The sequence below is a fragment of the Helianthus annuus genome, chromosome 4, assembly GCF_002127325.2.
Source record: "Helianthus annuus cultivar XRQ/B chromosome 4, HanXRQr2.0-SUNRISE, whole genome shotgun sequence".
Lineage (NCBI taxonomy): Eukaryota > Viridiplantae > Streptophyta > Magnoliopsida > Asterales > Asteraceae > Helianthus > Helianthus annuus.
Window position 1 is genome coordinate 3,360,359 of NC_035436.2, and position 72,089 is coordinate 3,432,447.

At 36.4% G+C, this 72,089-nt stretch overlaps 2 protein-coding genes across 3 annotated transcripts; both read right to left on the reverse strand.

Annotated features, from left to right (window-relative positions):
* Positions 1-4,008: 4,008 nt before the first annotated feature.
* On the reverse strand, positions 4,009-38,359 carry LOC110935548 (ABC transporter C family member 8). Of its 2 annotated transcripts, XM_022177928.2 has the most exons (12): positions 38,249-38,359; positions 12,475-14,402; positions 12,044-12,364; positions 11,704-11,790; positions 10,570-11,178; positions 10,319-10,483; positions 9,886-10,180; positions 6,809-7,023; positions 6,224-6,529; positions 5,702-5,765; positions 5,099-5,338; positions 4,009-4,363 (listed from the first exon to the last, which is right to left on the reverse strand). In XM_022177928.2, the coding sequence occupies exons 1-12, from the start codon at positions 38,271-38,273 to the stop codon at positions 4,233-4,235; spliced, it is 4,386 nt and encodes a 1,461-aa protein (XP_022033620.1). In that variant the 5' UTR covers positions 38,274-38,359; the 3' UTR covers positions 4,009-4,232. The 2 variants fall into 2 exon arrangements, with proteins under 2 accessions (XP_022033620.1, XP_035845564.1); XM_035989671.1 differs by lacking the exons at positions 4,009-4,363; positions 5,099-5,338; positions 5,702-5,765 and having other exon boundaries at positions 6,240-6,393.
* Positions 38,360-45,902: 7,543 nt separating this feature from the next.
* On the reverse strand, positions 45,903-50,484 carry LOC110932747 (protein FAR1-RELATED SEQUENCE 5-like). The gene is made up of 5 exons (XM_035988941.1): positions 50,309-50,484; positions 49,956-50,214; positions 49,590-49,741; positions 46,469-46,670; positions 45,903-46,235 (listed from the first exon to the last, which is right to left on the reverse strand). The coding sequence occupies exons 1-5, from the start codon at positions 50,482-50,484 to the stop codon at positions 45,903-45,905; spliced, it is 1,122 nt and encodes a 373-aa protein (XP_035844834.1).
* Positions 50,485-72,089: the final 21,605 nt, after the last annotated feature.

Below are 72,089 nucleotides of genomic sequence, written 5' to 3' on the forward strand. Positions count from 1 at the left end.
CACAATGTTAATATATTCATTTATACTTACTTGCTTGTGGTAAACTACTTTGTTAACCTCGGACACATTTTTCTTTAATGTTTCTATTACAGATTTAAATTCTTTTTCATTCCGAGTTAAAGCCATGTTTGCCTCTTTGCATTTTGACAATTCAATAACCAAATTCTGGTTATGACTATGAAGCTTCTCTGATTCAAGCTTCATATCATCACATGATTTACAAACACTAGGAGCAGGAGGTTCAGAATTTACCTGACTAGAAGAGGCTGAACCATTTGCCATAAAGGCAGTTTGAAAAGAAAAAGCTCCATCTTCAGAAAATAGCTTCTCCATTTCCTTTGATGCAGTAGCAGCCTTCCTAATCAGAATTGATTTCTGACACTTAAGCTCATCAGCTTCATTCAGAAGGTCCTGAATATCATCATCTCCTTCCTCCTTCTCATCAGGCTCTGAGTGATTATCCCCAGAAACAGAGCCTTCTTCATCAGAACTTCCAGAATAACCAGAACTGTCGTCACTTCCAGAAGACTCTTCTTTATGAACATGCTCGATGATCTTTGCATAAAGAGCTGTTCCACTTCTCTGATCATCATCACCAAACTGAACTGACCAGTCACATCCCTCATCTGCTTGAACAGCCAGAGCCCGATTGGGATTGGAAGTTCCAGGCTGGCCCTGATTGTTATTAACTGCCACCATCCTCCTCTCACGGTTCTCTTGCTGGGCATTCACATTTGTATTACTCGTCTGGTTTTTGAAAGGGTTGTGATTGCCATGTTTTGTTGGTAGAGTGCACTCACGTTTGAAGTGCCCTTTATTACCACAGTTGAAGCATGTCACGACGTTGATATCAAACCCATACTTCGTATCTTTCTTTCCTTCCAACGAAGTTCTACCAGTACGAGCCATAAAGTCTTTGGCCCTTCTAACCGCACTTGCAAAAGCCCACTTAATATCCATCAACTCCATTTCTTCCTTGTCGATCTGCTGATAATCTTCATTGGTCATGTTGATGTTTCCAAGCTGACCTGCTACCAATCCACAGTAAGCACTGACCATTGTATTAATAATTTCCATGTGCTCCTTAGCTACTTCAATGCTGAGGTGTGAAAGGTTTGAATTATCGACTCGGATTGTGTGAGGATTTTGAGGTTGAGGATTGTTTGTATAATGAGCCTGCTGTTGTTGTTGTGGAGGTTGGACTTGTGGCTGTGTTGGAACAGGAATGTAAGACCTCGGATCGAATTGAGGTTGTGGTGTAGCAGCCGTTGACTGAGGAAACGGAAAGGAACTTGTGTTGGACACAAAAGCAGTCTGCAGTTTAGGTTGCTGTTGCTGAGCTGCAGCGGATCTTACCAAAGCATCGAAGCCTGGAAGGTACATTTCTGTACTCTGAGGAGCCGGAGCACGCCTTGCTTTCCTGATTTCTTCATCATTTTTATGTTCCAGCTTCTGAATGAACTCGTAGATATTAACCGTGTCTAGAGTTCCAGTGTGCTTCAACAACTCAATAAATGAACTCCATTTTGGAGGCAAAGCGTCAGCAAACCTATTTACCATGTCTTGTTGAGTAGAAACAACCCCATAAGCACACATTTCACTGATCAGATGATAGAAACGGGTTGTCATATCATTTAGAGTTTCGTTTTCCAAAAACTGAAACGATTCAAACTCTTTCTTCAACAAATCATGACGAGACTTTCGAGCAGCTGCATTGCCTTCTCCTCTAGCTACTAAGGCATCCCACAACGTTTTCGTGGTTTTGCAATATGAGAACTGATGATAGATATCTTTGTTGAGTGCTTGTGTAAGTGTAGCAAAGGCCTTTTTCTCCAATTCATAAGCCTTCTTGTCATTTTCCAGCATGTTGGCATAACCTTCTGAAGTGGACGCAGCAGTTTCAAGATTAGTATTGAACGCATTGATGAAACACGTCCAAAGATCGGTGCTTTGCCCTTGAACATACGTGTGAAAACGGTTTTTCCATGAGGGAAAATCGTTCATATGGTTCAACTTCGGTGGACGATTGTTGCTTCCCGTCTCGCTTTCACTAATCAAAAGGTTCTGAATGCTTTGACTTTGATTGGATACCAAAGCCCATTGACTTGGACTAATTGATGGCGGTGGAAACATACTTTTTGCCCAAGCATCAGCAGAAGTTAGTTCTTGACTAGATTGTGAGTTCAAACTCCAATCCCAAGGACTTGTACAACTCATTTTGATCAAATATTAATAGATAACCTACACACACACAAACTATTAAATGTAAACAGACCCGAAATGAAAGATATAACCTTGTTCGAAGGATCAATGATTGTTCGAAGGATCAACAGTGTTCGAAGTATCACTGTTGAGTTTCGAACAGATACTTCGAAAGATTGACTTCGAAGGATTGACCACACGAAGGATCCTTATCTTTTGAAAGATGATTTCGAAAGATTCTCCTTAGATTTCGAACACAGATCTCGAAAGATTCACCAATACGAAGGATCCTTATCTTTCGTAGAGTAACAGTACCTCGAAAGATGTATCCTACGACAAGATTCCTTGGCTCGAAAGATAGAACACAGGATTCGAAGGATATTCGAAGGATGGGTATCTGTCGAGCCTCCTTGATCGAAAGATTATCTTTCGATGTCGAAGGATGTCTTTCGAAGAGCTCTGACACAACTGAAAAGGTGACAGGTTGGTGAAAAAGGTGACAGGTTGGTGTACCAACTTTCGGCAGAAGGGATGTTCTGCACACGATTTTCTACCAACTTTTTGACTTTCAAACAAGATTTCCCAAAAAGGCAAATCTTATCCAACAAGTCCAGTCACCGGAGATAACCGGAATCTTGGCCGGAAAATTCAAAGTTTCTCAAAGACAAGTTTTCAAGTTACCCAATCCAACCTTGAACACTCCCGAAAGTTTAGAACTCGTTTTTCAGTTTTAAAATGCAAGAAAAACCACCAAAACGGGTGCTAAACCTAGTGTCCAAACACACCAAGAACTTGAACAAAACCCGGTTTTAAACAAGGTAAAGAGCCAAGGCTCTGATACCACTTGTAGGTCCCTTTCCCGGGGATGACGAACCTAAACCTTGTTATACAAACCCACTAGCGAGTGCGGAATCCAAGCTAGTAAGCAAACCGGGATGAAGCAAGTATAAACACAACACACAAGGTTCACCGATTAACACCACTGTATTAATACGTATGAAGGTTTCGGTTACAAGCACAATGTTTACAAATCTATCTTGCAAACTCTCAAGTGTGTGTGTGTGTTTTGGACAGAATGCTCTCAAGAATACTCTCTATTTTTCTGTCTGTCTCTCTAAGTGTCTAAGTGAAACACTACACACTGCATGGGTATATATATATACCCATACACAGCAGGTCTGACCGAAGGATCCGATAGATGGTCCGAAGGTTCATCTTTCGAATACGATGCTTTCGAAGGATCAGCAAGGACCTCGAAGGATGGTCTTTCGAGGTCTATCAATCGAAGCATATCTTTCGAGGTGATCGAAGGATCTACATTATCCTTCGATCACTCATCCTTCGAGTCAGACAACTTACATCAAATTTACTAACTGTTGCCAAGTCAAACCAGGAGGACGGTTGACTTGGTCAACTTACAGAACTGACAAGGACATCGTTTACATCGTGGCCGAATACAGACAAAGTACAGACACAAGTGCACCAACAAACTCCCCCTTGGCTGTAGCTTTGTCTTTATCTTCTATAGTTGTAGACTCGTCTCGAACTTCGATGGTCTTTGGTCTTCGAGTTCTCAAAACTCTGATGTCCTTTCAAGTCTTCAATGTCGGAGGATCTTCAAAGTCTTCACGTCTTGAAAGCAGAGAGTGTATCAACAAACTACCCATTATCATGTAGGAAGTGTGTTGACAAACTCCCCCTTGAATCAGTAACTTTCACTATAACAATATCTATGTTCTTCATTTATCTATATTGATCCGTGTGTTATATTATATCTCATGAGAAAGTGATGAAAGTATAAAAATGTGTAACAAAGCCCAAGTGTTCAAATTGGGGTGTAATAAGGCACATAACTAGAATTCTTAACAATAGAGTCGTTAGAGCTCGAACTCGAGCTATCTCACATTCTATGCAATAACAAAATACTCACTATAATAAGATCATCACACATGACCCTGATATTAACTAAAGTTTCAAGCTCGAGCTCAGATAGTATTATGCGCGTATTTGAGTTCACAGCAAATATTATTCTATTGCTGAAAGTCATCAAATGTTTGAGCAGAGTTCCTTGTACAACTGGACCAGTATTCAGCTACAAGCTTGGAGAAGAATGAATCAGTCTCCATAAGCTTTGAAGGCTCATCATACTCCATCATTTTCCCTACAAATTAACAAATTTTAGTTAATCGTTGCGATAACTTCAACCCATTGCTAGTATTATGTTCTTATATACTATCATAAACATGTTAAGGTAGATCAAATAATTTTTTTTTTCTAAACTGAGAACAAATGGGAAGTGGTTCAAAGACTATAATAACTATTAATACATAAAGCCTCCTAAAGATTATGCAAAGATTGAATGATTATTGTAATAATACTGTTTTTGTAACATGTAATGCATTTGGAAGCTACCAAGGTATTCAACTTTTTTTCATCAAGTCCCACCATATATTGAAACAACTTTACAAGTCACCCACCTATGCATACCAAATCCGGTAAAAACATGGCAAAATATCGTAGAATGCCAAGACTTGTTGTTATTGATAGCTCAACATAACGACATGATTGTTTTTTCCAAAATATATTTAAGGGTATTTTTCGGCATTATGTAAAGTAGTTTCAATACATGTGTGGTCACGATGAATACCTGGACAGCCTCCGCATGAATATCTTTTTGCAATCATAATTTACTTGTTCGTTATATATAACTTTTTTCAGACGGACATAAAGTATTAGTGGATTAACCCAACTTCACCTGATCTGTTGACCCGTATAAAAAATTAACTGTTTCAACCCAAACCCGTTTGGACCCATTACCCAAACCGCCCGTCCAACCCATTTTGCCATTGGAATGCACGAAAGTATTTATTCCAACCATGTGAGAGCGGTAACATACCAAAAGACAGAACCATGACCTTGTCACTGTCTATAACCGTTGGAACTCTGTGTGCCACAGTTATAACAGTGCAACTCGAGAACTCTTCCCTTATGATTCTTTGTAGAATGACATCCGTTGCTGAATCAATGGATGCAGTGGCTTCATCGAGTACTAGGATTTTGTTTCTCCTAAGTAATACTCTTCCTAGACAGAATAACTGTCTTTGTCCAGCACTCCAGTTCTCTCCTTCATCACTCACTATTGGGAAAAAATAAACAAAATGACCAAAATAGACATGTGATTGTGTTACCAGAGATGGTGTTTGTATGTGATTGATAAATTCAGATCTATTTATAGAACTAATAGATAAAATGACCAAAATAGACAGTGTAGTAAAAATTATCTGTAAACCTTTTTGAAATAATAAATTCTTAATATAATTAAAATTTTGATCTTTTATTAATAGTATTAATAAAAAAAATGTGGGTTAGTGGGTAATAAATATGCATTAAACTGAATATCTGACTTTTAAATAATCAGCATTCCTTTATCCAAACACTAAAAACTAGATCCTACAATTCAGGTCACCGTAATAATCAAAATATTAGAATGCAAATTTACCTGAAGAATCTAGCAAATTAGGAAGACTGCTAATGGTAGTTTTGAGCTGACACTTGTCTAACGCCTGTAAATTCATCAGAACTATCGACATTATTGCATAAAGATCGTATGGATATATGCATAGACTTGTTTTCTATAAACTACCAATGTATTTTCACATTTTTCTGTTTTAATCATTGTATAATCTTTGGGTATAGATATACGGTTGAATAGATGGCTTTTTTTCCGTTATAATCATTGTACTTTCTTTGGGTCATCATGTGGAATTCGGGTAAAATTTTTTGTTCCATTTAGGTTCTCATTACATTTAGGTAAAAATTTTTGTTTCAATGACTCACATGTATAAAAAAAGTACAATGATTAAAACAAGACAAAAGTGAAAGTATGTTTGGTGTTATGCGAAATATATTGTGGACATTTTGTAACGTTTAGGTCATTATGTAGACCTAGTGAAAGTACATTGGAGTATTATGCGGAAAAAAATCAATATAGATATCAGTGTAGATGTTTTGGTTTGGTTACCTTCCATATCTCATCATCAGAATGAAGTCCAAGTGGGTCCAAGTTTGTTCGAACACTACCCCGAAAAAGGGTGGGTTCTTGTGGGATGACACTTAAATTCATTCTGAGATCTTTAAGTCCAATAGAGCAAATGTCTAATCCATCTATAAGAATTCTTCCACTATCGGGTTCTACCAAACGAAATAAGGCTGTTATTAGTGTCGTTTTCCCACTTCCTGTTCTGCCAACAATGCCTACTCTAGTTCCTTCTTCGAATGTACAAGTGATCCCTTTAAGAACTAGTGGAGCGTTTGGACGATATCTTAACTAAAACACAATCCCATAAGTGCATGAACAATGATCTCAACAAAACAAATGTCTCATTTCTATTTTTTTTCTACACAATTTTAAAAAAGTATAAAATTTTATCAATTTGCATGCGCTTTGTCCAAGACAATGACATTTATAAGCACAAAGACACATAAGATTGTTTCATGTCGCCAAACTTACTCAAATTGTCACCTAATTTATAGTTTCTGAAAGCATCTGAAAGATAATTCTTGGCACATTACTTTAATAAAAAGCTGGAAAAAAGTATTAATTCACCTTTAGATTCTCAAAATGAATCCTTCCCTTTGAAGGCCAAGATGATGGTGGTCTATTATTCACCACAACTGCCAGTGGCTCAGGTGGTATGTGCATGAATTGTTTGACCCGTTCTACCGAAACGATGTAATTGACTAAACTGCAATACCATCTAGTCATAAACACTTGGGTACCCGTCAAAGTCAATGCATATGAAAGAGAGAGGCCAACCAATCCTGTACAAAGATTGAATATATGGAGTTAATAATGTTGTCTTTGAACACATGAACTATAGTGGAAACTGGACATAAGACGTTTTGGGTCAACCCAACCTGTTTTGACCCGTTACCCAAGTACCCAACCAACCTGTTTTTCCACCTCAAAATATGACTAACATACTGTTGCCCAGAATCTTGATAACGAATAATGAAAAACACAATGAACGAATAAACACAAACTAACCTTGATTGAAAGAATACGAATCGTGAATATGTATGTACAAGTGAATTAATTTTTACAATAGAAATCTAACCCTATTTATACTAATTGAAGAGGTGCGAATCCAATAGACGTGTCCCTTCACGAACAGTTGCGTCTTTTGATCTTGTGGCTCTCAATCGATTTGAAAGGTTGCGTCCCTTAGTTCTTGTTTCCTGTCGTCGATCAGAGAAGGGGTGTGTCCCCTGGATGTGTCGATTCCAACATGTAGGTTACTAACTTTCTTTTTGTCGCATCTAGTCCCCGCACTTCTATCACTAATCTAATTCTAATAAAACTAACTATTAACTAATTACATAATGAACCCTAATACTTATAGGATGTGAAGAGATTATGATTTCATTCACCCCCCTAATCTTGAACATCCTTAAGTTGCACCATGATCTTTCTCCATGTCTTGCTTGCCATCATGTGCTTGTTGAAGTAGATCATTGCAGTTTTCTTTGATTGCCATTAGGAGAGTTGGTTCCTCGTCTTCCTGTACCAGATTTGTTTCTTCTTCTCTTTGGTTTGACTCAGGACAATCTTAGGCATAATGACCAAACTTTTGGCAATTGTAGCATTTAATCTTGCTTAAATCCTTCCCGAACTTCCTTTGGTTGCTTCTACTCTTGTAAGCATCATGTGATGAATCTTCATCATCATCTTCTTGTTTGAACTTTCCATCACGCCATTTGTCTTGCGATGAGTTGAACCTATCTTGTCCATTCTTCCCAAAACGCCTTCCACGACCATAGTTCTTGTCGCATCGCGTATACATAAGTTTCTCTTGATTATATGCCGGGTTTTCATCCACCAAACCGGTCCTTTCTTCATAGGGTTTCAACCTTCCAATTGTCTCGTCTACTGTCGTTGTTTCTAAATCAGCGAATTGTTCAGTGGTTGCAACAATTTGAACGAACCTTTTTGGTACAGAACTCAGAAGTTTTCGTACTAAAGTTGGTTGATCAAAAGTTGATCCAAGACCGCTTGCCCTTGTGACAATACTATTCAGTCTTGCAGTGAACGAATCGATAGTGTCTTCCTCCTTCATTTTTAACATCTCAAACTCTGTTTTGAGCGTTTGAAGACGTGCCTTTTGCACTCGATCTGCACCGACGTGTCTAGTCTTTAATGCATCCCAAATTTCTTTTGCACTCTTGCAACTTGTATTATCATATCTTCCTGTAGTGCTTGAAATAAATAAGCGGTCGCCATCATATCCTTCTTTTCATCCGCTTGCGTATTTTCTTTTGGTTCTATCATTTCCCATAATCCGTTTGCCCTCAAAATGGTTTTTATACGGATTGCCCATACCGTATAATTTGTAGACTTTAAAATAGGACACTGAAACTGGGAGAACGAACTACCCTCTCTAATTACTACTGCGTTTGACGGAGAGGCTCCTCCTGAATCCGCCATAATTTCTTTTCCAACAATTTTCACTTTCTAAACTTTGATTTTCTCCTAAAACCGAAGTCTATGATTCCAAAAATTCACACTAACTTTCTAACGTGGAATCAAACCAATTTCTAAACCTTATATAAATTCCAGAAAAAAATAGAACGTAGAACCTGGAATTTGCGAATCGACCAACTTCTCTTATCGTGATTCACCGCACGGTTTTCTGACTTTTCTTAACAACCCTCTTGGCTGCGTTTTTTTTTCTTCCTTCTTGATTCGCGACTCTCTAAACACAAACCAAAAAAATCTGCCCCAAACCCGCTTGATTTGCGACTAACCTTCTCAACCGAACACCCTCTTGATGCTTTGATATCACAAAACTTCTCAGATTTTGTTTCTTTTGCAAATTTCAAACAACCCAAACTTCTCAGATTTGCGATTGCTTCTTCAAACCTTAAACTGGAATACAAACTTCTCAGATTTGCTTCCGTCTTCTTAACCCGAATCGTAGCATCTTGCCGTGATTTGAATTAACAAAAAAATCTCAGAATCCAAACACCCTTAGTGATGATCGGATCAAAATCGAACACCCTCCTGATGACCGATTAACGAACCAACAACAATCGTACCCGCTTGATGCGATTGGTGTTAAAACTTAACAAACAAAACCCAATCAACGCCTCCTGTGTGATCAGAATTGCTAGGGAATTCAACCACCCGCCTGATGATCGTCTTCCCGAAACGAATTTGAGCCCTAGGCTCTGATACCACTGTTGCCCAGAATCTTGATAACGAATAATGAAAAACACAATGAACGAATAAACACAAACTAACCTTGATTGAAAGAATACGAATCGTGAATATGTGTGTACAAGTGAATTAATTTTTACAATAGAAATCTAACCCTATTTATACTAATTGAAGAGGTGCGAATCCAATAGACGTGTCCCTTCACAAACAGTTGCGTCTTTTGATCTTGTGGCTCTCAATCGATTTGAAAGGTTGCGTCCCTTAGTTCTTGTTTCCTGTCGTCGATCAGAGAAGGGGTGTGTCCCCTGGATGTGTCGATTCCAACATGTAGGTTACTAACTTTCTTTTTGTCGCATCTAGTCCCCGCACTTCTATCACTAATCTAATTCTAATAAAACTAACTATTAACTAATTACATAATGAACCCTAATACTTATAGGATGTGAAGAGATTATGATTTCACATACCTGAAGGCACAAAGCCATTTGGAATCAAGACCAGAAGAAAAGTAGCTGTGAACAAGGTGAGATTCGAAAATGTTTCGATTCTCAAAATCAACCATTCCAATGTTGCATTTGAAAAAAGGAAAGTACTTGCATCTCTATCCACTAACTTGAGGTATTCTTTAAAAAATCTATCCTGCATTTTAAATGCCCGTATTGTTGCTACTCCAAGTGAAGTTTCAGATGCATAACTCATCACGGGTGCTTTTGTTGTCCCGTTGATTCTCATTAGTTCCCTTGCATTTGGTTGATAATATCCCTGTATGTAGTTCACAAAAATTACCAATATTTGAATTATCTATTGTATTTATATTGTTTTCATAACGTAATTAAGTAACACATTATCTAATTAACAACCCGAACCCCACTAATCATAAAAAGGATAACAAGGATTTACCTGAGCATATTTTGTGGCCACAATACTGAAGATGAATACAATGAGAACTTGCCATGTCACTGAGGCCATAATGCAAATCATAGCAAGTAATTCAATGCCAGCAGCAATAACATAGGCGAAAGTAAACGGTATGTCAAAGTCGATTACACTAAGATCTGAGGAGGCCTGCAGAAAAAAATTAATTTAGCTACCAAACATGTTATATAACACCTTTTTTTCTTTTAAAATGAAAGTTTCTATAGAATTCTTACCCTGGTTAGAATTCGCCCAACTGGAGTAGAGTCAAAGAAGACCATCGGAGCTCTGAAAATTGAATCGGTGAGCTTATTGAAGAACGATTTGGAGGCTTTTAATCCCAAAAGTGCAGCAAAAAATGATCTTAAAAAAACAAAAATTGTGCTCATTGTTGAAAGCAAAGTATAAATACATATCAACATGATGGTGGTGACTTTAGGGATCTGAATACCATATGCTAGCCAATAACTTGCTGCCGCTTGAAGAGCAACAAAACCGGTTTGACTAAAAACCGATAAAAATAAAAACCATGATCCTTCTGAGATGACAACATAATCTAAGAAAGGTTTCCATCCAACATTCCCAATCTCCTTTTTTTCTTCTTCAGTCAACTGCACTCCTCGTGGGCCCTTTATTAACTGCCCCTCACTTTTTTCTTTTTTGAGGTAATTATTACCATTTTCATCCAAATTTTGATGCATATTTATTGTTTTGTTTTCAGAAGCTGAAGAGTTTAAACCTGTGATTGCCTCTTTATGAGCATTCACAAGCTCTTCAAATGTTGTCCCTGCCATTAAGATATTTTCATAGTTTCCTGATTGTTTGATTTGGCCATCTTGCATAACCTTGAATCAAAAAATAGATAAAATAGAACATGATCACTAAAATGAGTCAGAACCCATGTATAGAGGTGGCAATATGGGCAGGTTGGGTAACGGGTCAAAACATGTGTGGGTTGAATTCAGTCTAAACGGACCAGATCATGTTGGTTGATGCGTAACTCTATTTTCATTAAAAATAGAGTTTGGGCAATATGGGCAGGTTGGGTAACGGGTCAAAACATGTGTGGGTTGAATTCAGTCTAAACGGAACGGACCAGATCAGGTTGATGCGTAACACTATTTTTTTCATTGTAAGTATGTATAAATGATGAATGCACAAACCGGATTACTATACCATTACAATCATAATCAGAGTCTTTGAATAAATAGTTTTAGGAGGCTATGCGTAAAAAATAGAGTTTGGGAAACCTATTCGAAATAAAAGACAACCAAAGCAACCTACGTATAAGTAAATGGGTCGAAATTGCCACCTCTATGACACCAACGTGTGTTAAAACATTCATATTCATAAGTTTAAATCCTGATTACCAGAATATTGTCAACTGACGAGAGAAACTCCACTTGATGAGTGACAAGAATTACTGTTTTGCCCTCAAGACAGTTCATAACACAATCCTGAACCACAAGATTCACAATTTATATATCCAAAATTAAACTACCATAGTGTATGCATGTTCAAAGAAATCAAGAAGGCCAAAATACCACAAACCAAAAAAAAAAACAGGTCTGTATTGGTTCGGCCCGGAGAAATATATACTATTTAGAATATAATATTTGCCCTAGATATATGTTATTACTCCAGCAGTATCCTTAGGCTTGGTTTTATATTTATATACTTAAATATACTTAAAAGAAGTTTAAATCTTACATTAAAGAGAGTTGAGGCTGTATGTGCATCTACAGCACTAAAAGGGTCATCAAGAAGATAAATATCAGCATCGTTGTATACTGCACGTGCAAGTTGAATCCTTTGCTTTTGACCCCCACTCATGTTAAGCCCTCTTTGACCAATTTCTGTTAAATCTCCATGAGTAAAAGCTTCAATATCTTTATCTAAAGCACACGCCTTAATGGCCTTTTCATATCTAGTTCTGTCCATTGGCTTTCCATACAATATGTTATCTTGAATTGTCCCACTTTGAATCCAAGATGTCTGGCTAACATAAGAAATGGATCCAAAAACACCCACCTGAAAACAAAACAAGATTAAAGTTAATCGGATATAAAGTACAAAAACTAATTGCATGCATTCGATATAAAGACCTTTATGATATAGAATCAATGGATATGTGCACTCACTGTTCCAGAAGTTTTGGATATTTCTCCAAGAATAGAATATAGCACAGATGATTTTCCAGAACCAACTGATCCGCAAACCGCAACTTTCTGCCCACATTTTACTTCAAGATTTATATTTCTAAGAGTTGGGACGGGTGATTCAGGATCCCAACTAAAATTCCCATCCTGTATTTTGATACAAGCATGTGATTTTTCCGGTTCTTGGTTTCTTTCTGTCCTTGTATCTTTAAGTTCGTCATCAACCAAGAAAGAATTGATCCGGTCAAAGGATACTTTGACTTGGATTATTGCAGAAAGCGCATCTGGTAACAACCTTACGGGTTCAGACATAGTTCTTAATGCTGCTAAAATTGTAAAAATAGTAGCAGCATCTAAAGGAGCACTTTTCAATAAGAAGCATCCAAAAAAGACAACTGAAGAAACGAGTGTTGGTGACATCCAATACATGACCGTACCATACGCCCGGTTGAACTGAGTTTGACATAGCCAATGGACTTCAGTCTCTCTAAAAGATTCAACAATTTTCTTGAACTTTTCTTCCCAAGATTGTAACTTGATGACCTTCATGTTGTTTAAAATCTCAGAAGTGGATCTTAGTCTCTTGTCCTGAGCCACCATGAATTCCAACTGACTTTTTTGCATAGCTTTTGCAAATGGCAAATTAAGAAGCGCGCAAACTATTAGAGGGACTAAACCTGGAAGAACACCTAATCCTACGACAGAAAACAAGATACCCATTGATAGAAATAGTTGAATAAAGCAAGCCCAACCGAAATGAAACCACATAGGAAAATCACCCAATCGGTAAGCATCGATCGCTATGTAATTCACAACCTCCCCCGTAGAATGTCGTGTCTTTCCTAAATTAGAAAGCTTAAGTTGTTTCTCATATACTTTCACCATTAAGGTTGACCTCATTCGCATACCAGTTCTTCTTGCATTAAAGTAAAACTGTCTGTTAGTCAATGACTCCACTACCTTGACTATAATCAAACACCCTACTAACAATAATCCATGATGTAAATCTTTAATTTCAAGGTTGGCGTAGTCAACGAAAGCGTAGAGTAATAATGGGCTAACAACCACCATTATATTCCTAACAAGGAGACATAATCCTGATAAAACCATCTCTTTAAAAAACACTTTGGCTAATGCTTTAGAAACCATGTTATCAGTGTTTAAGGTTTTTTCATTTTGAAGTGAATCCCATGCTTTTGTGAACTTTTCATGGGCAATGGCTGCTTGGTCTTTGGGTGTTAAACATGGAATGTCTTCTAGAACTAATGGCTTTCTATAACCTACTGCAAGCAACGGGTTCACCCAAGAAAACGTCAATTTGCTTAGGAAACTTGGTTCTTCTGGTTGGCTTGTATTTGTATCCTGTGTTTCATTAACCAACAATGGCTCGGATAACGTCTGCCTTTGTGTGTACTGGGTGATGAAATGTTTTAAGTTTCTTAAAGCACACAAGAGAAGTAAGAAGCTAACAGCCCATTCAAACCAAACCAAGTTCAAGAGGGTTAATGATTTTGTCAAATTCTCGATGATCGCAAAAGAATGTGACAAGAAACAGAAGACCCACCAAATGGTAGCTAGAATCTTGACTGATGTATATCTTTCTATTAGTAATGAAACTGTCAAACTTACCCAAACTAGTGGTCTAACAATGAACACCCACCAATTCAGTTTAGGAGTTTTAGCAGTCACATCCCATAAACCAGCAATGAGATATGAAACCGAAGTGAGAACACAACAAGATGCAACTGAGACAGTTATCCAATCATTTTTTCTTGATCTGATGGTGTTGTTTTTCCTAATATAACATAAAAGTAGCAGCAAGTAGAAGAGAAAGACAAACACCAAGTTGAAAATGTCTATAATACTTCGTGTGAATCTAAAATCGTCCTCGGAAACCATAGCGATCCTCCCTGAGAATAAATAGTAATTACAAGTTGGATTTAGAACAACTTAGAATTGTAGTATCAGTTTGAGATTTCTTATTAGAACAAGTTATCGTTATAGAATAAAGAAAACCTCCAAAAATATTATGTATTATTAATCAACTACCTATAGGAGTACTCTGAGAATATTTACAAAGAAGACCTAATCAAATCATATGTCTTAATTATGGTATAGAAATTACAAAAAATCCTAACTATGTATATAATATATGTATATCCTTTGGGCGTGCACACGCCTAGGCCCTTATGCAAGGCAGGGCGTAGGGAAAACACTTCGTTCCCATCAAACTGCTTTGAAACATCCAAAAATGGCTTCGAACTAGCCTAAACTAGCTCTAAACAAGCATAAAACATGTCTAAGACCCTAAAATATGGTATATATGTTACATGCCCTCACTTTTTGAGTGTGCTTTGTGTTGACAGGTATAGAGAATAGACTGTGTAATGGGTTTGAATTGTATTGAACAAACTTTAGGGTTACAAAGAAGGGTGTTTATATAGAACACCAAGTTACACATTTAGCCCCTACACTACGATACATCATTTACTTTCCGACACTCCCCTCAAGTTCAGTAGTGTGATCACCAACACTTAACTTGCTCAAGCAACTACTAAACAAGTTTCCGTTAACAGCTTTTGTAAGAATATCTGCGAGTTGATCTTTTGACGATACATATGGGAGCTCTTTGATACCTTCCTTCAATTTCTCCTTGATGAAGTGTCGGTAGGGGTGTGAGCAAGTTTAGGTCCGGCTCGAAAATAACCGAGAACCGAACCAAAAATATACCAACCCGACCCGAACCCAAGTACTTAGATATTTAGATCGGTTCCAATTTTTCATATAAAATCGGGTCGGTTCGGTTCTCGGTTCTTTTCATGGTGAAACCCCGCTTGGACCTATGGACCGGAACCGACCCTATATTTAGGGTAGTGAATCGGTTCTTTATTTTATGTTTGATCGGTTCTTGGGTCGGGTCGGGTAATGGTCGGGTCGGGTTTTTCCTTTTGCTCACCCCTAAGTGTCGGTCTACCTCTACATGTTTTGTTCGATCATGTTGGACTGGATTTTCTGAGATCTGTATAGCAGATTTATTGTCGCACATGATTTTGGTTGCTGTAGTAGGAAGGAAGCCAATTTCAGTCAACAGCTTGTGAATCCAAAGAATCTCTGCTAGGCCACGTGCTCTGCTAGGCCACGTGCTACCCCTCGGAATTCGGCTTCTGCACTAGATAGGGCGACTACCTTTTGTCTTTTACTTCTCCAGGTAACTAGATTTCCTCCAACCATGGTGAAGTATCCTTAGGTTGACCTTCTCGTTCCTTTATCCCCTGCCCAGTCGGCGTCTGTATAAGCTTGGATTTCAAAGTGCCCATTTGATTTGAACAGTATATCGTGACCTGTTGTTCCTTTGAGATACCTGATGATTCTTAATATTCTTCCATGTGACTCGCTTGGGGCTGGTGCATAAACTGACTCACCACGCCTACTGCATAAGCTATATCTGGACGAGTGTAGGAGAGGTATATCAATTTTCCCACCATTCGTTTATATCTCTCCTTATCTGCTAGTTCTGCTCCATCTTCCATGTGTAGGTCGTGATTAACCACCATTGGGATGTTTTCCGGTTTGCACTCAATCATTCCCGTTTTGGCTAGCAGATCAAGGATACATTTCTTCTGACAGATAAAAATCCCTTGTTTAGATCCCTGAACTTCAATTCCAAGTAAATACTTCAATCTTCCTAGGTCTTTCATCTCGAACTCCGAAAAAAGTTTATCTTTAAACATTGACATCTCCTCTTCATCGTTTCTCGTAAGTATCATGTCATCAACGTAGATAATTAAGCAGGTCACAAGATTGCCCTTACATTTCAAAAATAGGGTATGGTCAGAGTTGCTTTGTTTGAAGCCATATTTCTTCATAGCAAGGGTAAACCTTCCCAAACCAAGCTCTAGGAGACTGCTTAAGCCCATATAGAGATTTCTTTGACCGACATACATCTCCAGCCTTGAAATTCTCATTGAATCCCGGAGGAGCATCCATATAGACCTCCTCGTTCAGTTCTCCATGAATGAAGGCATTTTTTACATCAAATTGGTGAAGAGGCCAACCTTTATTGGCGGCTATTGAAAAAAGAACTCTGATTGTATCGATATTGGCTATTGGGGAGAAGATGTCAGAATAGTCAATTCCATAAGTCTGAGTATAATCCTTTGCAACCAGCCGTGCTTTGTATCTTTCAATCATGCCATCATGCCTGTGTTTGACTGAAAACACCCACCGACATCCCACTGGTTTCTTTCCTGGTGGAAGAGTGCATTTCTCCCACGTGTTATTCTTCTTGAGTGCTTCCATTTCTGTCTCCATGGTCTTTTTCCACTCATCAGATTTCAAGGCTTCCTGTGTTGTAGATGGCATTTGTTCAGAGCACAAGGCAACGGAGAATGCTTTAGCTTCCTTAGACAGATTTCCAGTGGCAATGTTTGCCACAAGATACCTAGACCTTGGAGCCACCTTTTATCTCTTAGGAGGAACTCCTCTATTTTTCTCTTGGAGGGAGAGAGTATATTCCGGTTGTCTCTGCTGCACCTGGTTCAACATGTTCAATAACTGGTTCCACCTCTTCAACAACTAGTTCAACATCTGGTTCAACATGTTCTGTAGGTTCAGTTGTTGTCGGTTCTGTGTGTTTCCCTGTTGTCTCATAGTTATAAGATGTAGTACATTCAGAGTTCTCAGTATTTTTTACCTCTGGTATCACGTTGGATGGACTTTCTTCAGTAGTACTACTGTGCCCCGCAGATTGTGTGGCCGTGATTGAAGGTGACTGACTCGAAGTACCGTGATGTTTTTCTGGTTTAATTTCTTCAGAGGATGGAAGTTGAGTTAGCCAACTCAGAGTGTCTGTACGTTCATTCTCCCCCTGACCACTGAGTTGGGTGTTATAAAAGTATTTTGTTTCAAGAAAGTCAACATTCATTGTGGTGAACATTTGATGAGTTTTTGGATTATAACACCGGTAACCTATTTGATCGATCCCATAGCTAACAAATACACATTTCTCAGCACATGGGCCAAGCTTGTTTCTGTTGGTTTTTGGTATGTGGACAAATGCTGTACACCCGAAGATTCGAGGTTCAAGTGTAAGAGGATAGGGAATACTGGCAGACTTAGATAGACAATCTAAGGGAGTCTTAAACTTAAGAGCTTTGGTGGGAAGCCGATTTAGGAGATACACGGACGTTGCAACTGCATCCGGCGAGAAAAATTTAGGTACATGAGATTCAATTAAAAGCGCTCGAGTCATTTCAAGAATAATATGGTTTTTTCGTTCGGAAAAAACGTTTTGTTCAGGGGTATGAGAACAAGAGGTTTGATGAACTAATCCTTTGGTTTTAAAGAATTGTTTCATGGATGTATTGACAAATTCCCCCCATTGTCGGATCGAAGAATCTGGATTTCCCTTTTGAACTGGGTGTGAATCATAGCATAGAACGTGGTAAATTTCTCATAAACTACAATTTGGTTCTTTTTTTTTTAAAGAAATATATACCCATGTCATGCGAGTGCAGTCATCCACGAATAGTAGAAAGTATCGAAAACCCTGCGCCCCCCACAACAGGAGCAGGACCCCACACATCCGAATGGATTAGTGAAAAAGGTAAATCAACTTTGGTATTACTAGGTTTAAATGGTTGTCGATGGCTTTTGGCATGAAAACAAGTTTCACCCTCTATTTTACCATTTGAAGGAAAGGGTTTTGGAAACAGAAGATGCGAATAACCAGTGGATGGGTGTCCTAAACACCTATGCCATAGCCAGGCTTCGCGGTTTTCAGTTCCATGTGCTAACATCACAGTACCCTGTTGAGCAACTTCATCCACGTAGTACATCCTTGGCACTCAGTACCACGTCCAACAATCACACCCGTCCTGATATCCTGTAGGAGGCAAAATGTAGGATGCAGTAGTACCATACAATCAATTCTTTGGTAATATGACTAATTGAGAGAAATTTGTGTGATAATGACGGAACATAAAGGCAATTTGGTAATTTCATAGTAGGTGAAATTTCAATTGTTCCTCCTCCTCTCACTTGCATAGTTCCGTTGTTTTCGGTATGGATTTGAGTTTTTTGAGGTTTGGTCATTGACTGTATGTCCAATGGTTTAAACATCATGGTGTTAGTGGCACCAGAATCAAATATCCAAGAACTGTTTTTTTTTCATGATTGATTGCCATATTCACTTTTCTGACATCGAATATGACAGATATGTGTTGTTTTTGGTAAATACGATGCCTCTACGGACGTAACAGCTAGCCCGCGTATTTAATAAATACACAGGACACTCGAACTCGCATTCAAGATTTTTCAATTACCCCGGGAACAAATATGCCGGGAACTTAAATCCGTCAGAATAACAACGCAATAAAAGTTGTCTTACCGACGTATTTATCAAATACTCCAGGTAACCTTGAACTCGTGTTCAAGATTTAAAGTTGCCCACAAACCACAAATCCGCTACCAGAAATCCTTTTTTTTTCAAGATAAAAGGAAACTTGAACCAAGGAGGTCAACGTATTTATCAAAAAAAAAAAAAGAAAAAAAGAAACTTTCACGATTTTAAGGAAAGTAGCGAAATGATTGGCATTGTTGGTTTAGGGTATTTGTGCGGCGGCTTGAGGAGGTGATTACGATTCCAGAAGTTTGGGATTCACAGCGAACCCCTTAAATCACGGCAATTGGAAATCCACAATCTTCCGTAATCACCAACAGGTTTTGCTAGAACTGATCTGCTGGTTTGATGTTTGCTTGTTGAATAGGTTTTGCCAGAAGTAGATGCGGCCGACTGAAGGACCCTCTCTAGTTTATGAACAAGTTTGTGGCTGAGTTTTGCAAAGATCAATGAATGATTTTTTTGAAGTTTTATTTTGGTTTTTCTGGTTTGAGATTGAACAAGCTAGGATAAATTGTAGATTGATTTTGATTTCCAGACGAAGATCAATTGTAGGTGATGAGCAAATCGGTTTCAAGAATCAGAAACCTGCTCTGATACCATGTTGACATGCACAAAGAATAGACTGTGTAATGGGTTTGAATTGTATTGAATTGTGTAATGGGTTTGAATTGTATTGAGCAAACAGAGAGAATAAACTGTGTAATGGGTTTGAATTGTAATGAACAAACTTTTGGGTTACAAAGAAGGGTGTTTATATAGAACACCAAGTTACACATTTAGCCCTTACACTACGACACATCATTTACGTTCCGACACTTTATGCATGTTAGAATCTGGTATTGGTTTTAAATCAAATAAAATGACAAGGTAAGTGAGAGTCGAAAGCTTTGTTTTTATTAAACAATAATCAAAGTTGCTATCGCAGACTACAAGGCTTTTTCGACTGACTGAAAGTGAATAATTAAAACATAGAACTCCTACTACTTACATACTGGAAACTAAACAAACTACTAAACGGTCACCTGTAACAGATTTCAACACTCACATGATGAACCACTCTTCCTTAATACTCAGTCAATAATAATCAACATTCACCCCTTTAGCATTGACCTTAGTCTTCTTCAAATCTTCAACTCCAATAGATCTTCGGGAATGCTTAGTAAAGATGTCAGCCTTTTGCAGCTCTTCACTTACGATATACGTGCTTTTGCCATGGAAAACTGGGTTCTTTATTGATGCGATTCCGCGCATTATCAAGAAAGAGTTTTACTTTTTGCATTTCTTTTCCTGTCACGGTCACGTTACTGACTAAACCACAAACATTGGCAAGCAGCTGAAGTTGCAGGGCTCACATGAACTCAAAGCAAGTGTTTGCTGCTTTTGAGAGGCCCAAGTTACCAAATTTCTTGTGTAGCAGAAAACTAATCATCCAAGTCTATACCATGGTTGTTGTTATATTTTAAACCAAACACGGTTGTTCCCTTTAAATACCCGAGAGCATGTTTTAGTACTACAAAATGGCTTTCCTTAAGGATACACCCACTAAATGACTCAGGTTCGAACGTGTATGAATTAAATATCTAAGACTCCCTGGTAGGGTGGATTTATGAAGGGCTTAGGCCATGTGTAGTCATAAAGCCCTTTGTAGGGCGTTATGCGACAAGTGGCGAAACACGTAAGAGAGGGGTTTTATGGGGCTTTATATCACAAGAGGGTGTAGTGGGGCTATATATGTATGGGGCTATGTATATATGCATGTATATATATGTGTGTGAGTAGGGCTTTAAAATCTTCTTCCTTCACACCGCTATATGTATCGCGGCTGCTTCAAAAAACACCCCCATAGCGCCCCTGTTTTGGTGTTAGGCGGCGCTATGGGGCGCCATGGCCCTTGTTGGTGCACTTGTGTCTGTACTTTGTCTGTACTCTGTATCGTGTCGATATTAAACGATGTCCGTTGTTAATCTTGTAAGTTTGACCAAGTCAACCATCCTCCTGGTTTGACTTGGACAAACAGTTAGATCATGATTGTAAGTTGTCTGTGTCGAAGGTTGGGTCATCGAAGGATTGCTTCTATCCTTCGATGAGCTCGAAAGATATCCCACGAACGATACTAATGGACCTCGAAAGATATACCATCCTTCGAGGTATATATATGGATCATTCGATGGCTGTTTGATCGAAAGATGATCTTTCGATCAGTGTTCCTGATCCTTCGACCAGACTTGCTGTGCTGGGTATATATATACCCATGCAGTGTGTTCTTTTCATTTTAGACATTTGGAAACACTTGAGAGACACTTCTGTCAAGAACACACACATTAGAGAGTTTGCAATACTGATTTGTAAACCTTGTGCTTGTAACCGGAACCTTTCATTTGCATTAATACAAGTGGTGTTAATCGGTGAACCGTGTGTGTCTTGTGTTTATACTTGTCTCAACTCGGTTGCACTCTAGCTTGGATTCCGCATTTGCTAGTGTGTTAATATAACAAGGTTAAGGTTTAACCTCATCCTCCGCGAGGGACCTACAAGTGGTATCAGAGCCGTGGCTCTTTACCTTGTTAAAAAACCGGGTTTGTTCAAGTCTTGGTGTGTTTGGACACTTGGTTTAGTACCCGTTTTTGGTGGTTTTCCTGCATTTTTAAACCTAAAAACGTGTTCTAAACTAACCGGGTGTGTTCAAGAGCGGGTTGGGTAACTTACAACTTGTTTTTACGAAATTTGGTGATTTCCGGCCAAATTCCGGTGTGTTCCGGTGACCGGACTCTCTGGATAAGATTTGCCATTTTGGGCATATCTTGTTTGAAAATCAAAGTTGGTGAAAAGTTGAGGTCAGAAAATCCTTTCTGTCGAAAGTTGGTTCACCAACCAATCACCTTTCTCACCAACCTGTCACCTTTTTGTCAGTTGTGTCAGAAGCGATCGAAGGATATCTTTCGATTTCGAACGATCATCTTTCGATCAAGGAAGGCTCGATAGATAATGATCTTTCGACCCATCCTTCGAAGTCAGAGACTTATCCTTCGATCCAGTGAATCTTTCGAAATAGTTATTCGAAAGATAAGGATCTGTCAGATTGTGAATCTTTCAAAGTCTTTCGAAGTCTTTGTTCGAAACTCAACAGTGATCTTTCGAACACTGTTGATCATTCGAACAAGTCTTGATCCTTCGAACAAGTCTTGATCTTTCTGTTCTTGTCTGTTTGGATTTAACAGTTTGTGTTTGTGAAGGTTTCCAATTAGTATCTCATCAAAATGAGTTGTACAAGTCCTTGGGACTGGAGTATTGACTCACAATCTAGTCAAGAGCTAACCTCTGCTGCAGCTTGGGCAAAAAGTATGTTTCCACCGCCATCAATCAGTCCAAGTCAATGGGCTTTGGTATCCAATCAAAGTCAAAGCATTCAAAATCTTTTGATTAGTGAAAGCGAAACGGGCAGCAACAACCGTCCACCAAAATTGAACCATATGAACGACTTTCCATCATGGAAAAACCGCTTTCACACGTATGTTCAAGGACAAAGCACCGATCTTTGGACATGTTTCATCAATGCATTCAATGCTAATCTTGAGGTTGCAGCGTCCACTTCAGAAGGTTATGCTAACATGCTCGAAAATGACAAGAAGGCTTATGAATTGGAGAAAAAGGCCTTTGCTACACTTACACAAGCACTCAACAAAGATATCTATCATCAGTTCTCCTATTGCAAGACCACGAAAACATTGTGGGATGCCTTAGTTTCTAGAGGAGAAGGAAATGCAGCTACTCGAAAGTCTCGTCATGATTTGTTGAAGAAAGAGTTTGAATCGTTTCAATTTTTGGAAAACGAAACTCTAAATGATATGACAACACGTTTCTATCATCTGATTAGTGAAATGTGTGCTTATGGGGTTGTCTCTACTCAACAAGACATGGTGAATAGGTTTGCTGACGCCTTACCTCCAAAGTGGAGTTCTTTTATTGAGTTGTTGAAGCATACTGGAACTCTAGACACGGTTAACATCTATGAGTTCATACAGAAGCTGGAACATAAAAATGATGAAGAAATCAGGAAAGCAAAGCGAGCTCCCGCTCCTCAGAATACGGAAATGTACCTTCCAGGCTTCGATGCTTTGGCAAGATCCGCTGCAGCTCAGCAACCTAAACTACAAACTGCATTTGTGTCCAACACAAGTTCTCTTCCGTTTCCTCAATCAACTGCTGCTCCAGCTTTTGATCCGAGGTCTTACATTCCCGTTCCTACACAGCCACAAGTCCAACCACCACAACAACAAAAGCAGGCTCATTATACAAACAATCCTCAACCTCAAAACCCTAACACAATCCGAGTCGATTATTCAAACCTTTCACATCTCAGCATTGAAGTTGCTAAGGAGCATATGGAAATTATCAATACAATGGTCAGTGCTTACTGTGGTTTGGTAGCAGGTCAGCTTGGAAACATCAACATGACCAATGAAGATTATCAACAGATCGACAAGGAAGAAATGGAGTTGATGGATATCAAATGGGCTTTTGCTAGTGCAGTTAGAAGGGCAAAAGATTTCATGGCTCGAACTGGAAGAACTTCGTTGGAAGGAAAGAAAGATACGAAGTATGGGTTTGATATCAATGCCGTTACATGCTTCAATTGTGGTAATAAAGGGCACTTCAAACGCGAGTGCACTCGACCAACAAAACAAGGCAATCACAACCCTTTCAGAAACCAGACGAGTACTACAAATGTGAATGCCCAGCAAGAAAACCGTGAAAGGAGGATTGTGGCAGTTAATAACAATCAGGGCCAGCCTGGAACTTCAAATCCCAATCGGGCTTTGGCTGTTCAAGCTGATGAGGGATGTGACTGGTCTGTGCAGTTTGGTGAAGGTGATCAGGGAAGTGGAACAGCTTGTTATGCAAAGATCATCGAGCATGTTCATAAAGAAGAGGTCTCTGAAAGTGATGATAGTTCTGGTTATTCTGGAAGTTCTGATGAAGAAGGCTCTGTTTCTGGGGATAATCAATCAGAGTCTGATGTGAAGGAGGAAGCAGGTTCTGGTGTTGAGGATTTATTGAATGAAGCTGATGATCTCATATGTCAGAAATCAATTCTGATCAAGAAGGCTGCTACTACATCCAGGGAAATGGAAAAGTTCTTTTCTGAAGACGGATCTTTTTCTTTTCAAACTGCTTTTATGACAAATGTGTCAGCCTCTTCGAGTCAGGTAAATTCTGAACCTCCTGCTCCTAATGTTTGTGAATCATGTGCTGAAATGAAGCTTGAACTAGAAAAGCTTCATAGTCATAATCAAAATTTGGTTATTGAACTTTCCAAATGCAAAGAGGCAAATATGGCTTTAACTCGGAACGAAAAAGATTTTAAATCAGTAATTGAAACATTAAAGAAAAATGTGTCCGAAGTGAACAAAGTAGTTTACCACAAGCAAGTAAGTATAAATGAATACATTAACATTGTGGAAGAAACTAAGAAGCAATTAGCCATTGCCCAATGCGAGCATGATGCGATCAAACAAAAATTGGAGAGTTATTCTAACTCCCAATTTGTGCTTGATCACATCATCGATGTTCAACAACCGAAGGGAAATCAGAAAGGCATAGGGTATAAGAAATGTCCGCCCCCTTTGATGAATAATTATACCAAGATGCCTGATGAGGAGGAAATGCCTCGGTATGAACCCAGTGTGCCTCTTGATGTTGAGGAATTTGCTACTGGCCTAGGGTTCAAACCGGACAATTCTTCAAACACATCCTCTAAGCAACAAGAAACTTCATCATCCATGAAACAAAGTCCTCCAATTATCGAGGACTATGAGACATCGGATGATGAATCAGAAGTGGATGTAGGTGATCAGGATAAATCACTTAACAAGATGAAAGGAGTAGTTATTCCACGAGAGAATCACATTCTTTGTGATCCTGATACTCCTGATGTCTCATCTGTTAAGAAACAAGTGATTGATTCTATCAAAGTTGATAAGACATGTGTGTCTACTGTTAAAAGCAGTAATGTGTTGTATACATTGGTTGGAGATAATAAAATCTACTCAGATCACGTTTTTCCAATTAAAAATGTAAATCAATCTTTGATTGATAAAGTCTTTGAAGACAACACAAACAAATTTTTGGGAAAAACACTTCCGGGAATTGTTGTAACAAAATGCGATCCAATTCCTAAGGCTGAGATTAGAAAACAGTTTGGTAAGCAAAAATCTTCAACCACTCAACAACCTAGTGCTTCTAATGGTAAACAACCAGTCAAACGAGCTCAAAAGCATAAAGTCTCTCAGATGAAGTCTGAAACAAAAGGAGCTCGATTTCAAAAGAAAGCAAAAGATGTCAAGTTCGTGTCATCCAAGGGTACTGATAAGATTGAAACTTTTGAGAACAAATCTAACATTGATTTTGTAAAACAAGTCACAATCTTAAAACGTAACAGTGATAACAATTACACTCAACGCACAAATGGGTGTGATGAAAAGGCTAGTACCTCAGGTTCCACGAGTTCGACATCTTGTGGTCAATCAAGTTCTCCTAAGTTTGTTGAAAGGAGAACATGTTTTAAATGTGGAGAAATTGGGCACATCATCAAAAACTGCCCAAATGCTCCAAAGAATAAATTTGTTGAGAAAGCTCCACCTGAAACAGTTCATCCTCAACGTCGGTCAGTTTCACCTAAACATGATAAACGAACTGTAAAAGAACAAGAAACTAAACAACGACGTAAGAACATGAAAACTGTTGAAAAAGCTTTGAAATCTGAAGTTAAAACAGTTCAAAGGGAACCAAGTGGGACACAACCTATAAAACCAGAATCTTCAAAAACTGGTAGGCAAAAACGAACTTGGTTACCTAAGGCGGGTGACAATTCAGGGGGAGCAGTTGTTCTTGAAAACCATCAAGAGATTGATATCACGTTTCGTGATGCTCAGGGACGACCCAAGACCACTAAGGCTTGGGTCCCCATTCTCAACTGATGTTTTTAAATGACATGTGCAGGATGTTCTAGGAGGAACTATTAACAGTCACTGGATTGTTGATAGTGGAGCATCCAGGCACATGACTGGCGACTTACGGCTCCTATACGACGTGAGAAACATTAGAGGAGGGTATGTTGCATTTGCGGGAGACAAAGGCGGATTCATCACTGGAGAGGGAAGTATCTCCAATGGTATGGTGTGCTTCGATAAGATCAATTATGTTAAGCAAATTGATCATAGTCTTCTCAGTGTGTCGCAAATCTGCGATAAAAAATTCTCAGTGCATTTTGATGATGCCGCTGCTACGTGCTGAAATCTGGATTCAAAATTCCACAAGAATGGATTCTCTTATCGGCTCCGAGAGTTAATGATCTTTATATTCTCGACATGAGCCAAGCGATTACAACATCTGCACAAGTCACTTGCTTTGTCTCAAAAGCCACAGAAAAGGAGTCTATATCTTGGCACAGAAGAATGGGACACATTCACTTGAGAAAGATGAACCATTTGGTGAAAAATAATCTTGTGAATGGTGTGCCTGTGAGAAGTTTTCATTTACAAGATATCTGTGTCTCGTGCCAAAAGGGGAAGCAAACAAAGAAGTCTCACCCTTTGAAGAAAATCAACACTGTCAGCATGCCTCTCGAACGTCTTCATATGGATCTTTTTGGACCTATGAAACACAAGACAACATTCGGAGATGCTTATTGTCTAGTTGTTACTGATGATTATTCTAGATTTTCTTGGGTATCCTTCATGGCACACAAGAGTCAAACTCCTGGCATCCTCAAGGATCTTCTTACAATGTTGGAGAATCTCTATTCGTTGAAAGTGAAGAGGATCCGAAGCGACAATGGAACCGAATTCAAGAATCAAGTTATGGATGAGTTTTGTACTTCTAAAGGCATTCTTCATGAGTACAGTTCTCGTTATACTCCACAACAAAATGGTGTCGCGGAGAGGAAGAATCGAACGGTTATAGAAACTGCAAGAACAATGTTAGTAGAGTCGGAACTCCCTATTCAATTCTGGGGGGAGGCTGTATCGGCTGCATGCTACACGTTAAACAGAGTTCTTACAGTAAAGAGACATGGCAAAACTTGCTTCGAACTCCTTTAGAAAAGGAAACCGGATCTTTCTTACCTAGAACCGTTTGGTGCTCCATGTACTATGATAGAGCCGGATGGAAAGTTTGGAGCGAAAGCTATCGAGGGTTTCTTCCTTGGATATGCTACTCCGAATTTTCGTGTTTGGAATCTGGCTACCAAAAAGATTGAGCTATGGAGTGAAGTGAGGGTTCAAAGGTACACGAGTCCTGTTAGGGCTCCGGGTGATCCGTGGATGTTCGATTATGATGGACTATTTGACTCCTTCAATCTGCCAACCTTTGACGAAGAATCAGCAGCGGCTAGGATGTTGTTGGAAAGTGGCAACGCTGTTGTCTCGCCTTTGGTTAGACCTATTGTTGTTGACCCACAAGCTTCTTCGTCTGTCAACAATATGGTTCAAAATGAGGTTTATGAAGATGCTGCTGATTATAATGAATCTTCTGAAGATGATGAATATCATGATGCAGCTAAAGGATCTTCGGCTCCAGCTGCTCCTATTCAAGGTGCCTCTGTTGATACACCACATATGCAGAATGTAGACACTGCTGAAGGGAATGCATCCACTTCTACACACATCCCTGGTGTGGAGTTGGTTGTTGATCTTAATCTTAACAATTTGGGTATCAATGCACGTGTGTCAGAAAATCCTGAAATGAGGATTCATGATACCCACCACCAGCAGAATATTATAGGAGATGTCCATCGCGGTGTGCAGACGCGTAATCAGCTGAGAAACAACCGGAATGCTGGTTTGTATTCAGCTATAAGAGAATCTGGTCAACAAAATGACTGGTCCTTCGCGTGTTACGTGTCACAAGAAGAACCAAAATCGTGGAAAGAAGCGTTGAAAGACAGTGCTTGGGTTGAGGCCATGCAGGAAGAATTGCAGCAATTTCAAAAGCTTGGTGTTTGGAAGCTTGTTGAAAGACCTGAGAATTACAAGAAAATTGGCACTCGATGGGTTTTCAAATGCAAGAAAGACGACCGTGGAGTGGTTATTCGGAACAAGGCACGTTTAGTCGTTCAAGGTTTTCGACAGATAGAAGGGATCGACTACAACGAAGTCTATGCACCTGTTGCACGTCTGGAAGCAATTCGGATCTTTCTGGCTTATGCCTCATTCAAAGGATTCAAGGTTTACCAGATGGATGTGAAAAGTGCATTCTTACATGGTGTGGTTGAAGAAGAGGTGTATGTCGAACAGCCTCCAGGTTTTGAAGATCCTATCCATCCCGATCGGGTTTGGTTGCTCAACAAAGCTCTCTATGGTCTTCATCAAGCGCCACGAGCTTGGTACGCAACCTTATCTACCTATCTGCTGGAGAACGGTTTTCGAAGAGGTCTTATCGATTGTACTCTCTTCATCCAAGAACAAGATGGAGATCTTCTTCTGGTACAGGTATACGTTGATGATATTATTTTTGGTTCTACTAATGATGTCTTGTGTAGGAATTTCGAGCGCATTATGCAGGATAAATTCGAGATGATTGCTATGGGGGAAATGACCTTTTTCTTGGGCCTACAAGTGCAACAAACTGAGTCTGGGATATTCATCCATCAGACTAAATATGTTGGTGATATCTTGAGCCGGTTCCAGATGTCTGATGCAACGCCCATTGGTACCCCACTGCCACAAAATCACGGAGTTACTCCAGACTTGAAGGGTGAAGCTGTTAGCCCCTCATACTATCGCGCAATGATCGGATCTCTTATGTACCTCACAGCATCAAGGCCAGACATAATGTACCCAACGTGCCTGCTTGCCAGATATCAAGTCAACCCGAAGGCTTCACATCTTGCAGCTGTAAAAAGGATTTTTCGTTATTTGAAGGGTTACCCTGACACCGGTCTATGGTACCCTAGGGATAATAACTTTGACTTGATCGCATTCAGTGATTCTGATCATGGCGGATGCAAAATCGACGGCAAATCCACAACGGCTGGATGTCAGTTTTTAGGAAATCGCCTAGTCACATGGCAGTGCAAGAAGCAGACGTGCGTCGCTACATCAACATGCGAAGCTGAATACATTGCTGCCTCAAGTTGTTGCTCCCAAGTTCTTTGGATCCAACAACAATTGCGAGACTACGGTTTTGAATTCCTAACTACTCCTATTTACGTTGATAATTCTGCTGCTTTACAGATCACTAGAAATCCTGTGCAGCACTCAAAGACCAAACACATCGAAATCAAATATCACTTCATACGTGATTGCTTTGAGAAAAGGCTAATCGATGTTGTTAAGGTCCACACCGATGACCAACGTGCCGACCTTTTTACCAAAGCATTTGACAAATCAAGATTTGATTTTTTATTATTGGTAAACGGCATTAAGGTCAAGCAAGAGTAAACCAACATCAGAAAATCATTTTTGTAAATACCTTTGTGTTTTTAAATTTATCTTAGTTTATTGATTTTAGGGGGAGTAAATCCAAAATCTCAAAATCCAAAAACATCGAAAAATTTTAAAAACACAAAAACAATAGAAAAAAAAATGAGTTTCCTGGCGAGCAAAAGAGAAAATGATAGTACATCAGTGGTCTATTCAAACCTCTTTAAACCTTAAATGAAAAACGATAAGCAGCTCTATATAAGATGTATCGGTAGGCTCACAATCATTTTAAAGTGTGCAGGGTGATATAAACTTAAATCGACTGAAGACCAGGTGGGAACCATTCATTGGCATATGGTCTTAGTACCGAAATTTCGTTTGATAGATTGCCGAGGTTCTGAGATATTCGGTCTTTATGCTGCTTATCATCTGTGTATCATGGTTGTATCTTTTACCGAAAAATAACGGGGACGCAAGTATAGATCTTCCATGATACTATACATACGTGTACATATCTCATACTGCATTCGACCTCAATAAGTGATAAACAATCACATGTCCATATCAAATAAGTGATAAAATATCACATTTATCCGGGAGTCAAGTTCGTCTCTCTGCTGTACGAAAGTACTGACCTGTTCACGGACTTGCTCCTGTGCCCTCATGCATATGAAAATCAAGTTCCTCATCAATAAGTGATTATATCACATAGGGCTTGTTTCCAAATCAAAATAAGTGAGTATCTCACATCATATACGGTCAAACAGATGATAATCGGTATACTCACCGGTAAGATGAATTCTCGTGCATACCTTGATACGGAAATGTGTCGTGATGTGGATGAACACCGGTCGGTAAGTATAAATCATACCTTAACGTATCCCCTCGCCATGATTACATCTGATAAGTTGAGCTTAAGTGGACAACAATACCGATAATTGTTATAGGATGCTTTTCTTAATGTTAACTAACTGAACAACAAGAGTGTTTTGACATGACCGTACACTGATATGATTCTCTTACCCTCGAAACTCGCAAAAAGAATGTCTGTATATATTTATTTACTGCTTAACTTTTATTGTCTTATTTTAGTTTCGTCGTTTGGTGCATATCAGCACGACATTAGCGGTGATGTCGTTTGATAACACTCAAAGGATATTAAAATTGTTGTCTTTCGAAATATTAAAACACACCTAAAATGTGTTCTAATATAAACTTTATAAAAGCCAAAAAGATTTTATTTCTACTTTATTTTCAATCGTACGATGTTGGAGCTCGAGTCTTCGTTACCTGAAACCTGAACGAAAACCGAATTGACTAAATCTTCATAAACGGTCGAAATTTGCAAGTTTTGAAAGTTAAATCTAAAATTGAGAAATTTATGAAAACTTTCAAACTGTCGGACGGTGTTTGATTGTGACATGGTCATTCGTGTGTCATTTGTTTACTCTAACTATTCCAAGCAGTTGTTCTCATTACGCGTTTAGATTTCTTGCATGTGCAGATTCTAAAGGCTAGGAGAACATGGTCGATGACAAAGCTTTGGAATGAAGACACGACGTGGAGGCACTCAAAAGATGAAAATGATCGAGTTGCCGCGGACCATCATCAACACCACAAGGATCTTAAGCTTTGAAGATCAAGTCATTCACGAGCATAACTCAAGGGGGAGCTTATGTTAAGGGGGAGTTTGTCAACACACTTCCTACATGATACGGGTAGTTTGTTGATACACTTTCTGCTTTCAAGACGTGAAGGCTTTGAAGATCCTCCGACATTGAAGACTTGAAAGGACATCAGAGTCCTGAAGACACGAAGATCAGAGATGATCAAGATCGAGACAAAGCTACAGCCAAGGGGGAGTTTGTTGGTGCACTTGTGTCTGTACTTTGTCTGTACTCTGTATCGTGTCGATATTAAACGATGTCCGTTGTTAATCTTGTATGTTTGACCAAGTCAACCATCCTCCTGGTTTGACTTGGACAAACAGTTAGATCATGATTGTAAGTTGTCTGTGTCGAAGGTTGGGTCATCGAAGGATTGCTTCTATCCTTCGATGAGCTCGAAAGATATCCCACGAACGATACTAATGGACCTCGAAAGATATACCATCCTTCGAGGTATATATATGGATCATTCGATGGCTGTTTGATCGAAAGATGATCTTTCGATCAGTGTTCCTGATCCTTCGACCAGACTTGCTGTGCTGGGTATATATACCCATGCAGTGTGTTCTTTTCATTTTAGACATTTGGAAACACTTGAGAGACACTTCTGTCAAGAACACACACATTAGAGAGTTTGCAATACTGATTTGTAAACCTTGTGCTTGTAACCGGAACCTTTCATTTGCATTAATACAAGTGGTGTTAATCGGTGAACCGTGTGTGTCTTGTGTTTATACTTGTCTCAACTCGGTTGCACTCTAGCTTGGATTCCGCACTTGCTAGTGTGTTAATATAACAAGGTTAAGGTTTAACCTCATCCTCCGCGAGGGACCTACAGCCCTCTTCCACGTTATAAAACACCCCATTGCACATACTCTTAGGGGTGCCCGGGATACCCCTCAATTTTCTAGGTGAATTGCAAAATACCCATGTATGTAAGGTAAATAAAAAAGGGAAATTTGATTTTATTAATCTCACCTAGAGGTGGTTGGTCACAAGGAGTCCCACCTTTGAATATTCCCACTGCCAGTCCCAACTTTTAACTATTTTGCCTTCAACAGTCCTTACTTTGATTATGATTCTTATTAACTTATAACTTTAACTACTTTTGTTGATCTTTGTGAAACTTGCATAACTACTTTGATTCTGATTCTTATTAACTTGGAACTTTAACCACTTTTGTTGATGTTTGTGAAACATTTATTATATTTGAATTGTTTGTCGTTTATCATATGTATTGGCGATTTCCTTGCATCATTAGCGGGTTGGTAAATTGGTGGGTAATTGGTATAATCAAACCAATTGTTAGGTTGTTATAGTTTCTTTTAAAACTATCCCTAATAATTAATGAAAGTTATTAATTCCAAGGCTATGTTTATGTGGTATTTTGAATCAGTAAATAGTTTTTGTGTTAAATGAGGAATCGGGATTCCGAGTGGGGTTACTTCTCATTCTGATAACACTTTTTGTGACAAATTTTGTTTTTTTTTTTCCTAAAACATACAAACAAAACTCTCGATTAGATAATAGTAGTTCTTAGTTAAATTCTTCTACACTGACCACAAATTCCCTGTGGATATGACCTTTCTTACCCGTACTAGTATTGGTATTTAAGTTAAATATAAATATTTTTTATTAGCCCACGACAGCTACATCAATACCTTTTTTTTTCATTTAGAAGGATCATGGTCATCTCTTCTTTATCACAAACGCTGAGTAGAAGAGTTGGCTCGTGATTTTGTTGTGTCAGATTTTTTTTTTTTTGGTCTTGGGTCTTTTTATCTTGGCATTCGGATGCATAGTGCCCGTATTGTTGGCACTTGAAGCATTTAACATGGCTCTTGTGTCGTGAGTGCCTCTTTGAAGCACTTGCCTCCTGATGAGATCCGGGGTGTCGTCCACCTCTCCTATGTTGATCAGTTCTGTTTAAACATAATGTAAAACATGAAAACATACCCATGATTGCAAACATGCCAGTAGAGAATCCAGTGAGAGACGTAGCCATCGAGTTCGACATCTTGTCAGCGTGATCTGGTTCCTCCTTAGGGTGCAATCTAATGATGGTAATGATGAATCGATAAAGGGTAACCGGTTGAGAGGGAGAAAGAGGTGAAAATTGATGTTGTTGAGTAATTAGGTTGTCTAACCTCTTAACCTCTACATTAGTCTCCTCACATATACACCCAAGAAGAAACCCAATTAGTTAATAAGGGTAATATGGTCCATCAACAATTACCAACTAATTATTTAATAGGTTGTTATATATTTTGATCTATATAATGTAAATAACTATAATGGCTACTAAATTAAATACAACACCATAACATATTTAATCTTACATCCCACGTGTCCATCCTCAACCCCTGTTGCCACCATTACCACGTTGTCACTGTTTCACCCCCGCCTCGACCACCCGACGTGGCTGGTTTATTTATTACCATTTCATTTGAAGTTGCTTCCAACTTTGTAAGCAACAATAAATTCTTGGTTATTGAGTTTCCATTCTGAAGTTTAAGCTTATCCTCATGAGCTTTTAAATGGGCAATAACTTCTTCAAAAGGCATCACCTCAACATCTGAGCTTTGTTCTCTTGATGCAACAAAATTTATAAACTTTCCTAGTACTATGTCTAATAGCTTTCTAACCAACTCTTCATCATCTAATCTATCAAATATGGCTCCCAGACTATAGTACTTTGCAATCATCCCATATATTTTCATGCATATTCATCAATGGAATCCTCATCCTTCATTTGCAATGCCTCAAACTCACTCATTAAGATGCGTAGTCGTGCCTTATTGACCCGATATGTTCCTACATATCGAAATTTCATTTCCGGGAATCCCAGACATCCTTTGGCCATCTTTTTCTTCGCAGCTTGTGACAAAATCTCTTCGGAATGAAGTGAAAAATGAAAGCATGACCCTTTTTACTTTTCTTCTCGTCTACAACAGCACCAGTTGGTGGCTTAATGGCATCTCACAACTCGTGGGTATCCATTACTGCTTCCCTTTATATGGCCCAAGTATTGTAATTGGTAGGGGTGAGAACTGGGACTTGAAACGGGAATGGGTTAATTATCTTTGGAGGATTGGAGGTAGTTGCTACAGCTAACATTGTTTCGAAACGAAGATATTTATGCATGCACCAGGATTAGAAGAGAGCTCTGATACCAAATGTTAGAATCTGGTATCCGTTTTGAATCAAATAAGAAGAAGAATGACAAGATAAGTGGCAATCAAAAAAATATGTGTTTATTGAACAAAGAATCAAGGGTTGCTATCACATATTTCAAGGCCTTTCGGACTTATTAAAAGTGAATAACTAAAGGCTTGGCTAAATGCACCCCCATTTTTACTTTTTACACCTTTTTTCTAAAATAAAAAGGTTTGAAGCTGGCAAACTCTACCCCTATAAAAATTCTTATTTTTAATTCTATACACAAATAATTAAATAACTGATTACATAAGCTTATTATTATATTTAAATGCTACAACGTAGGTAACTATATTTTTAAAATTATAGTTATATCAATCTCTGTCTCCCCGTCCAACGATTTATTTTTCACGATTCCATCTTACTTTTAAGATTATTGTCAAGAAGACTTATATTGCCTTTATTGTTGGATGTGTGAAAGTTATTTGGTTTCCAAGGTTAAACTCTGGATTTCTTTTTAACATAATATAGATAAAATGCATCACTCAAGTTTAGGTTAAGGTATCCATGTTCATGAACACATGGTTATGGACTTATGGAAGGCCATTAATTCAATGGTGGTAGATTAGCCACTGTAATTTTTAAGTTTACTTGTGGAATTTCCTCACATTGCGGCGCGAATTTGATAGATATTGGTTTGGTTCATTATGGTTTTAGTACCTAAAAATAAAGTCGTGATATGTTCAAAATGATATAAACACGTGTTTTACATTGATCGAACAACATAGAAATAGATAAGTTGTATTTGACCCGTTCGATTAATGCAAAAGATTAAATATAAGCATGCCGCAACGCTACACTAAAAATGAGAATGTTATAAAAGGTTATACTTTAATTGTTTTTGCTTGGCTACTTGTACAACTTTGTTCTTATCTTGATTTGAATAAAATTTATCTCAAGGAATATCTAAATATAAGTATGCCGCAACAATATACTCGAATCAAAATATACATGATAAAAGATTATACTTCAACAATTATAAAAGAAAACAAAAAATATATATGAAAATATCTATAATTACAATAGTTAAAAAAGAAAGGGAATCTGGTCTGTAATAATCTCACCTAGACCTTATTGGTAATTAATGATTCCACCTCAGAATATTTCCCCCACCAATCCCACATTTCACCTATTTTTCCTACAATGGTCCCCCGTTAAAAAAAAATTAACGGAGTTAACCTTTTTTCCAAATTACAGATAGATTTTTTAGGGCGTTTGGTTAGAACGACGATACAAGACGATTGATGTAAAACTTGCCTCCAAATGGTGCTCCAAACGATGAAAACGACATTTCAATTCGGGTGTTTAAATTTCTAATTAACCAAAATCAAGTCACTTGGAGCACCATTTCGAAGTTAGTTTTACATCAATGGACTCGTATCATTGTTCTGATCAAAACCCCTAAAAATATGTTTGTAATTTGGTAAAAACCTTAACCCCGTTAAGTTTTTTTAACGGGGGACCATTGTAGGAAAAATATGTGAAAGGTGAGACTGATGGGGGAATATTCTGAGGTGGAATTGTTAATGGCCAATAAGGTCTAGATGTGATTATTACAGGCCAATTCCCCAAAAAGGAAACTAAAACGACGTTAGTTAGTTAGCTATTAAAAAAAGAGATTTGAGTAAAAAATTTATATATGTATTGTTGATTATGCTCCAATAAAAAATCAAAATGAAGTTGGGCTTATGTCATTAATCGTTTAAAAGCAATTAAAAAATAATAATAAAATTAAAAAATAAATACTCTTTCATTAATGATTTAAAAATAGTCTATACATAAATAAATGATATAACTTTATTTTGGAGAAGTTTTGATTCTATAAATTTAATTTGATTTTTAGTTGTTTAAAAAGTTAAAGTAGATACAAATTAGAAAAATATAAAATCAAAGGTTTGATTATATTTATTTAAAAACGTCAAGGGGGAGTTTAATTAAATGGAAGAAAAAGAGATGCATTTAGCAACACCCATGACTAACACTGTGTTCCAGAGTTTACTAACGGAAGGAAATGAAAGGAAACAAAAAGAAAGTAAAAATATTTTGTGTTCCAGAGTTTCATTTAAGGAAGGAAAAGAAAGGAAAATAAAACATGTCGTGTTCCCGAGTTTCATTTAAGAAAGGAAAAGAAAGGAAATGACAGGAAAACTAGGCTAAATTCTTTAAGTTTTTTTTCCTTCCGATTTGGGAGGAAGCGGTGGGAAAGTCATCTTTTTTTTTCCTTTCTCATCCTTTCCTTTCTCACTTTTGCTTTCTTTTCTTATCCCTCGTTAAGTTAACTCGGGAACATAGCGTAAAACACAGAACTTCTACTACTAAAATATCGGATAATAAACAAACTACTAAAGAAAAGGTCAACACGGTCACCTATGACTTGGTCAACACTCCACATACACATAAATTACATCTGATAATCAGGTTATTGTGATTTTAACAGTCAGCACTTAGGGTGTAAGGAGTGGTTAAACACTTTGGAGTGGCAAACCAAAAAACCGACCAATCAAAGCGCGCCATGTCAATCAGTTAAAAGTATTTAAACTTTGCTGAAAAGTGTTGACAATGGTTTAAACATTTGGTGAAGTGGTAAACTTTTTAAATTAAAAAAAGGAAAAATATGTGATTGGTGAGATTGGAATGGACCCCACCCACACACCCCCTCTCCTTCCTCCCTTCCCCGCATCGGTGTTGCCTCACCGATTTCACTCCCATTTCGTCAAACATGCATGCGGCAAATGGGTTGGCATTGGTTTGCCGCCCATTGCCGATTCGGTGAAATAGGTTTGCCGCCCCTCACTCCTTACACCCTTTATAAACAGCTTAAGGTTATCTATTTTAAGCTTAGGATAAAATAGTTCAACTAATCAATCCAAGTTCCCAAACACTCCTTCAGTTGCAGAAATTTGAAATGTTGTAACAATCTATATAAAGGTGTATATATATATATATATATGTATAGAGTAAAGTTCTCGTACAAATAACTTTAACGTACGAATAGCATGAAAAGGCAAAAAAAAAAAAAAAAACGCGATGACATTTTCGTAGTTATTTGCTCGTAGGGTAATTATCAAATTTACTCTACAAATGATCCTTTAGAGTAATTTTGATATTATAGAGTAATTTTGTAAAATATTCTTATAAAGTAATTTTGTAAAATATTCTTGTAGAGTAATTTTGACCAAAAAACTATATCTCACAAAAAAATCCCCAAAACACCTAACTCCCCCCTCCCCTCCCCCCCCCCCCCCCCGCGCCGTCCACTCTTAAAAAAAAAAAAAAAAAACCCTTTAAAAAACCTAACCCCCCCCTCCCCACACCGCTCAAAAACCTAAAAAAAAAACCTAATCTCCCCCACCCAAATTAAATGCTAAAAACTAAACCATAAAGCTAAACCCCAAAACAAAATGCTAATTTTTTTTTTTTTACCAAATTACTCTACAAGAACATTTTACAAAATTACTTTACAAGATCAAAATTACTCTACATGATCATTTTACAAAATTACTCTACAGGATCATTTGTAGAGTAATTTTGAATTGTATGTTTGATAAACTTGCAGAGTAATTTTGATACACTTGTAGAGTATTTTTGGTAATTACCCAACAAGATCAAAATTACTCTACATAAACATTTTACAAAATTACTCTACAAAGATCAAAACTCTACAGGATCATTTGTAGAGTAAATTTGAATTGTATGTTGTTTGATAAACTTGCAGAGTAATTTTGATACACTTGTAGAGTTATTTTGATAATTACCTAACAAGATCAAAATTAATCTACAGAAACATTTTACAAAATTACTTTACAAAGGTCAAAATTACTCTACAGGATCATTTGTAGAGTAATTTTGATAATTACTAATAATTACGAAAATGTCATCGCATTTTTTCAGCAAAACCTTCCGTTCATACATTTTGTACGTTAAAATTATTTGTATTTGATCTTTTGTCTATACGTATATCATCAAACTTTTAGAACTCATAATCACATTAACAAACATATTGATGTTAGATGAATTAAAAATTACAAGTGTAAAGACTAAAAGGGTACCAACTAAAATCTTCAGTGAATCCATTGATAAGTTTTCCGATCAACAACTGCTTCAATCCGCCACTCTTCACCACCGAATCACCGCCATATCTCGAGAAACGTGGAGAAATCTGTACGAAATCATCATGAATCAGAACTAGTTTATTTTAAAATATATAGAGAAGAATACATACGCAAGACATGAATAAGACGTCAGAAGTTCCAACTCTTTTTGGATTTTTGTAATAAGATATTATTTCATATATAACTGCCTCCACTAATTACTATCGTCTTGCTGATTAAAAAAACGAATTAATAATGTGAGTGCGATTAGCTTAATCTTTATGCATGAACGATCACGTGCAATCCATTGATGGCGATTATCTATGCATGCAGCATATGCTTGGAATACAAATGGTAGCTGCCTAGGCATGAAATGTCTTAGGATATAAAAAATAATAATATCTTTTTTTTTTTTTCTAAATATATCCTAAGACATTTCATCTTAGCATATTTAAATATATTCGAATCAAAGGTTTGAGTCATGGATACAGAGAATCAAAGGTTAAGATTTCTTCTTACCATATTTAATTTAGAGAAAATCAAATCAACATTTTTATTTGATCTTGCCTCTTGTGATATTTGTGTAGTTATTTAACAGACAATGGAATATTGTGTTTAAAATTGTGCGGGTTCGAGACAAGTATGGGATTTGATGATATGTGCATGATTAATAGAACTAATTTACGTGCATCAAAACGAAATATATTAATATGGGTGGAGATACAATAGAAAGTTTATTTCGATAGGAAGGATAGGAAGCAATCATAACCGTCCAATTGCACAATCTACGGTCTAGATCAAAATCAAATTAAAAACTGTCATTTAAAAACGCTCTCCGGGCTTTCAAGGGTATTATCGTCAAATTCCAAAATAACCGCCGTTGAATATACACAGAAACGCTTCAAACAAAAGTGCATTACGTTTTACACTTCCATTGAACGATCAAACACATACAGAAATTTGAGAAAATCATACTCCATTGAAGTTCATAGCGTCGTCGAGAGATAATCTGAAGGTTTACCTTCGAGTTACTGAAACGAAATCCGTCTCTGAAAACCCTAAATCATCAAAGAAGCCTAAAACATTATCAGCTGAAGAGAACATAGATTAACAAGTAAATATTAGCAGAAAATCAACAATGAAACAACGTTGTTTCATTGTTGAAAACGCAAAGAGATTTCAGACAATGGTAATTTTATGTATTTTTTCTTTTTAACTGAATTCAAGTTACGTTTTATGAAGTGCAATGACCTAATATATCATATCCCTTCCCAAAAATTGTTAATGAGTGATATCTTATCCCTATCTTAACATTTTTGTTATTAGAGACTACATTGCGTTTTATGTTAAAACTATGACCTAGGGTGCTAATGTTTTTATGGGATTTATATATTTTGAACTAATGCATTTTACCTTAATAAATTTGAAGAAACAAAGAGATTATTATTATGATAATTGTAATCGAATTTTAAAACATTGCGTTTTAGCTTTGAATTTTCTGAGTTACATGTGTTGTTAACTATTGCGTTTTATATTAAATGCTATCAAATGCTTTTTTTTACTTGACTAATGCGTTTTATATTAAAATATCATAAAAAAACAAAATGAGATTATGTAATGTTAATATGCTGTGTTAAATTTAATATGATGTAAAGTATTGCGTTTTATCTTAAAACTGTGAATTACTGCTTTTTATCTTAATAGTGTTAGCTAATGCGTTTTATCTTAAAGTTGTTAATTGACATTGTTTCATTATTCTGTTTAAAGTTAAAAACAAGAGGAAAAACAAAAAAGGAGAAGAAAGAAAGTGGTGATAGAATCTTCAGAAGATACAGTTTCTGATCCAAAGGATGAAAATTCTAGTCGAGCTATAGTTCTGCATACTTCCGAACTACAACAAGTAAATTCAGGTAACATAAAACGCATTTAACAAATTTCATGAAAAAATATATGTTTCTAAAACACTTCAATGTATCAGATGATGATTTTGTTGATCCACCACCAAGAGTGAAACAGACAAAAAATCAAAAGAAGGAAAAGGCAGAATCAAAACCCAAAAGATCATTGAGGAAAGATAAAAGAGAAGAACAACCAGAACAACAACCATATTATCATATTATGATTACGACGGAAAAAAAATAAACATAAGATGTGCAGTCAATAATCTAAAAGATTGTATTGAAAGTTTGTCAAAAGAGCAAAGGAAAGTTGTTAGAGAAATATGGTTTGAGAGCATACTGTCATTCAAGCTGCATTCAGTTCCACGCAAATTCTGATATTGGATGGTAAAAAACTTTGATGCTGAAAATGATCAAATAAATACAGGAGATGAGAAGATTAAGATCACAGCTGAATTGATCCAAAAGGTATTTCAAATACCAAATGGAAAAACAGAGATTGAGGAAAAATTGAGGCCAAAAGAAACTGATCTTATAATTAAATTCTGGCGCGGTCAATTCAGCAAAGGTTTATTGAAGAGAATGTATGCGGCCAACTTGATTAAATATTTAAAATCAAGAAATGAGCTTGGAAGATTGTTCAAACTAAACTTCTTGGTTATATTATTTACGTTCATGGCAGAGGCAATGCAAAGTAGTAACGTTAATCAAAGATTCTTGCCATCGATGAAAAGTGATAAAAAAACCCAGGATTTTAATTGGTGTGAATATATTCTGACTATTTTAAGGCGTACAAGAAGACAATGGCCTGGAAATGACAAGCTCTTCAATGGACCTATTGCATTTTAGCGGTATGAAATTTGATATTTCATTATTGCTACATATTTGCTGAATGCTTGTTTAGGCTGCTTGTTTATATTCTTTGTTTAAAATATGTTTGTTTAAAACACAATGTATATAAAGTTACAAAACGCAATGACTGGTTTATATTTTTTGTTTGTTTGTTTAAAACTATACTTATTAAAACGCAATGTTTTGGTAAAACGTAATTTATTTAAAGTTACAAAATTAGTTGTGTAAGTTGTTTACAATGATTTATATAGTAAAACGCAACAAAATTTGAATTCATTATTTTTCTAAAACGCAATGATTCATACAGATACTTTATGCTTACAAAAAAATGGATTTGACGATGCTGAAAACACTGAAGAGTTCTCTCTTGATCAAATTGACTCTAAAACATTACAAGAATTTGAAGATGAATTGGAAATTGCTGCGCAAAATGAGGGAAGATGTCTTGTAATGGATAAAGAGAAAAAAGTCGGAAAGAATAAACAAAAAAAAAAGAAAGATGAGGAGGAGGATGAATTTTATGTTTATCCATCTGAATCCGAGAATGAAAACGAAGAAATTTTTGAAGATGAATCTGAAGAAAAAGACAAAGACGATGCTGAGGAACACCCAAACATCAATATAAACTCAGAAAAGATAAAAGATGGAAACACCTTACTTAAAGCTGCAACAAAGTGGATTGAACAAGAGAATCAACAGGATGTTCAAAACAGCCCACTTAAAACCAATGAAACTAAGAAAACACATACAGAAACTGGAGGATCATGGGGGTAATTCTTCATTAAACCATCAATAGGAAATAAGGATAAACTGTGGGTAGACAGTCAATGCCGATTGCGTAATTTCATGCCATCACAAAATCAAAGTGAAGGTCTTTCTAACATTCATTCAACAAAAAGTGGCGATGAAAATATGAAGAACATTGAAGATAAAAAATCAAATGAAGAATATGTTGTGAATGCCTTGGATATTCATTTTAAAGGATTTGAAGAAGTTTTCGAAAGCATCCAATCACAAATAGATGAGCTCATTGAAGAATATCCAAACAGTGAAACTGTTCAAAAGAAAGTAAATGAATGGGCGCCATTGATTGAAAAATTCAACCATCAAGCTAAAAAGCACAAGAAAGTTAATATTGATTCAACTCTGATGGAAACACCATTAAGATTTCTAAATTTGAGCCAAAATGAAGACACCAAAAATCAAATCATTCCAACTACATCTATTGAAAAACGCAATGATGATGCTACAAAACGCAATGAAGAAAACACAGCTGTAGTCCAGTCCACCAATCCAGAAAAAATCAGTGAGAATGAACCTGCATCGATTATGCAAACACACATTGAAAACCCTTCAATGAGGCCAGGATTGGAAATCACCAGAGAAATAATCAATTGTTGGACATATATTTTGAATGAAGAAGAAAAAAGAAGATCAAAAGACAACAAAACTCCAAGATTTTTCTGTACTATTCGAATGCTGGTAAGATATATAAACCGTAATTTTTCTGTATTATAGAAATAATATTTGTATAATGAAGTATTTTGAAGTTTGATTGAATGAAGTTTTATAAAACGCAATTGGCAGTTTTATTTCTTTTATAAAACGCATTGCTTACTTTGTTTGAATGAAGTTTTATAAAACGCAGCTGTATGTTTTATTACCTTCATAAAACGCAGCTGTATGTTTTATTAGCTTCATAAAACGCAATAATATGTTAATTTGATTAATGATATGCAGGCTTTAACATCGAGTGATAAGGAAGAAACTGAAAATGAAGAAAAGATAATAGAAGCATTCACAAAGAACATTGAAAAAATTCTTCAAGGTGCAAAGCTAAAAAGCATAAAAGATTTTAAAATTATCCTTTTCCAGATTCTCCTTTCAGAGCACTTCTTTCTGATCTGCTTCAATCTTGAAGAGAAACAAATATTCATCATTGACAATAGCACGAAAGAAGAAACAAATAAAGTTAAATATGGTGATGTGCCTGAAAATACAGTAAGTATTCTTACTTATGCTTTTAAAACACAAATATAAACCACCTAATCTTTTTGTTTTTTTTTTTCTGAAGAGGAATGCTTTGGCATCTTACCTTAAATCTGTTGGACATGAAAAAGCAGATGATATAAAGGGAATAACCCCTGTTAGAATGCAGATGAAATGGAGGACAAAAGATAACAGCATTGACTGCGGTATATTCTGTATGCGTCATATGGAATGTTATCATGGTGAAGCGGTTGAAAAATGGGATTGTGGGTTTAACGTGGAATATAAAGAACCTGCAATTATCAAGAATGGTAAAAACAAAAAACCAGTCAACAAGCAGACCGCACAACTTGAAAATTTAAGAAGAAAGTTCATCGCGAAGATATTATTGCACGAAATCAACGAACAAAAAGATTATGTTATTGAGGACTCAAAGAAGTTTCGAGACCTCAGTGCGAAACTTAAAAAACAATCTTATGACACTAGTTTAGATAGGATTAAAGACAGGCTTGCTCTTGCTGGTTTACTTTGATTTAGATATGCTACTTATTATAAAACGCAATGTTTTTTCTTTTAGCATGGTTTTAAGATAACTCATTATTTTCTTGATCTTCCTGGTTTACTTTGATTTAGAAATGCTACTTATTATAAAACGCAATGTTTTTCTTTTAGCATAATTTTAATATAACGCAATATTTTCTTGATCTTGCTAGTTACTTTGGATAATTTTCATATAACGCAATATTTTGTTGATATATTTAAAATACTCTTATTTGTTTTTTATTTTAAAACACAATATGTATCATTTCTTTTAATTAAACATTATTTTGATAAAATTTTATATAATATATTTAAAATTTATAAAAAGGATACATATATAGTGAAATGTTATTAATATAAAACGCAACATTTTTACTTATTATAAAACGCAATGTTTTTTACTTTTTGGATAATTTTCATATAACGCAATATTTTGTTGACATATTTAAAATGCTCTTATTTGTTTGTTATTTTAAAACGCAATATGTATCATTTCTTTTAAACATATTATTTAAACATTATTTTGATAAAAATTTTATATAATATATTTAAAATTTATAAAAAGGATACATATATAGTGAAATGTTACTAATATAAAACGCAACATTTTAATAGTATGCTATAACTCAACATTGTCTATTTATTTGTTGTTTGACATAAGTTATTTACTCTAAAACGCATTACAAAGTGTTTCCTAATTATTCATTTCCAAACATATAACGCAATATACCTTTATAACGCAATGAATTTTTTTTACTATTTTTATTACACAAAACACAAATTAATAGCTTAATTACAATAATAACAATCATAAAACTGATATATTATAATCTTCTAAAACACAATGTTATAAAAAAAATAATAATAAATGAATAGTATACCTAGTAGATAAAACAAAGAAAAAACTGATAGCTTAATGACAAGGAAATTGATTAGAGCCTTTTGGATTCCTGGATTCCTGATAAAATACTGTATGATTGAACAATCAATTCAAAGAAAAAAATAAAATATAATCATTTTTATTTTTAACACACTTGATTCAAATCCCTCTACCAATCCATTATATAAGAACAAAAAACCTAAACTATTTCACATCCCTCTCATCATACACCAAATACACCAATACCTAACACACAAAAACCCTAAAAATGGCTTATCAACAACTATCAGTTTGGTGGGTTAAAAGAGGCAATTTCGTTCTTCAATTCCTTGATGGAAAAAAAAATACCATTCCGTTGCTTCTGTTCTTCAAAAATGCAATGATAATGTTTTGAGAAGGATGAATGAAATAGGTATACCACCTGCTTGTTACACATATCAGACAGCCGAACTGTTCAGAATTCTACACAAAAGATTTGGAAATCCGAATCAAACTGCAATTGAAGATGCCCAGGTTACTTCTTGGGAGTTCACTGAAGAAACTTTCAAAGTTTATGTGACTTGGGACGATGGTGATGTGGAGATGTATGACCCAAATGACATATCTAGCAGTGAGGATATAAAGTTTTTAAAGCAGTTATCTGAAATACCAATCATCAACAACTCTGCTAGCAAATTTGCAGAGAAGCTCCAAAAGGCAGTAGTCTCACAGGTTGAACTTTGGGTTGAATCTGAAAGTGATGAGGAGATCCTTGATGGAAGCTTAGGGTTCTCATCCGAAGAAGAAACAAACTTTGATCCATGATGCTGATCATGCTAGTAATTTTTATTTTATTTTGTAGTTTGAAAACATCATCTTTGTTTAAAACTATCATCATCTATATAACGCAATGTTTATGATATCCACTTGCATTTCCATTTTAATCTGATCTATGATCTGTGTTATAATAAAACGCAATAATCAAAAAATTCCATTTAAAGTATATTGTTCTATGTATAAAACGCAATAACAATATACTGTTGTTATCATAAGACGCAATTAACCAAAGCTGATATTTATGAAGGATATCACAAAATGCAGTAACAAAAAGAGATGAAACCTATATATCATAAAACGCAATGACAATTTTTTTTTTCTTATTGATATCAGAGTTTGTATACATACTTACATTGCATTGCTAGAACCTATAGCATTAGAAGAAACCTTATCTTTACATGTGCGACTGTTATGTCCTTTTCCACCACATACACGACACGATTTCTGGATCTTTGATGATTTCTGAATTGCAATCTCACGATTAGACTTGATCATTTTTTGTACACCGCATCCTTTGGTCCTTATTTTGATTGGGACACGTATAATAGAATCTGATTTTTCTAAGTTCCCTCCAATATCAGCAAATCTTTCTTTGCGACTAGGAGGCGGCGTAGCAACCATAACCTCATCCGCTTTATCAATAACTTTTAATATGGTCCATGTAACGACACAGCTCATCTAAATCCCCAACCAGCCTATTAACCACATACTCATTTGCAACAACGATTTCTCTATAAACTTTATCAATTTCACTATTCCTACCAATTTCATCAAACCGAATATTGCAATGATTTGAACCATTTGAAACAACATCTCTCATCCATCTTCTATGAACATATCTTCTAGGAAACTCAGTTATATCATCATACCGTAGAACATAAAATATATGGCGGCACAATATACCAAATTGTTCAAACCGTTTGCAAGAAAAACTTATACTTAAACCATCTTCGTGTTTGTTGTATTGCACCTGTAAATAAGATTAAAAAATTATATATAATTAGTGAAATGTAATATAAAACGCAATAAATAATAAATATAAAACAGAAATAAGTATATGATCATATAATGATAAAACGCAACAAAAGATGTAAAAAAAAACGCAATAGATATTTAAAACAATATAAATTTAAAAAATACCTTGAATAAAGATGTGCATGGCTATTTGAAATCCTTTATTTCATAATATTGAACATCACCCACAGTATCAAGAGACTTTGACATACACTTTGTAATGGCAGCATCAATTTCAATCTTAATATCCTTAAAAATTGTTTTGGTATATATTTCTGATGCTTGTTTCTCCAATACAAAGTCACTCCAGGTCTTACACTGAATATACCTTGTATCATGATCATTCCTCCTATGCTCATGCCTTTGAATATCCATTGCAGTCTCAAAATGACTGAAAAATTCAACGAGTGTACATCTTGGATTGCAAATCTGACCGAAGAAGTAATTCTCGCTTTCACATCTAGACGTAGTACGCATAAGACCAGCCAAATCCTCTCTATGGTAATTGTCACACCCCAACCGATGGCGGAATCATTGGGGCATGGCACTGAGCGAAACAGATTGTCCAGAAGTTTCCACAACAACTATCATTACTATTCAATTTATATCATACGTCCAATACCATACCTCAAATAGTAAAACAAATTATTACAGGTAACAACTAGTCAAATATTATGTTCCGACAACTCAGATTCAGATTTAAATATTGTTTAACTATGTCTAGAGACTCGTCCTGCAAGATCTACAGACAACTATGCTCTAGACTCTTATTCTAGCTTCGCCTTCCTAGCAGCTAAGCATCTTAAACACCTGTCACATACGTTAAAATAAAGTCAATACATATAATGTAAAGGTGAGCATATAAGTTTGATATAGCATATAGAGTTCGAAATAGTTTACGCATAACCAGCACGTACACAGAGGAAAACGAAGCATGTTAATTATCGACATGTATCTATCGATACCAATGACTGCGGGTTGACTGTCTGAGGCAGTTCGCAATACATGATTACCACCGTAATCCATGCAAGTAATTGTCCTTAACAACCCCCGTGTAAACGGGTGCTGAGTCCAAACTATAGTACTATCGTCGTTAAGGCAGGTAGACAGCATTCCACGTGTAAACATAGCAACAAGCATTCATTTAGTCACGTAATACATGCAGAACGGTTAGCGTTTAAAGGTATTGAGTAGTGTGTTCGATTGTGATTTAGATAAATAACGTATGTAACACCCAAAAGTGCTAAAGCAAAACGGGTTCGAGTATACTCACAGCGGTTGATGGATTAAAGGGAGCGCTTGAGAGTAGGGTTAGCCTGAATAATTCGATAGTATAACGATGAGTAACGCGTAAAATGGAAACAAGTGTGGAAGGTCAGACGGCCTGGTCGATCGGACGGTAGGTCCGATCGGATGGCTTGTCCGTTCGATCATTAGTCCATTCGGACAGCCTGTCCGGTCGGTCGGTAGGTCCGATCGGATGGGCTGTTCGAGTGGATTGTTTCTTCCTTTGAGTAGGATGTGTTTGTGTATGATGGTTTGACCTTTTGAGGTGTTTGTTGCAGTATTTGAAAACATTGAAGTATCCTTACCTTTCAGGTCGATCGATCGAACGGACCGTTCGATCGGTCGGCTTAACCGATCGGTTAGGTACTTCAGTAAACAAGTTCTTAGCAGGGTGTCACCTGCTCGGACGGTATGTTCGATCGGGCAGCACTCCAATGCATCGAACATGTTGAAAATCGATTAAGTGTTGAAGCATAGTATCTCATGATCCGAAGAGTAATTCAATCAGACAGTAGTCCGATCGAACAACATTTCGTTCAATACTAGACTTCATGAAATTGCTGAAGTGTGAGGCCATGTGCTAGCCGATTGGCTGGCCTAGTCGATCGGCTAGCTTGTCCGATTGGCTGGGCTGTCTGTTCGAACAGTCAGTCCGATCAGTCAGCTTCCTGACATGGTCATCCTGTTCGTCTAACACTTGGCTGTTCTGAATTGTTTGTCGTTATATCGCGGAAATTTGACAACGAGTCGAACCATAGAACCCTCGTTCTTACTTGTTTCTCCTGCTCGGACAGGAATCACCCAATTCCGGCCAATGAACGGTTCGGAACGGAGTTTAACGTTTAACCCGAAGTCGGTGAACCTCATGGATAGAATCCGAATCTTGAACGGCACAACTACTAGAATGATCAGTGAGTCGGCACATGCTTCGTTTCTATCGGTTTGAAGGCATTGAGTGTAAAAGCGTTGAAAGAAAGTTGGAAAATCCATCTTTCATCCTTTACACTGTGAATATGTTTAGATCTATGAAAGATCTTGGTTTGTTTATGTGGAAATCAGTTAGATCCAAGTTACTCTTGGTGGATTGAGGCCAAAACATGAAGTTCTTCAAGAACACCATGATGACATCATCCTAGAACACTTGAATCTTGATGATTTCACGGTTAAAAGTTAAGATTTGAAAGATAGAAAGGTGTAGGAGTGTGTATAGATCAAGAAAGTACAAGATTTAGGATGAAATCTTACCGGAATCGAGATAAATCTGAGGAAAAGGATGAGAGCACGAGCTAGTCGGTCAGAGCTTTCCAAAAGTGGTAAAGATGACAATCACAGGGGTATTTATAGGCTGGCAAAAGAGGAAAGAGCTGGCCGATCGGCCAGGCATCCCGATCAGACAGCGTGTCTGATCGGACAGTCAGTCCAATCGGCTGGGATGTTCGATCGGCTAAGAGCCTGATCGTTCAGCTGCTTGTTTCGAGCTTTCGGTGCGACGATTTCTGATATTTCGATTTCGATTGAAGATGATACGTATACGATAGAGTTTCCTACTCAAATTACTTTTAATCCCAACCACTATATCTAACGTACAAGCATTTATATCTCACACTATCTTTTCTCCACCAATTATCATAATTCGATTTCGATTGAGTTTCGAGTTTCGATTCGATTGAACACCACACATAACATAAAGTAAACACGCACAAGTAACACATAAGGCACACACACACGTATAATAACACCAAAGTCGCATAATTCGAGTCTCGAGTTCGATGATGATTTGATTAGCTTGATTATTGATTAATTGACTTTATCGCATTGATACTTCCTGCTATTCAAAGCGTTTCGCGTTGATGAGCATTTGATTTCTTTGATTATTAACACTTACTACACATAATACAACTAATAAAAACATGAAAATAGACTAACTACAGTCAAAGAAGTCAATCTTGACTTTGACTTTGACTTTTGAAAACACGGGGTGTTACAGTAATAAGCGGGAATCCAATCAAATCGAAGATCGTACATATCTTTTAACCACTCATGATTTTCCAATCCAAAAGTAGACATTATTGAATGCCACTCAGTTTCAAAATCTTCTGGAATAATAGTATCATTCCAAACAACATGAGTCGTTCTTGTATTAAAATCAATGTTTGCTGACAAAACAGGACCAACCTGTATAAAAAGTAATAAATTATTAAACATAAAATGCAATAATTTAAAACGCAATATATTGAAAATGATAAACATAATGCTTTGATGGTAAAACGCAATTGTTTTGTAATTCTATTGATAAAAGTGTTTAAGGATCTTATTTTATCATACATAAAACGCAATAATAAAACTATATAAAAATGCAGTTTGTTATATCATAAAACGCAGTAAATACCGTTGTCTTCAATTTCTCCCATATATGCCACATACATAACCTATGCCTACTTCTTGAAAGTGCATCCTTAATAGCTCTCTTCATTGCAGCATCTTGATCAGTAACAACAACTTTAGGCTCACTTCCAAAAGCATTAACAAAGAACCTTAAAAGCCATCTATAAGAATCTGCAGTCTCAGAACCAAGTAATGCACCACCAAATGTGACATTCCTAAAATGATTATCAATCCCAGTAAACAGTACAAAAACTAAATCATACCTACATAAAGACAAATTAAAAAAGCATTAGAAAAACTAGAATAGGATATATAACGCAATAGAATATATAACGCAATAAATGAAAAAAAACTTACTTGTTTGATTTATAAGTAGCATCAAAACCAACTATGTCACCAAACGCTGTATAATTTGTTTTTGATTGCTCATCAGCCCAGAATAGCCCTTTCAATCTTCTATCTTCACCAATAACATAATCACATGTGAAACCAGGACGACATTCTTTCTTCCTAATAAGACGCCTAACTACCATTTCTGCATCATACTCTCCTATGTAAAGATTCAAATCCCTTCTATAATTCTTACAATCAACTTTACTAGCACCAATGTTAGTGCATTATGTCTGTTGACTTCGTCTTGAATCGAGTCATAGAATGAGATAGGATAGGATAATCAGTGCTCGAAGTTCTAGAAACTGATTTTCAGGAATTGGTGATGACTCCGCTTGAAACTGCACAAGGACCATTTCAAGCGAAATCAACATTATGCGATTCCGCTTGAAAGTGAACTTGTCAATTCAAGCGAAATCAGCCATAGTATAAATAGGTACACTTGGTTATTCATTTGTAACTTTCGGATCTGAGTAGAGAAGCTCTGTTGAATTGTCTCCAGGTTGTAATCACTATTATATCAATATAAGAGACATTTAAATTGAATTGAGTGTCCGTTTCATTGATTCCGCCTCTGATTCAGATAAACAACTCTTCTGATCGACTCAGTCGGGTTATACAACGATCCTACAAGTGGTATCAGAGCACAGGAGGAAGAGTTTAGCTCGATTGCATCAGTTTTCTGTCTTCTACACCTTCTTTTTCAAATTGGACAAGAGTTCATGGTCAAAATGGATTGAACTTTTCACAGTACATGCGAAATAGTGTTTAACCAAAGCCTTGAAATAATGAGTTCAAAATTCAGCTTAAAAATGACAAAAACAAGCCAAAAACCTTATTCCGTTTGAATGAACTTCATGGTTTCGCTTGAAAAACTTAGATGATTTCGCTTCAAAACATGATTTCACTTGGATTTAGCACTTGATTTCGCTTGAAACAGTAGTTCCGCTTGAAAAATCCAGCTGATTCCGCTCCAAAGTGTTATCCTAGTGATTCCGCTTGAAAATATAGTCCTGATTTCGCTTGAAAGTGGATTTCTGGTTAAAAGTATGATTTCGCTTGAACATGTCATACAAGTGATTTCGCTTGAAGCTGTTAACTGAGTGATTTCGCTTGAAGTGTCAATTTAAGATATTTCCCTTGAAACTCTTATTTCGCTTGAAAGAGGATTTTTCGTGTCTAGATCATTTCACGTCAACCGAGTGTCAGTATATTTCAAGTTGATTGATTTTGTTTAAACTGATTGTTTTTGTTTGTTTGTCTCCAGGTGATTGAAGATATACAAATTGTGAATTCCAAGAAACTGTTTGAAGATGTCGAGCAGTGGTGAAGAATTTTACAACATGTTCTACAATGCTTTTACTTCAGAATCATCCGAAAGAAGATCTGAAACAAGAGAATATTCGAAAGAGATTTCAGGGAATTTGAAATACGAGAATATGTATGGAAGCCAACAGAAACCACCGAAATTAATGAAGATTGAAAATTATAGCTGGTGGAAAAATCGGTTTGAGGGTTGGGTAAAAGCTTTTGCTCTTGAAAGTTGGTTAAAACTAAAATACGGATATGCAAAACCAGTAAAAGAAGGAGGAGAGTTAATAGATGAAAAAGAGTTCACAGAAATAGATGTAAAAATGTTGTAGCTGAATACAAAATGATTACATTGATAAAACAGTCAGTGAGAGGAGATATTATTTCGCTACTTGAACAAGAGAAAACATCGAAAAGTTTGTGGGAAGCTTTAGAGAGAAAATGTGTAGGTACCTCTGAGATTGTGAAAAAACCAAAAGAAATTGTTACGTAAAGAGTTTGATTTATTTGGCTGTATGAAGAATGCATCTGTTTGTAAAATGATCGAAAGATTTGGGCATCTGAAGATGGAACTGGCAAGACACAAAATCACATACACTCAAGAGGAGTTGGTCGACAAATTGTTTGATTCGTTACCGAATGAGCAAGATTGGCAATACTTTGCCTTAATGTTGAAGAACACAATCAAATCTGAAGATTTGACAGTGGATTTGCTTATCGAAAGACTAGAAAGCCATGAGTTAGAGATCAAGAAATCTAAAGTCAACAATTCAGCTTATCAGCAAAATGTGGAGTTGTATTACAGAGGAGAACTTCCAAAGGTTGGGTCATCAAGAACAACATTTTCTGCAGAAAGTTCAAATTCTGTGAATCATGAAACTCCTCACAGTGGTTTTCACAGTGGATCTTCTTCAACAACTTCAAGCCAATCTGCATCAAAAAATTTATTTCAGTGTAATATCGCAGTGGATTTGAAGAATGGTCAGAATTTCAGTGAAGAGTCAGCAAAACAACAGATGGTATTTTTGGCCTCTGTATTGGAGTCGTATGAGAGTCTTATGGCAGGCAAGATAGGCAACACCAACCTGACAAAGGAAGACTATGACCAGATCGATCTGGAAGAGATGGAATTGATCGACATAAGGTGGTGTATGGCCAGTGCAGTAAGAAGGGCACAGCGTTTCATGGAGATTACAGGAAGAAAGTCTATTGGTGGACCATCTACTAAGTTAGGCTTTGACAAGTCAAAAGTGACATGCTTCAAGTGTAAACAGAAAGGTCATTTTAAAAGAGAGTGCCGAAATGCTTATGCTGATGATTCTGAAAATCCATTCAAAGAAGATTATTACAAGAAAGCGATTTATCATCAGAATAAATCAGAACCGCCAAGATTGAAGCAGCATGAAGAAAAATCAAGAGCTCTGGCAGTTATTCATGACGATGAAGGTTACAATTGGAGTCAAATCTCTGAAGAAGATGCTGTTGGATATGCATTTGTGGCTAATGTTGATCATGATTTATGGTGGAGAAGAGATTACGCGAAATGGGAAATTGAAAAATTCAGAGAACCATTCAAAGAAGCCCAGAGAGCCAAAAGATGGAATGATGAATTGGAATGTTACATGGATCCACAGGGTAATCCGGTTGTTGACCCATCAAAGGTGGATTTTGATGTTGTAACAAATTTGCTTCCAAATCAGGCTACTTTCAACACTAGAAGACTATCTGATAAAGGGTATTTGCCGGATTTGGTGAATAAAATAAGAGAAATTTGTGAAGGAAGTCTACCAAAAGTGGTAGAAATGAAGAAAAGGAAGGAAAAAGAGTTGAAAAAGCTGGTTGAAGAAATGAAAATTATGGCAAAGAATGATGTAGGAGAGGAACAGAAGATTGAAGAGAAACACAAGATGGAAGAAGAAGAGAAGAAAGAAGAAGTTGAGAAAGCGAAGAAAACTGAAAGTTTGACTGAGGTAAAGATTGAGAATTTGAAGTCTACTAGTGATGAAGGTGCTGGTGATGAGAAGAAGGAAGAGCTGGAATAGACAGAGGCAGCTGAAAACACCGATGTGTCAATCACTAAGGTAAATTCTGATTCTAAAATCTTAAAACCGACTGAACAATGCAAGAAATGCATGGAAACATGCAGAGCCTGTATTGAAAAAGATGACATAATTAAAACAAAAGATATTGAAACAAACAAACTAGAAAATGTTTTCAAACTAAAATGTAAAGAAATGGTTGAAAAAGAAGAAATTTTGAAACTAAAGGTTGAAAAGCTAACACAGAAAGGTCATGATCTTGAAGAAGAAAATAAGATTTTGAAAGAAAAGTGTACAGCTAAATGTGTTGGTTGTGTGGAGAAAGATAATAAGTTTCAAGATTTTCAAAAAGAGTATGATAATTTGAAGTGGTCAAGTCAGAGAGTACAAGAGGCTTATGATACTTTGAAGAAACAAGTGAAATGTTTTGATGAAAGATTGTCTATAACTTTAACAACCAAAGAACTGTTTGAGAGAAAGTTTAAAGAAAAGCAACTTAAATTAAACAAGTGTGTTGATGAAGTTGCTAATCTCAAACAAGTTCTGGCTGAAAAAGAAAAGATTGTTACCAAACTTCAAAGTTATCATAACTCTTCGTACATTCTTGAACGCATTTTCAACATCACACCAGATGATAAAGATACTAACAAGAATAAAAAGGGTATTCGTTCAGAATTTCATCAGGTTCCACCACCATTGAGAAACAATTATACTTTTTATGATGAGGAAAAGGTGGCAAAGGGTTTGAACATAGTTGACCAATTACCTGAAAGTATCGATGTGACTTACTCCAAATCTGATGAAGGTAATGATTCAGAGGTGGTAAGTAAGGTTGTTTGAAAGCGTTCTGAAAGATGAGTCAAACAAAGGTAAGTCTGAATCACATGATGAAAATGAGGGAAATTTTCATGATGGCTATCTTAAACAGTCAAAATCTGAGAAAAATTTGAATGATGATTCAAAAGGATTGGTTTATACCATGATTGGATCAGACAAATTATTCTTAGATGTTGTATTCCCAATTCAGAATGTGATCTCAGAAAAGGTTGATAAGGTTTTCAAAATGGTTGAAATTGAGAAAACTGAATTTCAAAGTTTGCTGGTAAAGGTCGTTAAACTTTTTATAACAAACATGGTTTTAAAAGGAAAAACATGAAGGCTGGGTTGGGTTATAAGAAGAAACAAAGTTGGAAAAGAAATGAAGTTCCAAGTTCTCAAACAAAGATGAATTTTGTTCATGGAACAACGACAGAAGAAGAGAAAGAACTAAAATTTAGACGACAGTCTAATGACGAGTTCTTAGATCAAAAGAAAAGGCAACAACCACAGGTTAAAGATGTGTCCAAGAGAACATGTTTTAAATGTGATCAAATTGGACATCTCGCACGAAAGTGTCCAAATATGAAACCTGTTGATGTTGAGACCAAAAAGAAGTTTGAAAATGTTGAGAAACGAAAATCTGAGAGTGTGAAACAAAGGTCTACCAGATTCGATTCGAAACAAACTTGGAGGTACAATACAAACAAGTTTGCTTCATATCAAAGTTGGAAATCAAACCAGAATAGGTTCGATTCAAGACAGACCTGGAATTCTCACATACCCAGATTAAGAACAACACAAAGTTGGAAAACATCAGTTGATATGATAAAACCCCAACAGTTTTGGAAACCAAAAGTTGTTGTTCAAACTCAGAGGATTCAAAAAGAGACACATTTTATAAGAGATGTACTCCAAAACGTAAAACTTGGTCAGTTAAGAAACCAATGTTTCCAAAAGTGGATGAAAAAATTGAAGGCAAAATGAAAAAGTCTTTGTTCAGAATGACAAAGAGTTTCCAGCATTGAATGAAAATTATTGTGTTGAAATGCCTAAGGTCCAACAGACCTGGGCTAAATTGTTCAAGTAATTGAAGTAGTTTGAATGTGCATGTGCCCAACAAAACCGAAGATTGTGAGAATGGAAGTTGGGACAGCCTGGCACAGGAAGAGGCTGATGAACCCTGGTTTGGTTGAACTGGGAGTTTAACATTTTCTGTATATAAATAAACCATATTTTCAAAACTCTAAAATTTTAAAAAAATTAAAAACCAAAAATATGTTTGTTTTTAATTTTTGTCAAAAATAGAAAATTACAAAAATATGTGTTGATTGAATATGCCGAAACCCTCACGGCGGAACAAACATGATTACTTTCACAAGATTGAAAAATGGTTTTCAAACTGTCGAAAATCAATGGGTTGTAAATCATGGGGGTATTTACTGCTTTTCATGTAATTCAATGCACAATTAGTAGAATATGGATAGCGAGACAAAGCTATCAGTATCGTGTTGTCAAATTTTCTTTTAAGGATTTTGCATTTTAGGGGGAGAAAAATTGTCAGAAAATACAAAAACATTAGAAAATTTGAAAAAGCCAAAAACATGATAAAATTCGAAAATTGAGTTTTTGTGAAAAAAGAGGAAATGATAGTACATCAGTAGACAGTTACAGTATGCTAAAGAAATGTAATGATTAAATAGCGTTAAACAGTCTCATTGATGATATGCCGATAGGTTTTTATACATTTAGTAAACTTTTCGGGATATAAACCTAAATTCAAACTTGCTTATTTCGTGGGGAACACTACTTGGATATATAGGTAACCCCTGAAATCTCGTTTGAAAGGTCCCTCTTTCTGAGATACTAGGTCTTTATGCTTAGTGATATCTGGGGTATTATTCCGGGACTTCTGCTGAATGGAAGTTCTGACCTAGTCTCCGAATAATACTTTCTGCGTTGCTTGAAAAATAGCATCGCCCTCAGCATAAAAAACGATGAAACATTGCAAAATGATAATCGTGTGCTGTTGTAAAAAAGATCCTCTAAAGGGGACACACCGAAAGTCGAGCCGTCATCTCTCTGCTGAACAGAAGTTCTGACCTGAGCTCTCACGGTTTCGCATTTAACCCCTTACAGATATCATCTAGGTATACTCACATGTAAGACTGAATATTGGGATCTGGATACGGGAATATATTCAAGAGGTGGGACACATGAATAAGTTTAAGTTCTTAAAACACCTAATTCGTATCCTGAATCAATTGAAATTTGTGTGAAAATTTAAGTGGATCAGTATATCGACAATTTAAGTGAATTGTTTAATTCTTAATGTGTAACTAAGCTCAACGGTACTTGTGACTTGTGAAAAACTGATATGATCCTCTGATGCAAACTCAAACAAAATTATTGCTTGTAAATATGTTTGTAAATATTTTTTTACTGCTTTATGTTTTTAGGAAATACAAAAAGATTTTTGATTCTGCTTTATTTTCGACAACCGATGTCTGAGATGCTGAGTTTCAAAATCTTAGTATGTTGTTTGTGTTTCTGTAAATAAAACAAGTTCATTAATTTGAAACTTGAATTTTTTTAAAAAAAAAAATCAAAAACAGTTTGTGATATCTCCAAGGTCATTAGTTTGGACTTGGTTGATTAACTGTGAGGATTTTGGATTCTTATCATTGCCAAATCTATAAAGATTGTTGATAGGGGGAGTGTTTTAGAAGAAGATGAAGAGCCAGATTACGATTTCTGAAAGTTTAATATATTGTTACTCATATACATATGAGTATTGCAGGTAAGAGTCCAGACTACGATCCCGATAGCATAGTCTAAGGGGGAGTCTGAAGACGAGCTCAAAGTAAGGGGGATCTTTTAATCGGAAAGCTAGGTGTCGATCCCTAAAGCACGGAATCTTGATGAAAAGGGGAGCCTGAAGAATCTGATAAACATAGAGCCAGGATGAGATATTGTGAAGAAAAGAAAGAGATTGATAGATGCTTACAATGATTAGTCAATTTGGAAAGAGCATGAAGACTGATCAAGACTGAAGATGTGTCATGATAAAGACCAGACACTGAAGACTTCTTCAACATCCAAGGGGGAGTCTGTTAGTGCATTATGTCTGTTGACTTCGTCTTGAATCGAGTCATATAATGAGATAGGATAGGATAATCAGTGCTCGAAGTTCTAGAAACTAATTTTCAGGAAATTGGTGGTGATTCCGCTTGAAACTGCACAAGGACCATTTCAAGCGAAATCAACATTATGTGATTCCGCTTGAAAGTGAACTTGTCAGTTCAAGCGAAATCAGCCATAGTATAAATAGGTACACTTGGTTATTCATTTGTAACTTTTGGATCTGAGTAGCGAAGCTCTGCTGAATTGTCTCCAGGTTGTAATCACTATTATATCAATATAAGAGACATTTAAATTGAATTGAGCATCCGTTTCGTTGATTCCGCCTCTGATTCGGATAAACAACTCTTCTGATCGACTCAGTCGGGTCATACAACGATCCTACAAGTAACTTCACCAAAACCACCATACATTGTTTTCATAATACTGAATGCTTTAACAGGTCCAATATTGATTGTAGACAATCCAGATATAAAACTTTCTTTAACATAATCTGTAGGATCGTTGTTTGACCCGACTGAGTCGATCAGAAGAGCTTTATGTCCGGCTCAAAGGCGGAATCAAAGAAACGGACGTGTAAACAGCTTGATAATATAATATCTGTCACTTATATTGCATTTAACAACGATTACAACCTGGACAGATTTTGGCAGCACTTCGTTACAATTCCAGAAGTCGCGATACCAAATGAATGAACAAAGCACCTATTTACACTATTGATGGTTTCGCTTATATGAACATGTTCATATAAGCGAAATCTGTTGTTACTGATTTCGCTTATATGGCATGTCCATATGAGCGAAATCACAACCTTAAATCCTAAACATCATTTCTCGAACCTCGTGCACTGGATATCCTATCTTATCCTATTACATGATACAAGACGAAGTCAATAGACGTAATGCACTAACAGACTCCCCCTCGGATATTGACGAAGTCTTCAATGACTAATCTTCAATATGCCACATCTTTAGTCTTGATCATTCTGCCTCTTCTTTCAAGTTGTAACATTGTAAGCATCCTTCAATCATTAACTTCTTCTATCAGCTTCAGGCTCCCCCTTTCGTCAAGCTTCCGTGCTTTGGGATCGACACCTAGCTTTCCATCTACAAGCTTCTCTTTGCTTCAAACTTGTCTTCAGACTCCCCCTTAAATTCTGCTCTCGGGATCGTAGTCTGGACTATCTGCAAACACTCAAACATTCATAAATACAATGTTTTCATATTATCAATCAAATTCTCTAATCCACTCCCCCTATCAACAAACTTTATTGATTTGGTAGCATTAAAGAATCCAACTCCCTCACAGTTAATCATCCAAGTCCAAATTAATGACCTTGGGGATATCATAAACTATTCTTGAAATTTTTGATTTTAAAACAAGTTCATTGAAACACAATCAACTTACTTAGATTTTGACACTCAGCATTTTAGACATCGGTTTATCGAAAATAAAACAGAAATCAAAATCTGTTTGTATTTTCCTGAAAATATAAAGCAGTAAAGAAATATGTATAAACATATTTACAGGCAATATTTTTGTTTGAGTATGCATCAGAGGATCATATCAGTTTTTGACAAGTCACAAGTACCGTTGAGCTTAGTTACACATTAAGAATTAAACAATTCACTTAGATTGTCGATATACTGATCCACTTAAATTTTCACACAAATTTCAACTGATTCAGGATACGTATAAGGCGTTTTAAGAACTTAAACTTATTCATGTGTCCCACCTCTTGAATATACTCCCGTATCCAGAATCCCAATATTCAGACTTACAGGTAAGTATACTACAATGATATCTGTACATAAATTAGGAGTAAAATGCGAGGGCCGAGGGATCTCAGGTCGATACTTCCGTATGCACAGAGAGATATCAGCTTCGACTTATTGGTATGTCCCCCTTTAGAGGATCTTTTAGTTACAACAACAATGATTATCAATTTTATTGTCTAATCAGCTGAGGGCTTATGCTATGTTTCAAGCATTTAAAGAAAGCATTATCCAAGGACTAGGTCAGAACTTCCATTCAGCAGAAGTCCCGGAATAATAACCCAGACATCATTGAGTATAAAAACCTAGTATATCAGAATAAGAGACCTTTCAAACGAGATTTCAGGGGTTACCTATATATCCAAGTAGTGTTCCCCACGAAATAAGCAAGTGTTTGAATTTAGGTTTATATCCCGAAAAAGTTTACTACGTGTATAAAACCTATCGACATATCATCAGTGAGACTGTTTAACGCTATTTAATCATTACATTTCTTTAGCATACTATAACTGTCTACTGATGTACTATCATTTCCTCTTTTTACACAAAACTCGATTTTTGAATTTTATCATGTTTTTGTATTTTTCAAATTTTCTAATGTTTTTGTATTTTCTGACAATTTTTCTCCCCCTAAAATGTAAAACCATTAAAGGAAATTTGACAACACGATGCTGATAGCTTTGTCTCGCCATCCATGTTCTGCTTCTCATATACCAAATTACAGAAAATATAACATACTATATAGCAGAAAAACTAATATAAAGTACCCCCATGATTTACAACCCATTGATCTTAACAGTTTGAAAATCGTTTTTCAATCTGATGAAAGTAATCATGTTTGTTCAGCCGTGAGGGTTTCGGCGTATTCAATCAACACATATTTTTGTAATTTTCTGTTTTTGACAAAAATTAAAAACAAACATATTTTTTATTTTTAATTTTTCAATTTTTAGGCTTTTTGAAATATTGTTTATTTATGTACAGAAAACACGTAAACTCCCTGTTTCAACCAATACAGGGTCCAGCAACAGCCTCTTCCTCCTCTCCATGTGCTAGGCTGCTCTAACTTCAAATCTCACAGTCTTTGGTATTCTTGAGCACCTGCACATTCAACTTTCTGAATTACTTGAACAATTTAGCCCAGGTCTGTTGAACCTTAGGCATTTCAACACAATAATTTTTATTCAATGTTGGAAACTCGTTGTCATTTTTCACAAAAACTTTCTCAATTTTAACTTCAAATTTCTCATCTTTTACCAAATCAACATGTTTCTTAACACTCCATGTTTAACCTTTCGGAGTACCACGTTTGTAAAAATGTGAATCTTTTTGAACATTTTAATTTTGAACAACATTCTTTGGTTTCCAAAATTCTTGAGGTTTTGTCATATCAACTGATGTTTTCCAACTTTGTGTTGTTCTGAATCTGGATGTGTGAGAACTTTTGTCTTAAGTCAAACCTGTTCTGGTTTGATTTCCAATTTTGATTTGAAGCAAACTTGTTTGTATTGTACCTCCAAGCTTGTTTCGAATCAAATTTGGTTGACCTTTGTCTCACATTCTCAGACTATTGTTTCTCAACATCAATATTCTTTTTGTCAACATCCACAGGTTTTAGATTTGGACATTTGCGTGCAAGATGTCCTTTCTGATCACATTTGAAACATGTTCTCATGGACACATCTTTGACTTGTAGTTATTGCTTTCTCTTTTGAGCATCAAACTCAGCATTAGACTGTCGTCCAATTTTAAGTTCTTTCTCTTCAGCTAAACTGTTTCCTTGAACAAAACTCATTTTTTCCTGTTAATTTGGCGTTTCATTTTTGTTTCGATTCTGTTTCTTCTTATAACCCAACCCAGCCTTCATATTTTTCTTCTTGAAACCAGGTTTGTTATACGAACATTTACGACTCTTACCAACAAACTTTGAAATCTCAAACTTCTCAATCTCAACCATTTTGAAAACGTTGTCAACCTTTTCCGAAATCACATTTTGAATCGGGAATACAACATCTAAGAATAATTTGTCCGATCCAATCATGGTATAAACCAATCCCTTTGAATCATCATTCAAATTTTTCTTGGATTTTATATTTTTCAGATATGCATCATGAAGATTTCCTTCATCTTCATCCTGTGATTCAGATTTACCTGTATCAATCGACTCTTCTTTCAACACACTTTCAACGACTTTACCTACCACCTCTGAATCATGAGAATCATCAGATTTGGAATAGGTTATGTCAATGTTGTCTGGAAATTGGTCTACCATGTTGAAAGCTTTTTCGACCTTTTCCTTATCATAAAATGCAAAATTTTCCGGTGGTGGAACTTGATGAAACTCTGAGCCAATGCCTTTCTTGTTTTGCTCAGACTCACCATCTCCCGGTTTTATATTGAAAATTCGTTCAAGCACATATGACGACACGTGGTAACTTTTTAACTTGTTGTTATCCTATTCTAAATCAGCAATCTGTCGCTTTAGCTTAGCAACATCTTGTTTTATAGCATACATTCGTTTAAGCTCTTTAGTTGTTTCAGAAAGATAATTCAGATAATTCATTCTTGATTGAGCATATTTCATTTCATCTTTCACTTTTTCATATGACTCGTTTGTAATGTGATATGATAATTTCATTGAGTCATATTCCTTTTTCATTTCTTGACAAGCAATTTCTTTTTGAGAACACTCTTCTGTCATTTTAGAAACATTTTCTTTCAAAACTTCATTTTCTTTTTCTATCTTTTTACATTTTTCGGAAAGTTTTTCATCTTTTTCTTTAAAAACTTTTTCTTTTTCTAGCATTTCTTTGAATTTTTCTTTGAAAATGTTTTCGATTTTTGTGAATTCAAGATCTCTTGTTCTGAATTGCTCATCTTTTTCAGTACAAGATCTGCATGGTTCCATGCATTTCTTGCACTGATCAATCAGTTTCAAGTTTTTAGAATCAGAATTTACCTCAGTGATTGGCACTTCGGTGTTTGATGCAGTTGCCTCAGTTTGCTTCTGATCAGCATCATCTTGCTTCTTTTCAACACTGACTTTCTCACCAGCATCACCAGCATCCAAATTCTCATTCTTTTCTTCTTTTTCTTCTTTCTTCACATCTTCTTCAATCTGTTGTTCTTCAGTAACAGCGTCTTTCACAACTTCAACTTCAACAGCTTCTGTGTTGACTTCTTTAGCAACCTTCTTCAGATTGTTCACCATTTCTTCAACATTCTTCTTCATTCTCTCTTCATCCTTTTTTCTTAGACATGATAACATGGCATATCGGATCTCCTTTTCAAGCCTTTTAGCGTAAGTGTCATCTTTCATCACATTTCTATAGTATTCGGCTCTCAACGGGACTATGAGAAGAACATCATCGAAGATAATGTCTTTCTTGGGAACAACCGGTTCACCTTCTCTGTTGTAATAACACTCTCTTTTCTTATCCCATCTTCTGTTGCTAACAGCACTCTCATACTCTTCCTGCATCTCATCCATTCTATCGTATACCACATTTCTTTCTCTGTAAGTCTTCTCACTCAAGATTTCTTCTCGAGTTTTCTCTTTGAACTCAACTTTTTCTTCATGGATTTTAGCAGTGTCTTTGTCTTTGTTTTCATCTTGAATCTCAGCAACAAAAACAAACTTTCTTTCTTCTGTCATAGCTCTCCCATGAGCTGTTTTACGAACATTCTCTAAACGATCTTCTTCTGGACAAATTGAGCTCCAACCATAACCTTCATCCTCGTAAATTACAGCATAAGCTCTTGATTTTTCTTTCGGCTTATCTTCAATCAGCTTTGGCTCTTCTCTGCTGAGATGGTAGATCGCCTTTCGATAATAGTCATCGTTGAAAGGACGTTCATTTCCTTTAGCAACTTCAGAGTTTCTGCATTCTCTTTTGAAATGACCCTTTTGCTTGCATCTGAAGCAGGTCACTTTGGATTTGTCGAATCCAATTTTTGTTGAAGCACCTCCAAGCGATTGTTTCCCGGTAATTTCCATATACCTCTGAGCACTACGAATACAACTAGCTAAACACCAACGGATGTCAATGAGCTCCATCTCTTCCGGATCAATCTGGTCGTAGTCTTCTTTGGTCAATTCAGAGTTTCCAATTTTGCCAGCTACTAGACCTTCATAAGACTCCAGAATAGATGCGAGAAAACTCATTTGCTGCTTAGCTACATTGATGCTCATTGCTGGAGAATTCTTCAGTTTAAGAGCAATTGTAAGGACCTTCAAAAATGTCTCTAATATACCCATACATAAAAACCCGGACCCTAAAAACCTAACCTGCATGAAAAACCAAGAAAAACAGGATTCTTGGGTTTTAGGCGGGCCGCGTAAAAGACAAGATATGTCTTACGCAGACCGCGTTAACTAAAGATTATCCGGAACACAGTTTTGGGCCACGTATTACCCATCTAGCAAGTCTAGCCCATGACCCAGCAAGCCTACGTCTAGACTAGGTGGCTAGGCGGGCCGGGTGAAGTTTGCTTATGGCTTTACGCGGGCCGCGTAAAGCCTGTTTTCAGGCTATAAATAGCCAGGGCATGGGACGGCATTCTGTTGTCGAAAATTTTCAATTCTCAAATGAAATATTACTGTTAGAGGGTATAATTTTAAGTAGTAGCGAGGTGCTGCCACAATACCGGGTAATAACTCGATCGCTATTACGATTCAACGTCCGATCGATTGAAACTATCCAACGAGTGTTTAAGTGCTGCTCAATCTGGATTTATACTTTGTTATTCGACGTGATTCCAACAGGATATTTGAGCTATGCTCTGTTATTCTTTGTGAATCCGCTGGATATTTAAGTATCGCACTTTGTCATTCGTTGTGAGGGTTGTATCTCGTGAATTATCGTAAATGTTGTATTAGTTACTAACCTGGTTGTGTGCATTATTGTTTAAACTAGGTTATTCGGCTTATCAGTAGGCTAAGTACTGCCCGTCTAAACTTGCAATGTGAGTCATTCTCTTTTTATCAAACTATTTTACAATACCTCAAATTATTTTCAAAATGTTATAATTACAGGGATTAAGTCGTTGTTATCTTGAATCACTGGCTAGTGGGGTATTGTGCACATTACTTAGTTTCTCACGGTTAGGCAAGCAAGTCCTAACAGTGATAATCGTCACTACTTGGGTGAAAGGACCCAATAGTGGCATGACCATAGTCACCAGGAGGTGACAAGGCGCCAGATAAAAATAAGATACTGCCATAGTAATCGCTCTTATGCTGTAATTTATAACTATGTGTCATTTTTATTAAAATGAATGATTCATTCAGTATTTCCCTGCTGACAAAATATTTTTACAACATGTTTCAGGTGACTTACTTTGAATCAAGTACAAGTGCTCAGGAGCACTCTGAAGCTTAAAGTAGTGGCTCGAATAAAGAAATAACATGTTTGTAAAATAAAGAAATTTTGAAATTTCTCCACTGTAAATTACGGGCTTTATCCCGAATTATAAATAAATAATACTCGGGCATTTTCAAGTTTAAACGATCCTGATAAGACTTCCGCAGTGAAAACGAATACCACGGGTTTTCTGTCTCGCGGCTCCTGGACCAGGTCAAACCGGGCACGAGGGACGTGACAGCAATGTTGCACAGAATTTCTTCAGTTTCATCAGAACTTGACTTTGAAGATGAATGATATCCAGAATGATGACTTGTCGACGTTTGTGGTTCTATCATCTTCTCACCACTAAATGCTGTTTTTGGTGAACCAACGCCTTTATCAGAAGGTACACTGCCTTTGTAGTACAAGCCAACATTTTGTTGATGTGAAGAACCAGTCATCTTGTTCTGTTTCTGCAACTCCAAATCATGACTTTCAATCTTTTCAAACAGAGAATCAAGAGAAATTTCATCATATGAAGCATCATTTTTTAAGATAAAAACAAACGTTTGCCATTGATCAGCTTGTGGTAACGCTTCAATGACTTTATCAATAAGTTCCTCTCTTGTTTTGTCAATTTTAAAACGTTCAAGCTTAATTTTGAGATGACAGGATCTCTCAATCATTTGTCTCACTGTCTCTCCTTTTAGACTATCAAACAGATCAAATTCGTTTTTAAGTAAAGCAATTTTGTTCTTTCTAATCTGTTTACCCCCCTCAGCTTTAACTCGTAAAGCTTCCCAGACTGATTTTGATGACCCATCATGAGTAAGCAGAGAAAATATATCATTTCCGATTGCTGTCTGGATCAAAGCAATCATTCTCTGTTCAGCTGCATATTCTGCTTTGTCATCTTTTGAAAATCTCTTGAATGGTAGTTCTTCGTTTTTGTTATCTTTTGGTCGTTCATATCCAAACTCTAGACAGAACCAACTTTCATGGGAATACGCTTTCGCCCAGTTAATAAAACGTTCTTTCCACCAGGTATAATCCTCAATGCTTTCCAGAGTTGGTGGCTTTGGGTGAGTTCCGTAAAAGTTATCATGCTTGATGTTTTCGTTGATCGCCTTCGTGATAGTTTTTGGTGTAACATTTGCAACCTCAGACGATTCGGATGTGAACGCGTTGAAAAACGTGTTGTAGAATTCCTCAGCCATGATGTAAACCTAGACAGATAATCAAACAAACACAATCAGAACAATCAATATCAAATAAACTGTAATAGACTGACACTCGATCGATGTGAAATGATCTTGACACGACAAAGTTCACTTTCAAGCGAAATATGACACTTGAGCGAAATCAGATTGACGTTGGAGCGAAATCACATGTATCTTGGAGCGAAATTTCAAGACTAATGTCCTCTGGAGCGAAACCATCCTTTCCTTGGAGCGAAATCATGTTTATCATGTTCATAAGAGCGAAATCATTTTTATCATGTTCATAAGAGTGAAATCATCAGATATGTTTGTGTCTTAAAAGCGAAATCAAGTGACATATGAGCGAAACTAGGGGTCTTTGGAGCGAAACCTCAATGAATATGTGACACAAAAGCGAAATCAAGTTGACTTATAAGCAAAATCACAAGTTGTTCGTATAAGCGAAGCCTACTCGAAGTCCAATTTTGCTCCTTTTTAGTCCGAATTTGAATGTGAAACTTTCAAGGGTTTATCTATGTCCAATTATCTATAATATGTGAAATTTTGAGCGAATTTTGACCGATAAATCTCTCTGAAATGATGAAAGAAGGTGTAGAAGTCAGAATGAGGATGATATCAAGCCAAACTCTTCTTCCTGAGCTCTGATACCACTTGTAGGATCGTTGTTTGACCCGACTGAGTCGATCAGAAGAGCTTTATGTCCGGTTCAAAGGCGGAATCAGAGAAACAGACGTGTAAACAACTTGATACTATAATATCTGTCACTTATATTGCATTTAACAACGATTACAACCTGGACAGATTTTGGCAGCACTACGTTACAATTCCAGAAGTCGCGATACCAAATGAATGAACAAAGCACATATTTATACTATTGATGGTTTCGCTTATATGAACATGTTCATATAAATGAAATCTGTTGTTACTGATTTCGCTTATATGGCATGTCCATATGAGCGAAATCACAACCTTAAATCCTAAACATCGTTTCTCGAACCTCGTGCACTGGATATCCTATCTTATCCTATTACATGATACAAGACGAAGTCAATAGACGTAATGCACTAACATAATCGATACTTCGGGTAGCCGGTAAGAAATGAATATCTTCATCTTCAACAAAGATATGATTATGTTCTTCTTCAAAGTAGTAGATTTTAAATATATTATTGCTCTCTAATTTTAATTTCTCATGAGCATTGCATCCAACTCTTTTTGAACCTCTATTACGTCTAAGAATCTTTTTACTGTTCTCATAAACTGAACCGTAATCTATTTCTTTGCTAACATGAAATCCTTCTTTTGAGCAGACAATATATCTTATTTTCACTAAACCACCACCATTTTTCCAAGAGGTATTTTTTCTTGCAGAAAAACCTGCAGCAAATGCATATCTCTGATAAAACGCAAAAGACTCCTCAAATGATTTAAAAAACATTCCAACAGCAGGTGTAATGGACCCACTGACTTTAGGTTTGAAAAACTTTCTTCCAATGATTAAGCATACACGTTCCTCCCGCTTGGAAATGTTATCTGAAACAATTAACAAATAACTATAAAACGCAATACCTTTTATATAATAATGTTTTTATTGATAAATCTAAAAATATGTTAATAAAAATTGAGAAATACAGACCTTTAGAGCTTGTTTATGAACTAATCTGGATAAAAGCATAAAACGCATCATGTGATCGATCTGAAACACTTATCAAATAACCATAAAACGCAATACAACTTAAATAATAATGTTTTTAGTGTTAAATCCATAAATCTGTTAATAAAAATTTAGAAATACAGACCTTTAAAGTTTGTATATGAACTATTATGGATAAAAGAATAAAACGCAATACCTTCAGTAAAACGCATTAAATGATGAACAAACAAAACAATGTATGAAACGAACAAAACTCTAAAATTGTACAACAATGACAGTTATAGCTTTATATTACATCAATCTTAAATTAAAAGTTTGTTTGCATATAATTTGATTAATATCATAAAACGCAACTCTTCACTAAAACGCAATAAATGATGAAGAAACAAAACGAACAAATTATGTTAAATTATACAGCAATAACAATTAAACTTATGAAAAATAAAATATTGTTAGGCCCTAAAGTGTGAGACTGACGCATCAAATTAATCCAACGGGTTATGGTTACGAACTGGGCTTTACCGGGTTAGTTTATATTAGGTTTTGGACCTTTATAGGTCATTTGGGCCAAGCTTTAGGCCATGTGGGCCAAGCAGGCCCAAGGGAAGCCCATGTAGGGATTTGGGCTTGCCTAGGTATATAAACAAGTTTTCTACTTGTTTTAGGGTTGGACATTCATAGTTACAATTTCTCTAGAGAGAGTGAGAGGGAATTGGTGGTGAACTTGTACCAGACGGTTTTGCTTGTCAAAGTAATAGAATCGTGTGCAAGTTTTAAAGGTGATTCGGTTTGTTCTTCGTTTCCATATTTTTCGGTTCGTATTTCCATCGTTTTCTATTTGTTCTTGAATCACATCAAGTTTGGATTCCGCACAAACTTGGTATTGTTTGATATCATTGAAAGATCCGGTTAAACGGGACTTACAAATATTAATAATAGAAACACGAATTATAAAACGTAAAACAATGAATATCGAAAAAAATAACAAAAATTTACTCAAAATTGAAGCTAAACATACCAGCAGAGTCTGAAGAAGACATTGAGATTATCGAATTGACGAACGAAACAAGATTAATGTTTGAAAAGAGGTGAATTTGTGATCGATTGCGATTTAGGGTTATAGAATCTTCAATTCTGTTATGAGAGTGATGAACTAAGAAGAGGGGTAACAGAATCTATAATCGAATTAGAACGAAGATATGATAATGTTAAAAGACGAAAAAGCCCACGCGTCCAAAATTTTAAAAAAAGAAGATGAACGGCTAAGATTGCTTCCTAAACTTCCTAGCCAAAATAAACTTCCTATTTGATCTTTTCCCATATTAATATATTATGTAATATAAAAAAATAACTAATAAGATCTTGTAACTAAACCTCCACAAACGTCTAACTCAACGGACACATTAAATTCCAAACCATCTCCACAAAAACCCATTAAATTTATTTTGTGTGTTTGAAAGGGAGACCACAAAAGCCCATTAAAATTATTGTATGTTTGAGAGAGAGGTAGAGAGAGACCACAAAAACCCATTAAAATTGTTGTGTATGTTTGCGAGATAAAGAGAGAGAGACATGAAACTAGTCCACCTTCCTCGTCGGGATGGGTTTGAAATCCCGAACTTCCACAAACCAAACAACCGCTACATCAACAGTCACCCAAAATAAACTCGCCCAGATGCAGCAGACGGTACAACAATGGCACCGTTGTAGATGCTTTACGTGTGAACAATACATTTCAAGTCGGTTTTTATGTGACTTTAGAATCGGTTTTTTGGTGATGGTGACCGAAGAGGTATGACCCTATTTGCTTCTTTAGTGACATTTAACCATATAAATGGATATATATGATATTCAAGGGTTTGCCTGCGAACCTCATAGGTAATGAATTCCATCTATTTTGTGTATGAGACACAATTTTATTATCGAGTATGAGATTATCATTAGCATTCTATATGGGGCTAATTTCTATCTCCAAAGTTGGTTACTTTCAATCATAAGATCATACAATCTGGGTAACCACCTCGGCCGCGATCCCCATCCCGATCACTGTCGCACGGCCTACGGGGTCCAACAATGGGATACCGACACATCTTGAGCCAATAACGTTTATACGATCATATACGAAATTAAAATAAACCAACGACAATTCAATAACGTTTATATGAGTCGTATACAATATTAAAATAAATTAATGACAAGTCAATAACATTTATACGATCGTATACGGAATTTAAAAAACAAAATATAAATAAAAAAACTAAGATCTATGCATCATATGACTCGTAAAGAATTGAAGATTAAAGTTATACATGTCGTATCAGTTTTAAATTCAAACGTATTTTACTAATTTCGTGAAAAAAAAAACGTTAAAAGGGGGATGCTTAATCATGCATCATGTGGTGGCGTTGATAGCCGAAAGACAAAAGGGTACATGCACTAATCGGCCTTTGTCTCGATTGTTGAGTGTTATGTGCCTTGTGTCCAAGGCTTGATGCAAAACTACTATTGAGCTAGGGGTCTCACTGGAAGCAACCTCTCTATTCCTACGGGGTAGAGGTAAGGTTGTCTATATCTTACCCTCATCAGACCCTACCTTAGCTTTGCTATTGATAGGATTTACTGAGTATGATGATCATGATGATGACGAGTTGTATAAGGGTTAAGATTAAACGATTATAACTAAGCGGTTATCATTAAACTCTAGATACTAAGCGATTATGATTAAGCAATAAAAATGTACAATTTAACAAATTCAAAAAAAAAAAAAAATTACAACGTCCTAAATCGATATAGTCTTGAGTCTTGTAAACGGTCTACACCTGGTTATATCATTCTATGCAGTCACTATACATGGTCTCCTAACTCTCTCTACATCTGGATGTCTTGCTTGCTGTCAATAACCAAGTGGGTGGTTTAGGGATTGGATAATCTTCCTCTAACCTAATCATGATATAATGGTTTGTTTAAACATGAACAATTGAAATAGTTTGATGAGGACGATGATCTTCGGATTTTGAAACTAAGGGGAAAATGTTGCACACCCAGTGTGGCTTATTAAGTGAAGCATGATATTCCATTTGTTAGATATGATTCTCGTATAAGGCATTTGTAACCACTTTGACATTGGTGCCTACGCAATCCCATTCCCATTTAGAGAATGTCAAACTTCTGCATAACCTTGTTTGTTATTTTTTTTATTTTTATTTTTACTTTTTTTTTTTGCATAAATCGTGGTATCAGTTGCACTCTCCTAAAAGTTCACATCAGATGAAGGGCCACTGACTCTCATAAAGCGATATCTCTTTAGTTGTAGATCAAAAACCACAATTCCCATCCAGCCAGACATCTTGTATATGTGTGATGTATAGGTAAAACATAGGTGGAATGAAGCTCTTGTAGTGGTTAAAGATGTTGAGTTGCCGAACACGTAAGATTGGTGTACCCCCTGTCATTTGTATTGCTAAGCTTGAAGAATCTTTGCCCTTTCTTCTCATTTGTTTATAGCCTTTCACAATCTCATCGATGAAGTTAGGTGCCCATATACGAAGATGGTTGGATCGATGAACGAGCTCTTCCTCACAGGGGCCTGATAAGAACCTTGTGTTGTCAGGAAGTCAGTTTTGACAACAACCGCATGAACTATATGATTCATCTTATGTTGTATGAACCCTAATTGTCGATACCCATCCTGATATGATTCGTCTTGTATGCTCACATACGAATTGTTTCTGCAGATTCCATCTTGTTTTTTTAATTGTTGAGCCTTTAAAGTTGGATGCCCACAAGGGTTTATCTACACAAGTTGCTCTTTTACATTTATCTTATGCGGATTAACAATCTCTTTTATCTTTGCAACAGTGCTTTTCTTCACCGGATTCAGCTTGACTAATATATGTTGTTTAACTTGTTCTGGTTCGTTGTTAACGCCAATATCGTCCTCAGCATCGGCTTCCAAAGGCTTCATATATAGCTTTCTCTAAAAGGGTCTATCGACTCTAGTGGGATCCTGTCACCTAAATCGAAACAACAAATAATTCTGAGCATTTAGATCATGGTGTAACGAAATACATTATGATAAGTCGTAATGGGTGCAAGGATATATTACCTGTATTTAGATATTGTAACAAACGACATGCACATGGCAAACCATAGTTTGTGAATAGATGACAGTTACCTGCACCATTAGCACCTTGCAACTTCTTAATCATTATCATTTCATTAACTAACTAATCCAGACCTCCATGTGAACCTTTCTTTGTAAGATATGCAAAGATAATTACGGTTGTTAATCAGATAAGTGTGATTAATGTGAGAATCAGTAGGAAACTTACCATCACGTTTTTTGTTTGGCAGGCTTTCTCGTAGTTGCTCGTACCAATAGTTGTATGACTCAATCGTGGTAGTGGTAGGGGTTCTTTGTTTACCTCTTAATGGGGCTCTTAATGGT

Bases quoted from the DNA above. Each gene is read 5' to 3' on its own strand.
- LOC110932747 (XM_035988941.1), bottom strand. From the start codon at position 50,484: ATGGTAGTTAGGCGTCTTATTAGGAAGAAAGAATGTCGTCCTGGTTTC. The intron at 46,671-49,589 runs GTACGATCTTCG...TGAATTTTTCAG, and splicing joins CATGAGTGGTTAAAAGATAT to TCATTTTGAGACTGCAATGG. The intron at 46,236-46,468 runs GTGGGTGATGTT...TCTTATTTACAG, and splicing joins TGTCAAAGTCTCTTGATACT to GTGCAATACAACAAACACGA.
- LOC110935548 (XM_022177928.2), bottom strand. From the start codon at position 38,273: ATGGATTCACTGAAGATTTTAGTTG. The intron at 12,365-12,474 runs GTGAGTGCACAT...TTTTGTTTTCAG, and splicing joins TATCCAAAACTTCTGGAACA to GTGGGTGTTTTTGGATCCAT. The intron at 10,484-10,569 runs GTAAGAATTCTA...TTTTTTCTGCAG, and splicing joins TTGGGCGAATTCTAACCAGG to GCCTCCTCAGATCTTAGTGT.